Source organism: Hippocampus bargibanti, linkage group LG12 (assembly GCF_051943395.1).
Source record: "Hippocampus bargibanti isolate YZ-2025 linkage group LG12, ASM5194339v1, whole genome shotgun sequence".
In the NCBI taxonomy this organism is placed as follows: Eukaryota; Metazoa; Chordata; class Actinopteri; order Syngnathiformes; family Syngnathidae; genus Hippocampus; species Hippocampus bargibanti.
The window spans coordinates 21,177,157-21,248,867 of record NC_142745.1 but is presented as its reverse complement, the minus strand read 5'-3'; the positions used below and the strand labels follow the sequence as shown (position 1 = coordinate 21,248,867).

At 44.5% G+C, this 71,711-nt stretch overlaps 3 protein-coding genes and 1 long non-coding RNA gene across 4 annotated transcripts in view; 2 read left to right on the top strand and 2 right to left on the bottom strand.

Moving 5' to 3' along the window:
- Positions 1 to 10,468, top strand: part of hmces (5-hydroxymethylcytosine binding, ES cell specific) — a 10,910-nt gene extending 442 nt beyond the window's left edge. The window contains exons 1-6 of the mRNA XM_089010113.1: positions 1 to 485; positions 4,149 to 4,292; positions 4,713 to 4,872; positions 8,663 to 8,813; positions 8,889 to 9,081; positions 10,124 to 10,468. The exon at positions 1 to 485 is cut by the window's left edge and continues 442 nt beyond it. Of these exons, the coding sequence (XP_088866239.1) occupies positions 297 to 485; positions 4,149 to 4,292; positions 4,713 to 4,872; positions 8,663 to 8,813; positions 8,889 to 9,081; positions 10,124 to 10,309 (1,023 nt within the window). The 5' untranslated portion in view covers positions 1 to 296 and the 3' untranslated portion in view covers positions 10,310 to 10,468. The remainder of the gene's footprint in view (positions 486 to 4,148; positions 4,293 to 4,712; positions 4,873 to 8,662; positions 8,814 to 8,888; positions 9,082 to 10,123) is intronic.
- A 14,884-nt stretch (positions 10,469 to 25,352) lies between these two features.
- Positions 25,353 to 36,829, bottom strand: rab7a (RAB7a, member RAS oncogene family). The gene is made up of 6 exons (XM_089009251.1): positions 36,083 to 36,829; positions 34,072 to 34,134; positions 33,857 to 33,983; positions 30,567 to 30,785; positions 28,542 to 28,670; positions 25,353 to 28,464 (listed from the first exon to the last, which is right to left on the bottom strand). The coding sequence occupies exons 2-6, from the start codon at positions 34,122 to 34,124 to the stop codon at positions 28,369 to 28,371; spliced, it is 624 nt and encodes a 207-aa protein (XP_088865377.1). The 5' UTR covers positions 34,125 to 34,134; positions 36,083 to 36,829; the 3' UTR covers positions 25,353 to 28,368.
- On the bottom strand, positions 25,353 to 49,313 carry LOC148890863 (uncharacterized). Its single transcript, XR_016116554.1, has 2 exons — positions 48,842 to 49,313; positions 25,353 to 27,794 (listed from the first exon to the last, which is right to left on the bottom strand). It is a non-coding gene; the product is annotated as an uncharacterized LOC148890863 (long non-coding RNA).
- On the top strand, positions 40,293 to 52,629 carry rpn1 (ribophorin I). The gene is made up of 10 exons (XM_089009249.1): positions 40,293 to 40,640; positions 44,685 to 44,749; positions 44,830 to 45,136; positions 45,211 to 45,420; positions 45,491 to 45,683; positions 49,321 to 49,420; positions 49,505 to 49,643; positions 50,756 to 50,875; positions 50,944 to 51,189; positions 51,258 to 52,629. Exons 1-10 carry the CDS (start codon positions 40,413 to 40,415, stop codon positions 51,438 to 51,440), a joined length of 1,791 nt encoding a protein of 596 aa, XP_088865375.1. The 5' UTR covers positions 40,293 to 40,412; the 3' UTR covers positions 51,441 to 52,629.
- The last annotated feature ends 19,082 nt before the right edge of the window (positions 52,630 to 71,711 follow it).

Here is a 71,711-nt window from a genome sequence, read left to right as displayed (position 1 = left end):
CCTCCCGTGCTTTGCGACGCAGCCATCTTGGCTCAAAAACTTCGAGTTGCGTCGCCTTGACGTCACCTCGCGTTGTTTGGGCTTGTCACCAGTCGCCTCCTTAGTCACGCTACGCGCGAATTTAGCATACAGAACCCGAGGAAGCTTGACTTTTTCAAACGGCGAATTGACTGTGCGGTTGATCCTATTTGGCACGCTGATTTACCACGAGCCCGCAAACGAGATCAGTTCACTTCGCCCTTCGCTTTAGTGCGTCGCGAATTGGCCTCGGTCGAAGGCAGCGACTTGCCGGCGAAATGTGCGGAAGGACTGCGTGCACCCTAGCTCCGGATGAGCTGACCCGAGCCTGCTCGTACAGAAACCGGCGCGGAAAGCGGAGGCAGCCATCCTGGAAGAATGGAGATGAGGACAAATACCGACCGTCCTACAACCAGAGCCCGCACTCCACGAACCCCGTGCTGCTCTCCCTCAGGCACTTGGACGAGGTAAGCCCATAGAAATAGATAGGTTTAGAAGGGGCGTAGAGACGAGGTTGATTGCAAACCCGGAAGTGACGGCACGAGTTGTAGCGTCCATAGTAACGAGGCTTGATTTGGCATAGAAATAGGATAGTTTTGAGCGTATTTAGGTCTATTTAACGTATGGATGCTGTAAAAAGGAACAACAGTTGGGGGCCGCAATGTTTCGCTTACGGATGCTTCAACTACAAGCTGAAAAACAAAGGAATTTCGTTCTTCAAGTGAGTGAAAATGAAATTTCTATAAAAAGAAAAAAATATTCGTTTTGCGATGTTTTAGCGATACGTCTGTGTAAGCTCTCAGTCGTACAGGAGTGGTCCATCGATGAGAAGGTTTCTTCAGCCGTCATCTGTACAAAAGTGAAGGTTTCGGACGTTTCGCCTCCTATCCAAGAGACTTCGTCAGCGAACTAAAGTCTGACTGGTCGTATCGGCCCCATTTATATATCCCTAATGTCCAGACCTAGTGGTGCCGGACACAGCTATGATAGGTCCCTACTCTCAGGTTGGGGGGGGGGGCGCGGGACCCCCCCCTGTGGCCCCACTGATTGTTCCTACATTCCTGACTAACGATTGGCCTATTACCCCCACTCCCCCCGGGATCACCTCATCAGCATAACGACCCTCATCAGCATAAGCAGCACCCTTTACAACATAAACTAGGAGTTATCAGAACCCTCCAGCATAGGGCTAAACTAATACCAACTAGCACTGAAGGTAGAGAAAAGGAGTCAAAACATATCAGGAGAGCACTCACTAACTGTGGGTACCCTCAGTGGTCATTCAACAAATGTCAGAAAGAAAGAATAGCGAACGAAACCAATAATTCTCAAGATTCTAAAAGGAGAGGAGTAGCAGTACCGTACATTGCAGGAGTTTCTGGAAAAATTACAAAGAGTCCTTTGGCAACATAAAATTCCTACTTATTTCAAACCGATAAACACGTTAAGGCAAAAATTAGTGCATCCAAAAGATAGGCTACCAAATGAAAAACAAAGTAATGTAGTTTATTCCATACATTGTAAGAATGAAAATTGTAAAGAGCAGTACATTGGGGAGACTCAACAAATTCTCAAAAAAAGACTTTATCAACATCGCAGGGATAATACTAGTGGGCCTCAATCGGCAGTACATTTGCACCTAAAAGCTACTAACCACTCATTTGACGACAATGAGGTTAAAATCTTAGCGAAAGAACATAGATGGTTTGAAAGGGGGGTAAAAGAGGCGATTCTTATAAAACAACAAAATCCTTCATTAAACCGGTCTGGTGGTGTGAGGTTCAATTTGGATCGTTCATACAATAGCCTGCTCAGGCAAAACAGGTTAGGCAACTTTCGCAATGCTGATGAGGGTCGTTATGCTGATGAGGTGATCCCGGGGGGAGTGGGGGTAATAGGCCAATCGTTAGTCAGGAATGTAGGAACAATCAGTGGGGCCACAGGGGGGGGTCCCGCGCCCCCCCCCCCCCAACCTGAGAGTAGGGACCTATCATAGCTGTGTCCGGCACCACGAGGTCTGGACATTAGGGATATATAAATGGGGCCGACACGACCAGTCAGACTTTAGTTCGCTGACGAAGTCTCTTGGATAGGAGGCGAAACGTCCGAAACCTTCACTTTTGTACAGATGACGGCTGAAGAAACCTTCTCATCGATGTTTTAGCGACTAATTTTCGTCCTGTTTTCGATCTCCGACCGTGTATAAATACGTTCTAGCTGTTCTTCATTAGTATGAAATTGAATTGGCTCTGCCTCCTCAAGCATGTAACTAATTCGACACTAAATTTGAACTGCAGGGGTGTGCGTTTCACTAAACATTGCTAATTTAGCAATATTACTAATATATTGCTAAATTCATTGTTAACGCTAAAAACGTGTCTAACTAAACATCATTTAGCAATATTGTTAACGCTTAGCAATATTGCTAAATAGCAAAGTTTAGTGAAACGCGCCCCAGGTTAGCCGACTCTGCTCATACAACATACTAATAATTACTTCTTGATCTTTTTGATCCGTTGTAGATTTCACACATATATACACTATACACAGTGTTACCTAATCCTCTACAATTTCTGATTCCAATTCCGATCACCAATTAAGTATGATCATTCTTTATGAATGTTATTTTTTTCACGTTTGAAGATTGGTTACAAACACACTCAAAAGATAATTATACTATGTATTTGAATTTTCAATCTTAAAGAGCTGTCATTTCTATTATTCATAACATTTTTAGAGGGCGGCCCGGTAGTCAAGTGGTTAGCACACCAGCTTCACAGTGCAGAGGTCGCCGGTTCGCGTCCCGGTCCGGCCTCCCTGTGTGGAGTTTGCATGTTCTCCCCGGACCCGCGTGGGTTTTCTCCGGGTACTCCGGTTTCCTCCCACACTCCAAAAACATGCATGGCAGGCAGATTGACCACTCCAAATTGTCCCTAGGTGTGAGTGTGAGAGTGACTGTTGTATGTCTTTGTGTGCCCTGCGATTGGCTGGCAACCAATTCAGGGTGTCCCCCCGCCTCGTGCCCGAAGACAGCTGAGATAGGCTCCAGCAACCCCCGCGACCCTAATGAGGAATAAGCGGTACGGAAAATGAGATGAGATGAGATAACATTTTTAGACTCTGAATAAATATACATCAATAGTGGTGTATTTAATTGCAATTGTATGTTTTGGATTATAAAAAAATTATAATCCAAAGCATATCTGATCTTGAAAGTTGAGGATTTTGGACTTGTCCGACTTCACATCGCGCCGAAAGACGACGTGAGAGTGAAGTAGTTGTCTTCTGAAACATATTTAGCCACAAAGTATTAGAATTTCGTCGAATACCGGAAGAAAATCGACGAAAAACGAGCAAAAATTATTCATATGGTACGGAACTGTGTCAGAGGCTACAACTCGTGACGTCACCAGTGACGTCACGGTATGGTGACCGCGGGGCGCAATGCTATTGCCTCCTTTGGACACTTCTAAACCTATCTATTTCTATGGGTAAGCAGCCCTGCAGCTCGATCACCAATACATCAAGATTGTCTTTTCCGAACTCGATTCATTTCAATGAAGAAGGTGACTGGGCAAAACCGCGGATGCTATCTGCCATCTCGAAGAAGAGCATTTCACGATTCCACATCACTATTTGCTGCTGACATCGGTCGATGCACAATGATGATGATTGGATGGGACAAAAATAAGTGAAAACGGGATCATTTTTATGTACTTAAGTTCTGCGTGACACACTGGTGTGGCACATCAGCAGGAGGTGCTTTGTGATGGCGGAATTGTTAATAGGAGAGCCAGCGTGTCGTCATTTGTAATGATCACGTGATCGGGCGCGAACTTCCGGTAGGCAGAAAGCTAAGTAAACACAACAGTTGTTAGCTCGTGCTATCATTGTTTTGTAAGCTTATGCGTTTCATTTTCGGTTTAGATTAATGAAAGTCTTTGCATTTTAGTACAATGGTGAAATCTTGTGTGGTTTTGGCTGTACGTACCGTTTTGTGAAAGGATCCTGTGTGTGTGTGTGTGTGTGTGTGTGTGTGTGTGTGTGTGTGTGTGTGTGTGTGTGTGTGTGTGTGTGTGTGTGTGTGTGTGTGTGTGTGTGTGTGTGTGTGTGTGTGTGTGTGTGTTTAGAATGCACCCATGGACGAGTGTGTTTTGGCCTCCATGCGTTGGGGCCTGGTCCCTTCCTGGTTTCAGGAGTCGGAACCGAGGAAGATGCAGTACAGCACCAGCAACTGTCGCAGTGAGAACATTCTTCAGAAAAAGACTTACAGGGTACTTTGTGCCATAATGATGATCTGACGTTTGAAAGACGCATACTGCACATCACCGTTGACTGGTCACCAGTTTGTCATTGGGGTTAATCTTGACAACCATTCAAACTTCTGTTCATACTTAAGAGCAATTTGACAGGTGCCATCAACCAAACGGCATGTAGCCAGCACACAGATATTTCTGTCACAATGTACAGCCACCTACAAATACGGCATACAGTGATACCTTGGCTTACGAACTTAATTGGTTCCCAGATAGTGTTATTACTCAGCACAGTATTTATGGTCATCTGAAATTGTGTCCATATCACCCGGCCTTATCGGGCAAGAACTTGATCGACCAACTGGCATATTTGTTGACAAGTTATTCCAAAGCCCATTTTTCACAGGAGGGCTTTCATGGCTTTGTTTTGTCACCAAGGAGCCTCTGCTGAAAGGACAACGCTGCGTTATTCTCGCAGATGGCTTCTACGAGTGGAGGAGGCAGGAGAAAGAAAAGCAGCCATTTTTCATCTACTTCCCTCAGGCCCACAGCTGCCATGCGGACAAACAACATCCCATCAATGAGTCGGCACAGGCAAGTCAGCGTTTGGTGCCCACCCGCCGTGGGGTAGGGGTGCGATCCTCGGCTCCCAAAGGCCACTGAGGGCACTTTTGAAATGGGTTTGCTCAAACTGCCTTCAAACGGGATTGCAAGTGCTACTCATTTCTGAGAAGACAAGGTTGGAACAAGATGAGGGGCATTTGGAGGTAGATCGATGAGAAGGTTTCTTCAGCCGTCATCTGTACAGTGGGACCTTGGCTTACAAACTAAATTGGTTCCCAGACAGAGTGTGGAAGGCGAAAAGTGTGTGTGTATCCCAAAAAATAATTTCCAATAGGAAACCATTAAAATGAGAATAATCTGTTCCCAGGTCCCTATAAAACATAATTTTCTACTTTCTAATTTTCTAAGCCTTAAAACTACACACAATATACCTTATTTTATGTATAATAAATGTGCTATAGTATTATGATTAAAGAAATAAACTGTACTGTACAATAACGTCATTTTATTTACCTTTGGGATGGTCATTAATGGCTTGATGGAATGGAGTGTCCGGTTTCCTCAGCATTAAACACTTGATGAGGAACATTGGCTTCTTTCACCATCTTGAGGAATGATCCCTTGTAGGTGCTTTCTTTGCGATAATTTTACATCGAATTACATTTTAAAAACGAACGAACTAAAGTAATATACATTAAATTAAATACTCATTATTTATTTTCTAAAGCCGCAGGGAGCCGCAGCAGCGGGGTGAAAGAGCCACATGCGGCTCCGGAGCCGCGGGTTGCCGATGTCTGCTTTAACCAAAGACACAATTTTGTTTTTTAGAGAACGGCCTCACTCTCTCTCTGTCTGTAACGCCATCCCCCACTGCTGCGTTGTTGACCAATCACGTGGCTTAAAAGGACAACCGACATCACTTTTTTGTTTCCTAACTGACATCAGAAAAACGTTTTATAGCATCTGAAATACCCAAAACACGCAGTATGATATTTTAGTCAAATTTAAAACACCAATAAAAGTGACTTAAAGTGTCCAAAATCTGCAAAAAAATTAACCTGGAAGTGGCCAGTTTCAGAAGGTCCCGCCCCCTTGTTCGTGGTTCCACCCCAAGACGTCTTGCCTTGTTCGAGAATCAAAACAATGGCTTCAGATTCAGAGAATATGCTTTCTTGTTACTCATCCAGTTATGAATATGATTCAAATAGTTCTGAAGAAGAAAGCATACATGTTTGCAATCGATTAAAGAATTTATTCCGGGTCATTTTGAGGCATCAGGGTTGGGAAATGTCGCACCCAAAAAGGCAGAAAATGGCGACAAAGCCGTGTAAGAAGGTTTCTTCAGCCGTCATCTGTACAAAAGTGAAGGTTTCGGACGTTTCGCCTCCTATCCAAGAGGCTTCGTCAGCGAAGTAGTTCGCTGACGAAGACACAAAATAAAATCACCGTCGCTGAGAAGAAGGAGATAATTGAAAAACACGAACGAGGTGTGCGTTTGTGTGATTTAGTGGCCGAGCACGGCTATGCTAAGTCAACCATTGCTACCATTCTCTGGAACAGAGAAGCCATCAAAGGTGCATCTGTTGCAAAAGGTGTTTCCGTGCTCTCAAAGCGACGGTCTCGGGCAATCGAAGCAATTAAAAACGTTTGTTAATTTGGATTAACGAAAAGCAGCTATCCGGCGACAGCGTGAGTAAAGCTATTTTATGCGAGAAAGCACGGCTAATTCACGCCGATATCGCCACGCGGCAACCTGGAAGTTCGGCACTGATTGAGGATTTTAAAGCCAGCAACGGATGGTTCGAGAACTTTAAGCGCCATACTGTGATTCACTGCGTCACTCGTCATGGTGAAGCAGCCAGTTCTGACCATAATGCTGCTGAAGCCTACAAGGCGTCATTCCTCGAACTGGTGAATGAAGAAGGCTACATTCCTCAGCCGGTATTTAATGCGCATCAGACCGGACTTTTCTGGAAAAAGATGATCAGAGGAGGAGGCGATTGCTGCAGCATCTAGTGAGAGCATCAAAGAAATGTTGTCAAAGTGGAATGAATTGCAGGCTTTTATCGAACAGTTCCATCAAGAAAAGACTGTGGCTATGAGAGTCATCAACATGATGAACGATTAAAAAGAATAGGGAATGAAACATGTGATGCCTCAGTTTCAAATAGTTCTGAAGAGGAAAGCATACATGTTTGCAATCGATTAAAGAATTTATTCCGTGCCATTTTGAGGCAATGGGGGCGGGGGGTGACGACAAAGCTCTGTGTAAGGAATTAAGCAGCCCGTTTCCACAGGCTGATTAATTCCGTATACGGAGCTTTGTCGCCCTCTTCTGCCTCTTTTTGGGGCAACACGAAGTTTTCAGACCAAATAAGTACAGCAAAATGCATTGACGTGATGGAAGGACTGCTACAATGTGTTCTTTTTTCAGTCAGGGGCGTTCCTTCAGTGACATAACGTCACCAACTCAAAAACAAGACTTCCGGAATATTCAGCAGAGTCTTAAAACATAAAATATAGCCATTTTACAAATTATGGACACAACTTGTCCGGAGACGTCGGCTGTCCTTTAACTGACGACTGGGGGCGGGGAATAGAGGACAAAAAAAAGTCCGGTGCCATTTCCTTGTTTGGAGAATGGGCTCGTTCACGAACGACACATCACTCATTGTGGCAGCTCCGTGTGTATCCCGAGAAATAGTTTGTATGCCAAGGTAAAATTTTCATAAATGTAACGTTCATAAACCCCAAAGTTCGGAAGCCAAGGGGTTCGTAAACCGAGGTTCCACTTTACTTCTTTGAAGGTGTCGGGCGTTTCGCTTCTTTTTTAAGAGGCTTTGTCAGCGCACTAAAATTTTTGTCAAAAGAAAAGAAGAAGGAATGAAACCAAAAATTCTGAAGATACTAAAAAGAGCGGAGTAGCAGTACCTTACATTGCAGGGGTTTCTGAAGAACTACAAGTTGTTTGGCAACACAAAATTCCTACTTATTTCAAACCGATAAACACTTTCAGCCAAAAATTAGTGCATCCAAAAAATAAGCTGCCAAATGAAAGACAATGTAATGTAGTTTATTCAATACATTGTAAAAATGAAAATTGTAAAGAGCAAAACATTTGGGAGATGAAACAAATTATCAAAAAATGACTTGATGAACATCGCAGGGATAAGACCAGTGGGCCTCAATCTGCAGTACATATGCACCTAAAAGCTAGCAACCACTCATTTGACGACAATGAGGTTAACATTTTAGCGAAAGAAAATAGATAGTTTGAAAGGAGAGTAAAAGAAGCTATTTTCATAAAACAGCAAAGCCCTTCACTAAATCGCCATGGTGGGGTGAGGTTCAATTTGGATCGTTCCTACAACCGACTTCTTAGGCAACATAGGCTTAGTTATGCTGATGAGGTGATCAATAAAAGTACAATAAAAGTAATCAGTCAAGAAAATAGAAGTAATCAGTGTAGCCGCAGGGAGTAGTCCTCTGCTCCCTCAAACCTGAGAGCAGGGATCAATCATAGCAGAGTCTGGCACCGCCACGTCTGGACAGTCGGGATATATATAGGGCAAAAAAAATAGCTCGCTGACGAAGCCTCTTGGATAAGAAGCGAAACGTCCGACACACTCAAAGAAGTACAGATGACGGCTGAAGAAACCTTCTCATCGATGATCCACTCCTGTACGACTGAGAGCTTACACAGACGTATTTGGAGGTAGGTTGTGGGATTTCCAAGCCTTCAGGACGGCGCCCAGTAGAATGAAGACTTCTCGGCATTTGGAGCCGAAGACAATGAACATTTGCTGGGTTGCGTTCGCAGGCAGGAGAACAGTCAGATGAGTGGACCGGCTGGCGGCTACTGACCATTGCGGGACTATTTGACTGCTGGACACCTCCATCCGGTGGAGAGACCCTCTACAGCTACAGCGTCATCACTGTGGACGCCTCCGCCAGTCTCCGCAGCATCCACGACAGGTGAGGAGGGGTACGGCACCTTTGCAGCCCTTCTTTGCTTGCTCGCTCAGATGCTAAAACCGTCGTCCCTTTCAGGATGCCGGCCGTCTTGGCCGGAGAAGAAGAAGTGAGGAGATGGTTAGATTTTGGCGAAGTCAAATCTGGGGATGCTTTGAAACTGCTCCAGTCAGAGGACAAATTGACCTTTCATCCCGTCTCGTCGCTTGTCAATAATTCTCGCAACGACTCCTCTGAATGCCTTCAGCCAGTGGACTTGAACAACAAAAAGGTAAGGACTTTCGGGGAGTTGGGATACAAGTTAATTGCACCGAGGGAAAAGTGATATTGCATATTCTGTTTTTACTGGGTTTTGCGGCTTTTAAAGGACAACCGATACCATTTTTTTGTTTCCTAACTGACATCAGAAACACGTTTTATAGCATCTAAAATACCCAAAACACGCAGCCTGATATTTTTAGTCAAATGCAAAACACCAATAAAAATGACTTAAAGTGTCCCAAAACTGCCACAAAATGAGCTCGGAACTGGGTAGCTTCAGAAAGTCCCTTGTTCGTGACGTCACTATTGGTCACACACTGCCTTGCTCCAGAATCTTCAGAGAGTTCAGATTCGGGGAAGATGCTTTCTTGTTCCTCATCCAGTTATAAATATGATTCAAATAGTTCTGAAGAGGAAAGCATAAATGTTTGCAAGCAATTGATTAAACAAGTCCTTCCGTATCAATTCGTGCCGTCTGGACTCCAATGTAGCGCCCAGAAAATGCACAAGATGGCGCACAAGCTCCGTTGAAAATGGTCTTATTTGTCCGCTGGGAATTTGTGGAAACTTACACCTTCTTTATGCGTGTTACCGCAATTGGCTGCGACACACAACATTCACCATTGCGATATTTATGTAGTTTTCCTTCTAATTTTGCGATCAACATGGTGTTTTCAGACTAAAAAAAGTACCCAAAATGCATTGTGTGTTGCTTTCTCGGTCAGGGGCGTTCCTGACGTGATGTCACGTCAGGAATCGTCACTAACTCGAAAACGAGACTTCCTGAATTCAGCGCGGGTCTTAAAAGGGAAATTATAGATATATGCGGTGGAATATTTGTAAAATACGCTCAGTAGTAATTTTACAAATTAAGGACTCAACTTGTCCGGAGGCGTCGGTTGTCCTTGAAGTGAGGTGTTTGGGTACGCTGAACAATCAACGGGCAAGTGGTCGACATTGCGTGCCACCAAGCATTCGCTCGGCTCAGATTGGCTCAGTGCCTAAAGTGGGCGGTACTCATCAAACCAAACGGCGTTTTCTTTTCCCCGCAGGAGGCCGAGCCGACCGCTACCGCCAAGTTGATGAGGAACTGGCTGGCGAGCGGTTCTTCCAAGAGCAAAGACCCGGAGGCCCGTGAGATTCGGGAGACCGGCGCAGACAAAAAAGTTGCTCCCCGCGACCCGACAGGACTTGAGCAGTGGCTGGGCGCGCCCAATAAAAAAACAAAAACGCAATAAGGTCCAACGGCAACCGACCAAGCGCTTGGTCGTTCTCTGTTTCAGCTTTGTCACCACCGTGACATCCTCGGTCAAAACATGAGCCTCTGCCCGCCCGTTCAACGCTTTTGCGCTCCAATGGAATTTAATCAATAAACGCTTTGCTGAGTTTGAGTTATGGTATTATAATAATGATATTTTTAGTCAAATGCAAAACACCAATAAAAATGACTTCAAGTGTCTAAAAAGTACTTCAATTTGAAACAGGAAGTGGCCAGTTTCAGAAGGTCCCGCCCCCATGTTCGTGGTGTAACGGCAAGACGTCTTGCCTTGCTCTAGAATCAAAACAATGGCTTCAGGAGAATATGCTAATATGTTACTCATCCAGTTATGAATATGATTCAAATAGTTCTGAAGAAGAAAGCATACATGTTTGCAATCGATTAAAGAATTTATTCCGGGTCATTTTGAGGCATCAGGGTTGGGAAATGTCGCACCCAAAAAAGGCAGAAAATGGCAGCCCGTTAATCAGCCCGTTTCCACAGGCTGATTAATTCCTTACATGGAGCTTTGCCGCCCTCTTCTGCCTCTTTTTGGTCCTACATGACGTTTTCAGGCCAAAGTACAGTGAGAACTCAGCTTAGGAACACCTTATCTTACGAACTTTTCGTCTTACGAACGTCAACTTTATGAAAATTAAACCTTGAAACATGCACTACTTTTCATGATACACATCCACCACCGCTGGTGGAGTAATCTTCGGCGGAAGAACACCAAAGCACACGACCTTCAGATCTGGCGGAGTGATCTTCGGCGGAAGCACATGACCGAACAGTGCTCCAGCCGGGCCACCTTTCCACAACCCCTCTCATTGAATGCACACGTCCATCGCATCCTTGGAGCTTTTTGCTGATAATGTTACTATTATGGGACCGAAAAAAAAACCACCACAGGCTCATGTTCAGCCCAAGAAGACACAAAATAAAATCACCGTGGCTGAGAATAAGGAGATACTTGAAAAACACAAACGAGGTATGCGTTTGTGTGATTTAGTGGCTGAGCACGGCTATGCTAAGTCAACCATTGCTACCATTCTCCGGAAAAGAGAAGCCATCAAAGGTGCATCTGTTGCAAAAGGTGTTTCTGTGCTCTCAAAGCGACGGTCTCGGGCAATCGAAGCAGTTGAAAATTTTCTGTTAATTTGGATTAACAAAAAGCAGCTATCCGGCGACAGCGTGAGTAAAGCTCTTTTATGCGAGAAAGCACGGCTAATTCACGCCGAATTCGCCGCGCAGCAACCTGGAAGTTCGGCACTGATTGAGGATTTTAAAGCGAGCAACAGATGGTTCGAGAACTTTAAGCGCCATACTGGGATTCACTGCATCACTCGTCATGGTGAAGCAGCCAGTTCTGACCATAAAGCTGCTGAAGCCTACAAGGTGTCATTCCTCGAACTGGTGAATGAAGAAGGCTACATTCCTCAGCAGGTATTTAATGCGGATGAGACCGGACTTTTCTGGAAAAAGATGATCGGAGGAAGAGGAGATTGCTGCAGAATCTCGTGAGCGCATCAAAGAAATGTTGGCAAAGTGGAATGAATGGCAGGCTTTTATCCAACAGTTCCATCAAGAAAAGACTGTCGCTATGAGAACATGATGAACGATACTGTGATGCCTTTTGTAATTCGAATTTCGTAAGACCTTACAAGTCAGAAAGCAACAGGTGTCAATTAAGAGGTTTTTAATCAGCAAAAATGATGAGGAGTCTCCAAAGAAGCAAAGAGAAGCCACACCAGAGGTTCAGTTACGAACAGTCCTTATGGAAGGTGACTCTCCTTCCATAAGCCATCAAAGACCATCAAAAAGGTGAATAAAACTTTATTTTACAGCACAGTTTATTTCTTTAATTACAGTCCTCGTTTAATGTGCATCTCTTTCCAAACAGCAATTCCCTCTGACCTTCGACCTCCAACACCATTCCATCAAGCCATCAATGACCATCACAAATGTAAATAAAGTGACTTTATTATACGGTGCAGCGTATTTCTTTCATTACAATACAATAGCACATTTATGATACATCGAATAAGGTATGTTGTGTGTAGTTTTAAGGCTTATTTAGTTGAAAAGTATATAGAACGGATTATTCCCATTTTAATGGTTTCCTATGGGATTTTTTTTTTGTGATACACACTTTTTGGCTTACACCAGGGGTCTCAAACTCAATTTAGCCATGGGCCGCTGGAGGCAGAGTCTGGGTGAGGCTGGGCCGCATCAGGATTTCCACAAGAAAAGCACAGATAAAACATTCCAATGTTCGAAAAAATATTTATTTTTAACACACACAAAATGAATAAATGGAAAAATGAATAAAAAAATAAATTAACCAGTAATAAACAAAATATTTATAATGATCATAAGGCAGATACAGACGACTGAAAAAAAACACAGGAAAATTAATTATTTTAATAAAGTTTCAAATGTCTGTATTCACAGTTCTTTATCCTTTAACTTTCTTCACATAAATAAAATATTGAACATGAACTGTCCTAAACACGGCTTCTCTTGCCTACTTCTTGCTGCTAGAGACCTGGCAGCGCTTCTTTTCACAAAGCCGAGCCACATTTGGCTTGAGGGAGGAGGCAGTGGAGACTGAGTTGGGCTTGAAGATGCTCATCAGTAAGTCTGGACCTGTACTTGGACTTCAAGTTCAAGGTGGAGAAGAGCTTCTCACACAAGTATGTGCTCCCAAAAAGACACATGGTCTGCTTGAACATTCGGGAAAGTTCAGGGAAGCTGGGTGTCAACTCTCTCAAAAATTGGCCAAGCATGTCTGCTTCTCCATTCACATCCCTGAACTTGGCTTTGAGTGCAGAGTTGCACTGTAGGTCACAGAGCTCCATTTGGAACACAGGAGGGGCATCTTGCACATCAAAATAGAATGGGTCCTCAAAAATTTGAAATGCGGCTTTGTGTGTCTTGAAGTCTGAAAATCTGTGATCAAATTCCCTCTGTAGCTCCAAAATGGCTTCAACATACATCCAGGAGTGCCTTGCATGCTGGGAAATGGAAAAGGTTTGTCTGAGAGAGCTGGGCCTTCCATAACACAAGTTTTGTGCAGAATGCTTTCACGTTTTCATAGGCAGCACTGACAAATTGCCCCTGGCCTTGTAGCTTCTTGTTCAGTACATTAAGCTCATGTGTGATATCAACGAGAAAAGCTAAGTCAATGAGCCATTTGGATCACAGCCCAGGAACAACCATGAATTATTTTATTTCTTCTCTCAACTCAAAACATCTCTTCAATGTTTCCCCTGCTGAGCCAACGTACCTCAGTGAAGTAGAGCACATCCCCATATTCAGACTCAATTTCATCTAAAAAAAAGCACGGAACCTTCTGTGCTTTAAGCCCCTGGATCTGATTTGGTTGATACATTTCACGACAGACATCACTTTGTCAAACTTCAGGAATCTGCTGCAAAGGGCCTGCTGATGAATAATGCAGTGCAGTACTATGGCCTCCTCCACACCCTCCTCTCCCAGTTTTTTTTGAACAAGTGCTACCAGTCCATTCTTCCTCCCTGTCATTGATGGGGCACCATCGGTTGTTATTCCAACAGTTCTTCCATGACAAACCGGCATTCTCAATAGCATCACACAGTTGTGATATGTCCTTAGCGGTGGTCTGGCCGTGCATTGGAATTACTGTGAGCAACTCCTCCATCACTTCAAAATTGTCATCAACACCACGGACATATATTGCGAGCTGGGCAGTGTCTGTGATGTCATCAAGAGCCACTGAATATACACTGAAACATTTTCCTTTCTCACACAGTTGATCATAAATGTCATTTGATAGATCACAAATGTGCTCTGCCACGGTGTTGCCAGAAAGGCTGATGTTGTTAAACTGGCCTTTCTTTTCTGGACGGACAATTTCTGCACCCTGTAATATGCACTTTTTGACAAATTCACCTTCTGTGAATGGCTTTCCCGCTTTAGCAATCATCTGACGACGTAGCTAGCTTCGACTGCTGCTAAATTCTCGATGGTTGCTTTCTTGAAGTAATCTTGTTGCCTCAGTAGACGTGTTTTAAGATTGGCAACCTGGTTGGCTCTCTCATCTCCCTGGTATTTTTCGTACTCAGCATGTCGAGTTGTATCATGACGTTTCAAATTGTATTCCTTGTGCACCGCGACTTTTTCAGTACAGATAAGACACGTCGGGTGCCCCTGTGCTCAAGAAAGAAATATTGTACTCCCCACTTTTCCTGAAATTGTCTGGCTCATCACCGACCGTTCTCTTCATCGGAGGCTTTGAAAAAGACATCTTTGGGGCTCTGTAATAAGTGATTCCACTCGGTGTGAGTCTCGAGTTAAACTTAAACTTTCAGTTCGCGGGGCTGTGGCGCATGCGCACTTTCAATCTATGATGTTATTAAACATCAGATTATTAAAAAGCCGTATGCATGGCAGAAAGATCCGGATAGCTAACGCAGTTCTTTTTCTCAAATCGTATCGTAAAACGACAGTTATCCGAATTTCTCAAGTGCCGAGTGAACGCACTTACTGTTAAGTTTAAGTTTCACTCGTGATGTGCCTATAATAAGTAAGAACAAACACACAGCAGCTCTGAGCGTGATCGGCCAGGATGGTCATGGCTACTGACAGGGCACAGGCCGGATCATAAAGCGCAGCGCCTTCTTCATTTCTGAGTTGAGAGCAGTGGAGGACTATAGGAGCTGAATGGAGTTGGCGGCTTCACGGCTTCTCCTCCGCCCAGCTGACTGGAGGAATTAATGAATGAGTGAGCGAAGCACTGGAAGCCTGACCGATGTGCCAGCCTTCAGAGCCTTTTACCCCACCGTGGTTTGTTCAGCTCCACACGCAAGTTTCATTCATATCAATTATGCGGGCCGCACTAACATTAACAATAACTCTGTTGGGCCTTTTTCAGGATAGAGTTGGTGTTGACCTCCCACTTCATGTCCTGGGAGACTGTGATTCCCAGGAACTTGAAGGTCTCAACGGTTGACACAAGGCAGTTGGATAGTGTGAGGGGTAGCTGTGGTGATGGATGTTTCCTGAAGTCCACGATCATCTCAACTGTCTTCAGCGTGTTCAGCTCCAGGTTGTGCCGGCTGCACCAGAGCTCCAGCTGCTCCACTTGTTGTCGGTACGCAGACTCGTCGCCGTCTTTGATGAGACCGATGACCGTGGTGTCGTCTGTGAACTTTATGAATTTGACAGCTGGGTGCGTTGAGGTGCAGTCGTTTGTGTAGAGAGAGAAGAGCAGTGGAGAGAGGACGCATCCCTGCGGGGCTCCAGTGCTCGTGGTTCGTGTTGTGGATGATATATTTCCCAGTCTGACCTGTTGTGTCCGTCCTGTCAGGAAGCTGAGGGTCCACCGGCAGATCGTGGGGGACACACCAAGCTGGAGAAGTTTGGGGATGAGGAGTTCTGGGATGATGGTATTGAACGCAGAGCTGTAGTCCACAAACAGGATCCTTGCATAGGTTCCTGTGTTGTCAAGGTTGTCGAGGATGTGGTGCAGTCCGATGTTGACTGCATCCTCCACAGACCTGTTTGCCCGGTAGGCAAACTGAAGAGGATCTAGCAGAGGTCCGGTGATGTTCTTTAGGTGGTTCAGCACGAGGCGTTCAAAGGACTTCATGACCACAGACGTCAGAGCAACAGGTCTGTAGTCGTTCAATCCCGAGGGTGCTGATGTCTTTGGAACTGGGACGATAGTAGACTGTTTGAAGCAGGATGGGACTTCACACTGCTCCAGGGATCTGTTGAAGATTTGCGTGAAGACCGGAGCCAGCTGGTCAGCGCAGACTCTCTGGCAGGAGGGGGACACTCTGTCAGGTCCTGCAGCTTTCTTGATCTTCTGCTGCTTGAAGAGCCGTCTAACGTCCAGTTCGTGGATCTGTAGGGCAGAGGGCGGAGATACGGTAGTTTCTGGTAATGGTGGGCAGACCAGGGAAATGGGGGTGTCCTTTTCAAATCGGCAGAAGTATGTATTTAACTCATCAGCCATACCATTGTTGTACACTGCTTGGGGGGAAGGTAAACGATAATTTGTTATTGCTTTCAGGCCATTCCACACCGATGTAGAGTCGTTAGCGGAGAACTGTTTGTTAAGCGTCTCCGCATAACTTTTCTTTGCGATGTTAATTTCCTTCGTCAGCCTGTTTCGGGCGAGTTTGTAAACTGCTCGATCGCCGCTTTTAAATGCGGATTCTTTCTCTTTCCTAAGCTGCCTGAGTTTGTGAGTGAACCATGGCTTGTTGTTGTTGAATGAGCGGAAGGACTTTGTTGGTACACACATGTCCTCACAGAAACTGATGTATGATGTTACAGTGACTGTGTATTCATCCAATGTGTGTCATCCGTTGAAGTTTCAAAGACGCTCCAATCAGTGCAGTCTAAGCATTCTTGTAGCGATAACTTTGCAACAACTGAAAATGACAAAACCAGGAACAATACTAGGGAGCGTGTGACTGAGGCTGACATCCGCGGCGCCATCTTGGAGAATAGGATATATATGTATATATATATATATATATATATATATATATATATATATATAAATCCTCATCTCACCCCCCCATGGGTGGTGTCTGATGCTGGCAGGGAAAGCCTACATGGAGCGCCATAACCAGGTGGCTGGCATACTCTACCGAAACATCTGTGCGGAGTATGGACTGGAAACCCCAAGGTCAAAATGGGAAACACCTCCCAAGGTGGTGGAGAATGACGAAGCAAAGATCCTGTAGGACTTCCAGATACAGACCGACAAGATGGTAATGGCCAACCAACCAGACATCGTGGTCATAGATAAAGGGCAAAGGAAAGCCGTTGTCGTCGATTTAGCGGTCCCGAGTGATGGAAACATCAGAAAGAAGGAACATGAGAAAATGGAGAAATACCAAGGGCTCAGAGAGGAGCTGGAGAGAGCCTGGAAGGTAAAGGTAACAGATGTGCCTGTGGTGGTCGGAGCACTCGGGGCAGTGAGTGGTTGCAACAGATCCCGGGAACAACATCGGATATTTCGGTCCAGAAAAGCGCAGTGCTGGGAACAGCACGAATACTGCGCAGAACCGTCAAGCTTCCTGGCCTCTGGTAGAGGACCCAAGCTAAAAAAAATGGGGAACAGACACCACCCATGGTGGGTGAGACGAGGATTTTTTTTTAAATCCTCATCTCAACCCCCATGGGTGGTGTCCTCTTTGTTACATAAAGCAGTTCTAGACGAAAGAGGAGAGGATCAAAGCATCTTTTCACCAGTGGATCAGGGACATCATGGTGGAATGTGCACGTCGACTACAAGCTAAATGTTGAAAGCAAACACGCAGCTGTAGCATCCATTGACAAAAAGAGATTGTCTCACATTTCCTGTCCCACATAAATCTGCTTCAACTCCCAGCCGCGACAGTTCCACATTCGCATCGGCGCTCTGCGCTGACGCTCCTTTCTTCTTATCACGCGCTCCTCAAGCCATGCATCCATCCAGCCGCACTGTTCAACAGCATCGACCTTTCCATTGAACAAAGCGGGGCTGTGAAGATGCTGCCCATTACAGGCACAAGAAAACACAATGGCCCTGAGCTGTCCAGCGATGGCAGTCGAATGGCACCGAGATTCCTCCCATTCAAAAACTGTACTGGCATATTCCGAAAAGGCGCAACCGCTCAGCACAGTCTCCTCCTTTTTGAATGTCGTGGCCAAAAATGCTGAAAGACAATCCGTATCCAGGATGAGGAGTTCTGGGATGATGGTATTGAACGCAGAGCTGTAGTCCACAAACAGGATCCTTGCATAGGTTCCTGTGTTGTCAAGGTGGTCGAGGATGTGGTGCAGTCCGATGTTGACTGCATCCTCCACAGACCTGTTTGCCCGGTAGGCAAACTGAAGAGGATCTAGCAGAGGTCCGGTGATGTTCTTTAGATGGTTCAGAACGAGGCGTTCAAAGGACTTCATGACCACAGACGTCAGAGCAACAGGTCTATAGTCGTTCAATCCCGAGGGTGCTGGTCTCTTTGGAACTGGGACGATAGTAGACTGTTTGAAGCAGGATGGGACTTCACACTGCTCCAGGGATCTATTGAAGATTTGTGTGAAGACCGGAGCCAGCTGGTCAGCGCAGACTCTCAGGCAGGAGGGGGACACTCTGTCAGGTCCTGCAGCTTTCTTGATCTTCTGCTGCTTGAAGAGCCGTCTAACGTCCAGTTCGTGGATCTGTAGGGCAGAGGGCGGAGATACGGTAGTTTCTGGTAATGGTGGGCAGACCAGGGAAATGGGGGTGTCCTTTTCAAATCGGCAGAAGTATGTATTTAACTCATCAGCCATACCATTGTTGTACACTGCTTGGGGGGAAGGTAAACGATAATTTGTTATTGCTTTCAGGCCATTCCACACCGATGCAGAGTCGGTAGCGGAGAACTGTTTGTTAAGCGTCTCCGCATAACTTTTCTTTGCGATGTTAATTTCCTTCATCAGCCTGTTTCGGGCGAGTTTGTAAACTGCTCGATCGCCGCTTTTAAATGCGGATTCTTTCTCTTTCCTAAGCTGTCCGAGTTTGTGAGTGAACCATGGCTTGTTGTTGTTGAATGAGCGGAAGGACTTTGTTGGTACACACATGTCCTCACAGAAACTGATGTATGATGTTACAGTGACTGTGTATTCATCCAATGTGCCCGTTGAAGTTTCAAAGACGCTCCAATCAGTGCAGTCTAAGCATTCTTGTAGCGATAACTTTGCTTCATCTGTCCATGTTTTAACTGTCTTGACTACCGGTTTTACACATTTGAGTTTCTGTTTGTATGTGGGAATTAAGTGGATTAAATAGTGGTCAGAAAGACCCAATGCTGCATGCGCAACAGACCGGTATGCGCCTTTGAGTGCTGTGTAACAATGATCTAGAATGTTTTCTCCTCTGGTGAAACAGTCAATATGCTGCTTATATTTGGGAAGTTCACGGTTTAAATGTGTTTGATTAAAATCGCCCAAAATGATCAGGGGTGATTCTGGATATTTTAGTTCGAGATGGTTTACATGGTCCGCTAGCGTTTGTATACACGCGTTAGCATTGGCTTGTGGCGCGATGTACACGGCAACGAGAATAAAGGAAGCGAACTCACGTGGCGAGTAGAATGGCTTGCAGTTGAGAGACAGCGATTCCAAACCAGGGCTGCAGTGTGCGTCGAGCATCGTGACATCGGTGCACCATTCTTCGTTGATGTAGAAGCATAGTCCACCGCCTTTGGATTTCCCCGATTGCTCCGTGTCACGATCGGCCCGAAGAAGACGGAATCCGGGTAGGTGTAGCACGGAATCCGGGTGGCGGTCACTGAGCCAAGTCTCAGTGAAACACAGCGCAGCAGAGCGGGCAAACGTTTTATTGGTCTTTGTGAGAAGCAGAAGTTCGTCCATCTTGTTTGGTAGTGAGCGTAGATTAGCGAGGTGGATCGATGGGAGCGGCGTTCGAAATCCACGCTGCCGTAGCTTGACGAGCACGCCGGCTCGCTTCCCCGTCCTACGCCGGCGTCTCAAAGCTCCGTACAGAGCTGCTACGCCGCTGGCGAGCAGCCACGAAAAACCGTGTAGATTTTGGTGTGTCGGTGAAAATAGTCCAAGAGTGGATTCCCCAATGCTCAGTAACTCTTCCCTCGTGTAACTGAGTCGCGTAGGATCGCAAAAAACAACTGAAAATGACAAAACCAGGAACAATACTAGGGAGCGTGTGACCGAGGCTGACATCCGCGGCGCCATCTTGGAGAATAGGATATATATATATATATAAATCCTCATCTCACCCCCCCATGGGTGGTGTCTGATGCTGGCAGGGAAAGCCTACATGGAGCGCCATAACCAGGTGGCTGGCATACTCTACCGAAAAATCTATGCGGAGTATGGACTGGAAACCCCAAGGTCAAAATGGGAAACACCTCCCAAGGTGGTAGAGAATGACCGAGCAAAGATCCTGTGGGACTTCCAGATACAGACTGACAAGATGGTAATGGCCAACCAACCAGACATCGTGGTCATAGATAAAGGGCAAAGGAAAGCCGTTGTCGTCGATTTAGCGGTCCCGAGTGATGGAAACATCAGAAAGAAGGAACATGAGAAAATGGAGAAATACCAAGGGCTCAGAGAGGAGCTGGAGAGAGCCTGGAAGGTAAAGGTAACAGATGTGCCTGTGGTGGTCGGAGCACTCGGGGCAGTGACCCCCAAACTCGATGAGTGGTTGCTACAGATCCCGGGAACAACATCGGATATTTCGGTCCAGAAAAGCGCAGTGCTGGGAACAGCACGGATACTGCGCAGAACCGTCAAGCTTCCTGGCCTCTGGTAGAGGACCCAAGCTAAAAAAAAATGGGGGACAGACACCACCCATGGTGGGTGAGACGAGGATTTTTTTTTTTTAATCCTCATGTCAACCCCCATGGGTGGTGTCTGTCCCCCATTTTTTTTTAGCTCGGGTCCTCTACCAGAGGCCAAGAAGCTTGAGGGTTGAGGGCGCAGTATCCGTGCTGGACCCAGCACTGCGCATTTCTGGATCGAGATATCCGATGTTGTTCCCGGGATCTGTTGCAACCACTCGTCGAGTTTGGGGGTCACTGCCCCGAGTGCTCCAACCGCCAAAGGCACGACTGTCACCTTTACCTTCCAGGCTCTCTCCAGCTCCTCTCTGAGCCCTTGGTATTTCTCGATTTTCTCATGTTCCTTCTTTCTGATGTTTCCATCACTCTGGACCGCTATATCCATGACAACGGCTTTCCTTTGCCCTTTATCTATGACTACGATATCTGGTTGGTTGGCCATTACCATCTTGTCAGTCTGTATCTGGAAGTCCCACAGGATCTTTGCTCGGTCATATCCGTGCCTCTTTGGCTCTGGTGTTCAGGGCCTGCTCTTGAACAACCAGAATGAGTGCCTCTGTGCTGTCCTTTAGGCCAGCCCTCTCTAGCCACTGATAGGACTTCTTGAGATCAGCCACTTCAGTTATGGTTCGGTGGTACATCCCGTGTAGGGGCTTTTCCTCCCATGATTGTCCCTCTTCCAGCACCTCATCATCTGCTCCCCATTGTCTGAAACATTCTCTGAGTACATCATCCGTTGGAGACTTCTCTTTGGAGTATTCATTGAGCTTGGATGTTACATCCTGGACAGTGGCTCTCACACTCACTAGTCCCCGGCCTCCTTCCTTACGGCTTGTGTACAGTCTCAGGGTGCTGGACTTGGGATGGAACCCTCCATGCATGGTGAGGAGTTTTCGGGTCTTAGCATCCGTGATCTGACTCTCTTCCTTTGGCCACCTTATTATTCCTGCAGGGTATCTGATCACTGGCAGGGCATAGCTGTTTATTGCCTGGGTCTTGTTCTTGTCTTCTGAGGACTTGCCTCATCCGCTGGAGGTATTTGGTCGTAGCCGCTTTCCTTGTTGCTAGTTCGAGGTTGCCATTGGCCTGTGGTATACCGAGGTGCTTGTAGCCGTTTTCGATGTCTGCTATTGTTCCTTCAGGGAGTGAGACCCCTTCAGTGTGGACTACCTTGCCCCTCTTAGTCACCATCCGACTACATTTCTCCAGCGCGAATGACATCCCGATGTTACTGCTGTAGATCCTGGTTGTGTGGATCAGGGAGTCTATGTCCCTTTCGCTCTTAGCATACAGCTTTATGTCATCAATGTAGAGGAGGTGACTGATTGTAGCTCCATTTCTAAGGCGGTATCCATAGCCTGTCTTGGCGATTATTTGGCTGAGGGGGTTCAGTCCTATGCAGAACAGCTGTGGTGAGAGTGCATCGCCTTGGTATATGCCACATTTGATGGACACTTGCGTTAGTGGCTTGCCATTGGCTTCAAGTGTGGTTTTCCACATCCTCATCAAGTTTGCAACGAAGGCTCTCAGGGTCCTGTTGACCTTATACAACTGCAAGCATTCAGTGATCCATGTGTGTGGCATCGAGTCATATGCTTTCGTGTAATCAATCCAGGCTGTGCACAGGTTGGTATGTCGGGACCTGCAGTCTTGTGCGACTGTTCTGTCAACCAGCAGCTGATGTTTGGCACATCTAGTATCTACCAATGCTTTTCTGTGCTTTGCTCATGTATTGATCCATGTGTCCACTTATCTTAGCCGCAATGACATGAGCTTCCATGTTGTGGAGAGACAGGTTATTGGCCGATAGTTGGAAGGAACTGCACCCTTCGAGGAATACTTCTTGATCAGCATTGTTCGCCCTTTGGTTAGCCATCCTGGGTGAGTCCCATCCATCAGCAACTGGTTCATTTGTGCTGCTAGGCGCTCGTGGAGTGCTGTGAGTTTCTTTAGCCAGTAGGTGTGGACCATATCCGGGCCTGGTGCCGTCCAGTTTTTCATACCTGAGACTCTTTCTTGTATGTCTGCCGCTGTGATGGTAACTGGGTTCTGTTCAGGGAGGTTGCTGTGCTCCTCTTTCAGAGTCACCAGCTATTGTGCACTGCTGTTATGTGCGATCTCCTCCCATATGCCTTTCCAGTATCTTTCAGTTTCCAGTCTTGGAGGGTCTGCTCTGCCACTCAGCGTACACTTTTGCAGGTTGTGTTGCGAACAGCCTGTTTATTCTTGTGGCCTAATTCTCTTTCGTGTACGTCTTTAGGCGACTGGACAAGGCCTGGAGCCTTTGTTTGGCAGTTTCGAGTGCTTCAGGTATGGTAATCTGCATGTACCTCTTGGGTATTGGCCTTTTATTCACAGCTCTCAGTGCTGCATTGAATTGGATTTGCCTTTATTAGTCTCGCAGTGGAGAAATTTACATTTCACAGCAGCAAAGCGATAAAAGGAATGAAAGTAGAAAAACAAAATACATGAGCTGCTGTCTTGAAGTCAAAAGAACAAAAACAAAAAACACGTCAAAACGAAGACAATATTACAACACAAAGACACAGAGCGGCATTCATTTTTTTAGCACTTTCTGTACCCTCTTTGTTACATAAAGCAGTTCTAGACGAAAGAGAGGATCAAAGCATCTTTTCACCAGTGGATCAGGGACATCATGGTGGAATGTGCACGTCGACTACAAGCTAAATGTTGAAAGCAAACACGCAGCTGTAGCATCCATTGACAAAAAGAGATTGTCTCACATTTCTTGTCCCACATAAATCTGCTTCAACTCCCAGCCGCGACAGTTCCACATCCGCATCGGCGCTCTGCGCTGACGCTCCTTTCTTCTTATCACGCGCTCCTCAAGCCATGCATCCATCCAGCCGCACTGTCCAACAGCATCGACCTTTCCATTGAACAAAGCGGGGCTGTGAAGATGCTGCCCATTACAGGCACAAGAAAACACAATGGCCCTGAGCTGTCCAGCGATGGCAGTCGAATGGCACCGAGATTCCTCCCATTCAAAAACTGTACTGGCATATTCCGAAAAGGCGCAACCGCTCAGCACAGTCTCCTCCTTTTTGAATGTCGTGGCCAAAAATGCTGAAAGACAATCCGTATCCATTCCACACGACGCACAATAGCACAAGGTGACAAAAGAAAACACAAAAACAACAAAAAAAAGCAAGGCTCATCAGAGCACTTGCTGACGGCTGCCTACTCTGGCGCCTTCTTGGACTTCTTTTTCTTTCATTCACAGTTCCCATGAGACTTTCAGGTGGTACTTCACATAGCCGTTGTAATCGGTTTCTTAGTTGCCCAGTTTTCATTCTTGCCATGATCTTATTTCTCAGGTCAGTTGCTGCTTCACTCAGCATTTCATTCATTGGGGCTGGCTTTCCAATCTCTGGTCTAACCTCTTCCTCTGATGTGGCAGCCTGGAGCCCTTCACCTTGGAATTTGTGTTGTACCTCATCAATCTCAAGTTGTGATAGCAATTGCCGTTTGTGGATATTGGAATACTAGTTGTTTTGTGGTCAACCGTAGTAACCATTCACCCCCCATTCTCCGCATGTAACCCCTCTGACTAGGGTTGCTTGAGTAGTAGCATTCCAACAGAGCTATGTTATCCAGTCGCCCATTTTTCATCAAGGTGCTCTGGTTCCCCAGCACCGCAGACATTGTTTGGCCGGGCGACGTCTGAGTCGGCATGTCATTCAATTTATCTATCTCTCATCATTGTATGAGGTAGGCATTAGCGTGAAGGGTCTTGCCCAAGGACCCGTCTCGCATATGCCAAAGTCCTGCCTTATCAGCTGAGCTATCCAGCCACTATCATTGACATGACATTTGGACTCGTTTCAACTTTTGTTGCCTGGGTGGCCAACACCTCTTTCCAGGAAAAAAAAAAAAAAAAAAAAAAAAAAAAAAATTATATATATATATATATATATATATATATATATATATATATATATATATATATATATATATTTTTCAAATCAAACATTTGCTTTATTCCGATTTCGAAATATAAGTTTGGTTGGAAATTTTGGAATTTTGGTTCGTTTGGCACTTTTTAATTTCAGTTTGTTTGGCAATTGACATACACATTGACAAACAATGAGGAGCCTGCATCGAATAACTTTGCACCCGGACTTTCTCCAAGCGTTATCAGGCCGTGCATTTGCATATCATTTTCAAAAGTAGATGCACAGAAAGCACAAGAAAAATGGATACGTGGTTTGAATGTTGCTGTGCCGATGACCATTTTGTGTTTGGGAGCCTTTTACTGAGCGAGTTGCTTGTTCTGTAGCCACAGACGAACATCAGTCTTCTTGTGCCGGTCCCAAGCCCGGATAAATACAGAGGGTAGTGTCAGGAAGGGCATCGACGTAAAAGCTTGGCCAAAACAACCATGCGGATCAAACCTCTAAAGATGGAGGACACTGATTTGCTGTGGCGACCCCTTGAAGGGAAAAGCCAAAAGGAAGAAGGAGGTTAGGAATCAAGCCAAAACCTCAGGCCCAGAAGATTCAAAAGAAGCGAAAAAAAATTAGGATGCTACAAAATGTAAACGTACATTGACAGCATGGTGGAAAGAGGAGTTTACGTGGCTTGCAGCAGACGAGGCAACGCAAATTTTGCACTGTGCAACCTGCCACGAATGGACAAACGACAACTGGAGCAAAATCATCAGCAAGGGATATTTACCATAGATTAAGCAAGGAAGCATTTGTGGTAGGTACATCCTTAATAAAAACAATTCTTAATACTTTGCAACAATGTTTTTTTTTGTGATTAGTCGTCTTATTGTGTTTCGAGTTGTGAAAAATCAATTACTTCATTTTAAAGTGTTGTTCTGTTATATATTCTGATTATCAATCCTTAATACTTTGCACCATTTTTTTTTTCGATTAGTCGTCTTACTGTGTTTCAAGTTGTGAAAAATTGGGCAGGAAACTTTTCAGAGTTTTCTGCCCTGGTGTCATGAGTTTCAGACACTGCCTTTACTGAGCATCTTCATCTTTATTAAGTTCATCGAGTTGCTTCTTCTGTAGCCACAAGGGGACATAAGCCAGTGTCTTCTTGTGCCAGTCCCTAGCCCGGATAAATACAGAGGATTGTGTCAGGAAGGGCATCCGACGTAAAAGCTTGGCCAAAACAACCATGCGGATCAAACCTCTAAAGATGGAGGACACTGATTCGCTCTGGCAACCCCAAAGCCAAAAGGAAAAGAAGAAAGGCAAAGACATTTTGAAACATTGCTCGGCCTTTATCATACTCGGAGTACGTTGACGAATGGCACGACTTCCGCGTGCTTTAACGGTCTGTCAGAGGCTTTCTCAGAATCTGGTATGCATTTCCGTCCGACAGTGGTTCAAACTGCCGCATCTGACTGCTAAAAAAAAGTAGTTGGTTGGCATTGCACAAAGTCTTTGATGGGTCGTCGATAGAAGGAAAGTCATCAGGGCTTGGAGGCCATCTTCCTCCCCACACCCATCAAGTGGTAGCGACGTGCCGTCTCGATTTGTGTCATGTTTCACCAGGGAGGGAAAATTCTACCGGGAGAAAGTCCAAAGAGGAACGGCACTACCCGCGAGCCACTTTCATGTAGCTTCTTTGGGCAATGCCTTCAACCAGAACCCTCCCGCACACTGAAAGGACAACCGACACCTCCCGACAAGTTGCGTCCATAATTTGTAAAATCACTTCAAATGACTTCTACTGAGCGTATTTGACAAAGATTCCACGGCATATATCTATATTTTACGTTTTAAGACTCGCACTGAATATTCAGGAAGTCTTGTATTCGAGTTGATGACGATGCCCTAATGCATTTTGAGTACTTTGTTTGGTCTGAAAACTTTGTGTTGATCCGTGTTGATGGCGAAATTAGAAGAAAAAACAAATGTGTGTTGCAAATGTGTATTTGATGCTAGTTGACACAAATCAGCCCATTTCCAACGGAGCTTGTGCGCCATCCTGTGCATTTTCTGGGCTCTACATTGGAGTCCAGACGACTCGAATTGATACGGAAGGACTTCTTTAATCGATTGCAAATATTTATGCTTTCCTCTTCAGAACTATTTGAATCATATTCAGAACTGGATGAGTAACAAGAAAGCATCTTCTCCAAATCTGAACTCTCTGAAGCCATTGTTTTGATTCTGTAGCAAGGCAGTTTGTGAAGGAGTTTCCTGACGTGACGTCACGAACTGGGGGGAACTCTCCAGTTTTGAGCTCATTCGTGGAAGTTTTGGGCAATTTTAAGTCATTTTTATTGGTGTTTTTCATTTGATTAAAAATATCCGCCTGCGTGTTTTGGGTATTTTTGATGCTATAAAACGTTTTTCCGATGTCAGTTAGGAAACAAAAAATGGTGTTGGTTGTCCTTTAAGTGGTGGGAATCGTGATGAGTCTTGGTTTTCATCAAAAGGCAACAGACGGTCGCGGTTATCACACTTTGATCCGCCGAGCTCCAGTGTCAGTCCCTCAGAGCCATGACCTGAGCGGCTCATTCGAGAAGGGGCCTTTTCCCTCACGCGGCTGTGAACATAAGACAACCCTCGCTCCGCTACAGAGCAAACAAATCCACAAAAAAATTGCGGGATGGTTGAGTTCAAAGCAAAATAAGCGATTGTGAGAGCAGCAATATTCAAATCGACTCAAGCAGCAATATTCAAATCGACTCAAAATCTAGATCATCTAGAATACCTAAAACAAACAGGCTGATATTTTTAGTCAGAAGCAAAACACCAATAAAAATGACTTAACGTGTCCCAAAACTGCCACGAAATGAGCTCGGAACTGTGCAGATTCAGAGTCCCGCCCCCTTGTTCGTGACGTTACTCTTGGTCACACACTGCCTTGCTCCAGAATCAAAACAACGGCTTCAGAGAGTTCAGATTCGGAGAAGATGCTTTCTTGTTACACATCCAGTTACGAATATGAGTCAACTAGTTCTGAAGAGGAAAGTTTGCAAATGTTTGCAATCGATTAAAAAAGTCCTTCCGTATCAATTCGAGCCGTCTGGACTCCAAAGTAGCGCCCAGAAAATGCACAAGATGGCGCACAAGCTCCGTTGGAAATGGGCTGATTTGTCCGCTGGGAATTTGTGTAAACTTACACCTTCTTTATGCGTGTTACCGCAATTGGCTGCGACACACGATTCACCATTGCGTTATTCATGTAGTATTCCTTCTAATTTCACCATCAACACTGTGTTCTCAGACGAAAAAAGTACCCAAAATGCATTGTGTGTCGCTTTCTCGGTCACAGGCGTTCCCTCCGTGACGTCATGTCGGGGATCGTCATCAACTCGAAAACAAGACTTCCTGAATATTCAGCGCGAGTCTTAAAAGGTGAACTATCGCTATATGCGATGGAATCTTTGTCAAATGCGCTCAGTCATCATTTGAAGTGATTTTACAGATTATGGACGCAACTTGTCCGGGGTGTCGGTTGTCCTTTAAACTCAGGGCGGGTGGGGGGTGGCACCCGACAATAAGAAGCGTACAGCGAAGGTGTCCTTTGGGCTTGAAGACCCATACTTGATAGAAAAAGGGTGGTTCCCCTGCAGGGGGAAGGGGGGGCTGCAGCATGATGTTAACTCTGAATCGGATGCCAGCTTTGCGGGGGTGGGGCACGAGGGGTGGATGTGGGAAGGGAGGCACCGGGAGGGCCGGGACATCGGTCCAAGTGGTCCTTAGCAACTGCAGGTCTCCGTCGAAGGCCTGGCTCGCTCGTTCCTGTCCAGCTTGATGGGCTCCGGGAACTCGTTGTACAACTCTACTTCGGTCTCCTGGTGGGACGAGCAAAAAAGGGTGGCAAATACCCGCAGCGGGGGTGGTGGGCGCCATGTTGCCGTCAGTGCCTTACCTGTTTGAGAGCGTTGCGCGCAATGGTCTGGAAGGCCTGCTCCACGTTGATGGCCTCCTTGGCGCTCGTTTCAAAATATGGGATGTTGTTCTTGCTCTGACACCAAGCTTGGGCCCGCTTGGTCGTCACCTGAAACGTATACGGCAGCGCCACGTGGGAATACATACATCAGAATCAGTAAACCTTTAATCGTCCCAGAATGGGGAAATTTGCATATTTGCATGCATACATACATACATACATACATACATACATACATACATACATACATACACACACTCACACAAAATAAATAATTGGGTGAATAAATGAACAAATAGATACACTAATATAAATAAATAAAAAAAGATACTTGAATGTGTAAATAAATATATAAATAAATAAATCACTAAATAGACAACTGGATAAATAAACAAATAAATGGGCGAGTAAATAACTCATAAATAAATAAAATGATACATACAAATAAATAAAAAAGATACACGAATGTGTACAGTAATAAAACAAATACATAAATGAATATACAGGGTATGTAACTAAAATAAATACACAGATGGATAAATGAATGAATAAACGAATAAGTGAGCGAATGAGTAAATTAATAAATATGTTAATGGATATATATATATATATATAAGTATATGTGTAAATAAATGAATACATCAATAAATAACTAAATAAATAGACAGATGGATTGATAAATGCATCCGTGCTGTACGTGAAAGTTAAACATAACTAGCTGGCTATCTATCTAGCTAGCGATTGGAGTCCAAGATGGCGCCCGAGTAGGCAGCCTCAGCAAGTGCTCTCATGAGCCTTGCTTTTTTTGGTTATTTTTGTCTTGTTTTGTGTTTTCTTTTGTCACTTTGTGTTGTTGTGCATCGTGTGGAACGGATACAGATTGTTTTTCAGCATTTTTGACGACGACATTCATCAAGGAGGAGACTGTGCTGAGCGGTTGCGCCTTTTCGGCAGCATGAATATGCCAGTACTGTTTTTGAATGGGAGGAATGTCGGAGCCATTCGACTGCCATCGCTGGACACCAAAGGGGCCATTGTGCTTTTTTGCGCCTGTAATGGGCAGCATCTTCACAGCCCCGCTTTGTTTAGCGGAAAGGTCAGTGCTGTTGGACAGTCTGCGGCTGGATGGATGCATGGCTTGAGGCACCCGCGATAAGAAGAAAGGAGCGTCAGCGTTAGCTTGTCGTCGACGTGCACATTCCACCATGATGTCCCTGATCCACTGGTGAAGAGACGCTTTGATCCTCTCCTCTTTCATGTGGAACTGCTTTGTGTTTTTGAGGGTATAGAAAGTGCTTCAGAATGAATGACTCTCTGTGTCTTTGTGTTGTCATGTTATTTATTTTTATTATTTTTTGTTCTTTTGACTTCTCGACTGCGCCGCGAGAGTGGCTGCATTTCCAGCAGCTCATGTATTTTGTTTTTCTACTTTCATTCCTTTGCTGCTGTGAAATGTAAATTTCTCCACTGTGAGACTAATAAAGGCATATCCAATATCCAATATTAACGATCTAGCGAGCTATCTATTAGCTAGCTATTAGATCGCTAGCTAGCTTTCTATCTATTTGAGTTACCTTCGGGTTGAGTGAATGCTGGCGCGTGTGGCTGCCGCTGCTCACCCACAGAAAAACGGATCCTATGACTGTAAAGTGATCTTGAGAGTTTTGAAAGGCGCTTATAAATAAAATGTATTATTATTATTATTAGCTAGCTATTAGCTATCTATTAGCAGTCTAGCTATCTAGATAGCTATCTATTAGCGGTCTAGCTGCTGGCTATTTAGCGAGCGATCTATTAGCTTTCTATTAGTGGTTTGGCTGGCTAGCTATCTAGCTAACTAGCTATTATCTAGCTAGCTTTTCATCTATTTGAGTTACTTCCGGGTTGAGTGAATGCTGCCGTGTGTGGCTGCCAACTTAGCAAGTGACTGTAAAGCGACCTTGAGAGTTTTGAAAGGCGCTTAGGAATTAAATGTATTATTATTATTATTATTATTTCAACCACCTGTCTGTTCTCCAAGTCAATCTTGTTGCCGAGCACCACAAAGGGGAAGTTTTCTGGGTCTCTGGGGCTGGCTTGGATCAAGAACTCATCCCTCCAGCTGTCAAGGGTCTTGAAAGTGTTGGGGGCCGTCACGTCGAACACCAGCACGCAGCAGTCTGCTCCACGGTAGAAGGCCACGCCTAAAGACTGGAACCTCTCCTGACCTGCGGTGTCCCAAATCTGAAAGGCAATCAAAAGCCGCTGAAAGGGATCGAGGAGGTTCCCCCCCGAACCCCAAAACTCACGACCGCTCGTGTCAAGGAAGCCAAGTGGCAATTGATTGCCCCACGGGTAAACCTGACACATATACATGTGAAAACATGAAGATTCAGCCTATTGTGTAGCTGTGAGGCTCATATCAACTTTTTATTGTTTCAAACTCATTTTCAGCTTAAAGGACAACCGACACCTGCGGGCAAGTTGCGTCCATAATTTGTAAAATCACTTCAAGTGACTTCTACTGACCGCATTTTACAAAGATTCCACCGCATATAGCTATATTTTACGTTTTAAGACTCACACTGAATATTCAGAAAGTCTTGTTTTCGAGTTGATGATGTCACTTTAATACAGAACATCGGCAGATTTGTCGTCTCAAATATACTTTTAAATCCGCCATCATTTGCGAACTCCAGCAGTTGTTCTTCCTCTCTCACAGGCATTCTAGATTCATCTGGTTTGTTGGCAAATGCGTTGCGGATCCATTCCTTGTCATTTCGTGGGTCTTTTGTGGCTGGTAAGTAGCGCTCGAACTCTTTTAAAAGCAAAGACAGGTGCTCGTGCATCAGCTGGGGGAATTAAGGCTCGGGCTCAATCTCTTCCAAAAACCTCGCCAATGTTTGAAGCATGTCAAATACTATTCACGCGCCATCCCCACAAATCCAGTTTGGCTTTGATTGCAGCTACTTTATCAGCCAACTTGAAGACAGTTGTCATTTTCTCCTGAAGTGACAGATTGAGTTCATTGAGCAGGTTGAATATGTCGCAAAAGTAAGCTAGCTTTGCGACCCATTCCTCATCACGGAAATGCGCTGCAAGCGGTGACTTTTCATTTTTCAAAATAAAACATGGTTCAGACTCAGATAATAAATAAAACGGAAATTATGTAAATTATTTATTCTTTCTTCACGGCCCGGTACCAAATGACCCATGTACCGGTACCGGTCCGCGGCCCGGGGACCCCTGCCCTAAGTGACGTCATGGATGGTACGCCTGTGACCGAGAAAGCAATACACAATGCATTTTGGGTACTTTTTTTCATCTGAAAACACTGTGTTGATCGCAAAGTTAGAAGGAAAATTACATCAATAACGCGATGGTGAATCGTTGTGTATCGCAGCCGAATTGCGGTAACACGCATAAAGAAGGTGTAAGTTTACACAAATTCCCAGCGGACAAATCAGCCCATTTCCAATGGAGCGTGTGCGCCATCTTGTGCATTTTCTGGGACGCTACATTGGAGTCCAGACGGCTCGAATTGATACGGAAGGACTTCTTTATCGATTGCAAACGTTTATGCTTTCCTCTTCAGAACTATTTGAATCATATTCATAACTGGAGGAGTAACAAGAAAACATCACCGAATCTGAACTCTCTGAAGCCATTGTTTTGATTCTAGAGTAAGGCAGTTTGTGAAGGAGTATCCTGGCGTGACGTCACGAACAAGGGGGCGTGACTTTCTGAATCTGCCAGTTCCGAGCTCATTTTGTGGCAGTTTTGGGACACTTTCAGTCATTTTTATTGGTGTTTTGCATTTCACTAAAAATATCAGCCCGCGTATTTTGGGTATTTTAGATGCTATAAAACGTTTTTCTGATGTCAGTTAGGAAACAAAGAAATGGTGTTGGTTGTCCTTTGAGTGAAAAACGTTTTCTGAACTAAATGTTTTCCTCATGGATTTAAGTTTTATGATGAAATTAGTGTCTATTTAGGCTGCAGAGTGCAAACCTGACACATATCTAAGTGAAAACATGACGATTCAGCCTATTGTATATCTGTAAGAATCATTTCTTTTTTTTTATTGCTTCAAACGCATTTTCAGCACAAGCTAAACAACGTTTCTGAACTAAATGGATGGATTTAAAGGACAACCGACGCCTCTGGGCAAGTTGTGTCCATAATTTGTAAAATTGCTTCAAATGACTTCTACTGAGCGTACTTTACAAAGATTCCACCGCATATAGCTATATTTTATGTTTTAAGACTCGCGCTAAATATTCCGGAAGTCTTGTTTTTGAGTTGGTGACGAGTCCTCGCGTCACGTCACTGAAGGAACGCCCCTGACCGAGAAAGGACACATAGTAGTAGTCCTTTCATTCACGTCAATGCATTTTGCGGTACTTTGTTTGGTCTGAAAACTTCGTGTTGATCCGTGTTGATGGCAAAATTAGAAGGAAAACACAAATAACGAGATGGTGAATCCTTGTGTGTTGCATCGAGCATCTATTTGATATTCGCTGGCAAAAAAAGGAGACAAATAAGACCGTTTCCACGGACTTTGTCGCCATCTTCTGCCTCTTTTGGATGCTACACCCCCCCCCCCCCCCCCCCCCCCCCCAGATACTTGACAGGGATGACAGGGAATAAATTCTTTAATCGATTGCAAACATGTATGCTTTCCTCTTCAGAACTATTTGAATCATATTCATCACTGGATGAGTAACAAGAAAGCATCTTCTCCGAATCTGAAGCCATTGTTTTGATTCTCGAGCAAGGCAAGACGTCTTGGCGTGACACCACAAACAACGGGGCGGGACCTTCTTGAACTGGCCACTTCCGGTTTGAAATTGAAGTACTTTTAAGCCACTTTAAGTCATTTTTCTTGGTGTTTTGCATTTGACTAAAAATATCATACTGCATATTTTGGGTATTTTAGATGCTATAAAACATTTTTCTGATGTCTGTGAGGAAACAAAAAAGTGATGTCGGTTGTCGTTTAAGTTTTATGATAAAATTAGTGTCTATTTAGGCTGCAAGTGCAAACATGACACATATACAAGTGAAAACATGAAGATTAAGCCTATTGTGTAGCTGAGAGGATCCTATCAACTTTTTATTGCTTCAAACTCATTTTCAGCTTAAGTTAAACACGTTTTAAGATAACGACGCCGTTCGAACCACTGCTTACATGGCCCAATTTTACAGTGCCGAGACACTCGCGGGGAGCGCAGCTACGGCACTCAAAGGCAACGGCACAGGGACGCAAAATGATTTCCAACACGGCTCTCTCGGGTCTCTGCGCGGACATTCACCTGCATCGTGACCAGTCTGTCATCCACCATGACTTCTTTGGTCAAGAAGTCCGCACCTATCGTGGCCTTGTACTGGTTGCTGAACTTCTTATTCACATACTGGTTCATCAATGAGGTCTTCCCGACTCTAGACGGGAACCAAGTGCAGGGCAGGGAGCAGATTTCAAGATCATGCGGCGCACTCCACCCCAGCTTGGCGGACGAGGACCACTCACCCGGAGTCTCCGAGGATGATGACCTTGAGGAGGACTTTCTTCCGTGAAGTCATTGCGTCTCAGCTGCAACCAGATGAGAAAATGTTGAGCAGGCTAAGACATCTTTGTTGTGTGGCCCCCTCCCCCGGACCCCAAGTGTAAGATGGTTGTCAAATGACAACGGAAAATCGGCTTTGTCCGTTCCAGTTTAATGTTGTTCAAAGAAAATTGAAAATGAACACACACGCACCAGTCACGTGACAGCATAAAGACTGGAGAGAGTTTTCATCATGCTTCGTATAGAAGAGAAAAAAATGACTGCATATTTGTTGGTCAACGTAAATGAATTACAGTGATACTTCGGTTTATGAACGCTTTAGCTAACAAACTTTTCACCTTACGAACGTTAAATTCGCGAGGATATAATCTTGGAGCTCCTGAAAAAGGCAGCCGCCTTTTTTTCCCCTCGATTTCCCGCCCCCAGTCTTCGGTTAAAGCCGCACGTGATTGGTCAAGATCCGTGGTAAAGGAGGGAGGGGACACACGCAGCAGTATACACGCAGCAGTGAGCGGGGGAGGGGTTACAGAAACACACACACGAAAGGTAGACGACAGAGCTTGAAACAAAAAAAAGTGAAATGGTGATAAAATGGTCAGAAAACACAGTGAAATTTGGACTCGTTTCAACTTTATTGATAGTTCAAAGGCAGAGTGTAGACTGCTAGGTTAAATTATCCCATCAATCAGGCTCCATAAATAACCCGCACAAGCCATCTGTACACTTGATGCAAAATGCTATCAACCCAGCTAAACAGAACACACGTGATGAGGAACTAGGTAAAATTATCGCAGAGAAAAACACCTACAAGGGACGAGAACATACAAGCAAGGGGAACCTGCTATTAATTAAGTTTCTAGTGTTTCTGCCTGCATCAGTTGCTGTTGCAATACCACAACTTCTAAAATGTACAACCCAGAGCTCCTTGAGACACTTTATGCAAAAAGCTATCCATTCCATCAAGCCATTAACGACCATCACAAAGGTAAATAAAACGACTTTATTATACAGTACAGTTTATTTCTCTAATTACAAAGACCATAGCACATGTATTATACAAAAAATAAGGCATATAATGTGTAATTTTAAGGCTTATTTAGTTTACATTTATGTTTTATGGGGAAATGTGAACAGATTATTCTCATTTTAATGGTTTCCTATGTGAAATTAATGTTTGGAATACACACTTCTTGTCTTACACACACTTTCTGGGAACCAATTATGTTCGTAAGCCAAGGTATCATTGTACTTGACGATTGTGTTTAAACGGGTCAAACTGGAACATTGCATTGCAATGCAATATTGGATGATGGAATGATGACAACGGCAGAGTGGGTCCAAATAAAGCGAGGCTTCGGATGAACGTGCCGAATGTCCCATTTTGCCACCGCAGTGCACTCTCGGCTGGACCGACCAAAGTTCAAACTTTGTTGTGAGTTGGCCGACCTATGGTTAAATGTTTCTAGACCCCCGCCCCATCAGTAAACTGTCAGGAGGAACATGCACAAATATGCTGGTGAAGGGTGCCAAAGCGTTGGGGCAACGGCGCTCCTAATCTGCACCCCGTGACACATTGTCAGGGACCGATCACATGGTTGCTCGACACGCGGCGAACGAGAATCATGCCTCGGCAAGCAGACAACGGGCCTGGGGGTTGGGGTGGGGGGTTCCGATCACCACCATCGGCGCAACACAAAACCAACAAACACACCAGAATGCAGTCATCATTTTACGGGACGCGTGTAAACGCTCCAAACGGAAACAGACCTCTCCCAATGTTACCTCGACCATACACAGGGATTTTTGGGGTAACTTGTTTGAGTGGCATTTTATCTTGTTTTCTTTAATGAAGAACGGCCAGCAGCGCAATCGATCGGGCTAACGTTTGGTTGCACAACGGGCGGTTGTGGAGCACGATTTGCCACATCCTCGTCATCAAATATTGGAGAAAAAGACGCGTGTCACGAGACGTACCTGTGAACCGATCCTGTGGCAAAACTATCAAGAGAAGACTTTTCCTCAGCCCGGGTTCCTAACGCGCAGACGAGGACGCCCACCTCGAGAAAAAACGAAGGAAGTAGAGGGCCGACGGTTCCTTTGGAGTGTCCGTCGCCACAAAAAAAATGTCCCCCGAAGCCTCGACACCGAACCAACGTTCGCTATTTATCCGCCGCGACTCCCTCTACGAAAGGAAGTAAGCTCTGGCGGCCAAGGTTTTTTTGTCGGGTGTCTTCGCGTCGCCGTCGACTTTCGCCGTATGTCAAGCTAATGTGTTAGCCTCGCACGTTCGTTTGCCTCGCCGTCCGCTTCCTCCAAAACAAGCCCAGTCGGCGGCAGTGACGTCACACGGAGGACCAGCCAGGCTCAAGTGGCCCTGCCTGCCTCCCGGCCGGCCGCCCGTAAAGGTCTTTCGCCCGCGATTTCGCCTCTTTTTGCATTCGCATACCTGTCAACTTAGACGTTTACCCCGTATTTTATACGTTTTTATCATTGCAAATCATGTACGGCGTACTACAACTTTTATACGGAAAAAAATTACAATTGTGAACCGAGTTTACAAACACAATTTCGGCTCACAACCAGTTCGTCTGAAATGTTGATCTTAGTTTCCTTTCGGCTTTTCCCTTCAAGGGGTCGCCACAGCGAATCAGTGTCCTTCATCTTTTGAGGTTTGAGCCGCATGTCGTCTCAAACGCTCATAGCCAACGAAAATGCTGCCACCGATCATTACCATTGTCACGGCAAACCAGCAAAAGTAATCCTCAATCGCATTTTTTAATAGCTGTGTAAAATCGGATTGCATCAGAATCAGAAATAATAAAATATATAATCTTGAATAAAAACATAACGAACGCATGTGCGGTAAACTGTCTGAATTCCCGCTTGTTTGTGTTTTTTATCATTTCAAAGAACGTATGGTGTACTACAATTTGTATTCGGGAATTGTAATCACATATAAGGGCAGCTATTAGCCAAGGTTGACAGGTATGCATTTGGGTCACTGCGATATTCGAGAGCCTTTTCTGAGACAAAATATACTTAGAAAGTGCCAATCCTGCGGTCACAAATAACATATGGAACACAATGTACGCCAAACACGTAGATAGAATTTCATTTTTAATCCAGAGTAATGCTATGGGGTCGCGACTCTCAACGTTCATTCAAACATTGGTAGCGCTCTGCCGGTACTGTCGAACTTACACCATCACTTCGGGCATTCACCACGCCACTACGGCAAAAGACATGCTCATATTCATGTTACAGCTGCGTGTTTGCGAGTTTCAACATTTAACTTGTAGTAGATGTGCACAATCCACCTTGATGTCCTTGGTCCACTGCTGAAAAAGACGCCTTGATCCACTCCTCTTTCATCTAGAACAGCCTCATGTCACAAAGACGGAACAGCAAGTGATGAAGATTTAATGACTCTCTTTGTCTTTGAGTTGTTATATTATTTGTTTTTTTTTTAGTTTTTTTTTAACTTCAAGATGGCGCCGTGAGAGTGGCTGCCTTTCCAGCGGCTCCTATATTTTGTTTTTCCTACTTCTTTCTTTCCTTTTACTTCCTTTCATAACTTCGCTGCTGTTACTTCTGGGTAGAGTGAACGCTGACGCGAATGGCAGCCCTCCCCCGCGCAAAAAAAATCCAGTGACTGTAAAATGTCCTTGAGAGTCTTGAAAGGCGCTTAGAAATTAAATGTATTATTATTATTATTATTATTATTATTATTATTATTATTATTATTATTATTATTATGACGGCATTTATAATTCGTCATAAGGTATGGATAATACCACTGAAGGCACCTCGAAAGAATGTGGATTGCCTTTTAATTTTATTTGCTTCGGGAAAAACCCATCATCCAATATCGAAACCCGGGATCGAACCAAACACCTGCAGTCTAGCCATAGAAATAGATAGGTTTAGAAGTGGCGTAGAGACGAGGTTGATGGCAAACCCGGAAGTGACGGCACGAGTTGTAGCGTCCATAGTAACGTGGCTTGGTTTGGCATAGAAATAGGATAGTTTTGAGCGTATTTAGGTCTATTTAACGTATGGATGCTGTAAAAAGGAACAACAGTTGGGGGCCGCAATGTTTCGCTTACGGATGCTTCAACTACAAGCTGAAAAACAAAGGAATTTCGTTCTTCAAGTGAGTGAAAATGAAATTTCTATAAAAAGAAAAAAAAATAATTCGTTTTGCAATGTTTTAGCGACTAATTTTCGTCCTGTTTTCGATCTTCGACCGTGTATAAGTACGTTCTAGCTGTTCTTCATTAGTATGAAATTGAATTGGCTCTGCCTCCTCAAGCATGTAACTAATTCGACACTAAATTTGAACTGCAGGGGTGTGCGTTTCACTAAACATTGCTAACTTAGCAATATTGCTAATATATTGCTAAGTTCATTGTTAACGCTAAAAACGTGTCTCACTAAACATCATTTAGCAATATTGTTAACGCTTAGCAATATTGCTAAATAGCAAAGTTTAGTGAAACGCGCCCCAGGTTAGCCGATTCGCTCATACAACATACTAATACAGTAAAGTCTCGTTATATCGATATCGGATATATCGATAGTCCCGGTTATATCGATACTATTTCTATGCACGCACTGAGAAAATTACATGCAAACAGGGTCGGATATATCGATATTCCCGGTTATATCGATATTTTTTCGGACTCCCTTGAATATCGATATAACGAGACTTTACTGTAATTACTTCTTGATCTTTTTGATCCGTTGTAGATTTCACACATATATACACTATACACAGTGTTACCTAATCCTCTACAATTTCTGATTTAGTCCAGTTCCGATCACCAATTAAGTATGATCATTCTTTATGAATGTTATTTTTTTCACGTTTGAAGATTGGTTACAATCACACTCAAAAGATAATTATACTATGTACAGTAAAGTCTCGTTATATCGATATCGGATATATCGATAGTCCCGGTTATATCGATACTATTTCTATGCACGCACTGAGAAAATTACATGCAAACAGGGTCGGATATATCGATATTCCCGGTTATATCGATATTTTTTCGGACTCCCTTGAATATCGATATAACGAGACTTTACTGTAATTACTTCTTGATCTTTTTGATCCGTTGTAGATTTCACACATATATACACTATACACAGTGTTACCTAATCCTCTACAATTTCTGATTTAGTCCAGTTCCGATCACCAATTAAGTATGATCATTCTTTATGAATGTTATTTTTTTCACGTTTGAAGATTGGTTACAATCACACTCAAAAGATAATTATACTATGTACAGTAAAGTCTCGTTATATCGATATCGGATATATCGATAGTCCCGGTTATATCGATACTATTTCTATGCACGCGCGGAGAAAATTACATGCAAACAGTGTCGGATATATCGATAGTCCCGGTTATATCGATATTTTTCGGACTCCCTTGAATATCGATATAACGAGACTTGACTGTATTTGAATTTTCAATCTTAAAGAGCTGTCATTTCTATTATTCATAACATTTTTAGACTCTGAATAAATATACATCAATAGTGGTGTATTTAATTGCAATTGTATGTTTTGGATTATAAAAAAATTATAATCCAAAGCATATCTGATCTTGAAAATTGAGGTTTTTGGACTTGTCCGACTTCACATCGCGCCGAAAGACGACGTGAGAGTGAAGTAGTTGTCTTCTAAAACATATTTAGCCACAAAGTATTAGAATTTCGTCGAATACCAGAAGAAAATCGACGAAAAACGAGCAAAAATTATTCATATGGTACGGAACTGTGTCAGAGGCTACACTTCGTGATGTCATCAGTGACGTCACGACCCGGTGACCGCGGGCGCAATGCTATTATAATAATAATAATACATTTCATTTATAAGCGCCTTTCAAAACTCTCAAGGTCACTTGCCTCCTTTGGGCACTTCTAAACCTATCTATTTCTATGAGTCGAGCGCTCTCCCACCTGAGCTATTTCGGCTTGATAAGTGCGGTATGACACATGCAAAAAACAACCCGTAAAACCACAATGCAAGAAACGGTAGCTTTGACCAATTATTTGGTGCCCGAATGCTGGTTCAGACGGGACGAATATTAGTCATAAAAGCTTTTAAAAGACTTCTAAAACAAACGAAGTTAAATCGCCCTACTTGACTTTTCCGGCGCAGGGAATGTGACGTCACCCGCTTCGCTGGAAAGGAGCGTCATCTCTTTTCACGTGGAGTCGCGCAGCGAAGACTGCCTTTTGTTCTCCTCGATCCGAACATTATTCCCCGGCGATTCGTCCTCCGAACCTCCACAGACATGACGAGAAGGGCATCGCTCGGCGCTTTCCTGCTGCTCTTGGCCGCCGCGCATTGCTCGGCCACTTTGGTGAACGAAGAAGTCAGGAGGACGGTGGATCTGAGCACTCACTTGGCGAAGATCACTGCGGACATAACGCTGTCTAACTACGCACGCTACGACGTCCAGAGTTTCATCTTAACCGTGGACCCCGAGCTTTTCCCACACTTGGCATACATCGGGGCCTCGGTGAGTTCACACGGGCCAATATAATACACAGCCCGCGCGGTCGGCAACTCCTGCACGCCGCCTCCTTCAGGCAGGAGACACTCGACGGTTGCCAGCTTTTTCCGTTTCAGCCAAAGCTTTCTAACGCAGGCGTGTGTGTCTTCATAACACAATTAGGCTTTGTCATCTTGTCAATTCCTTATGCGTCGAACTGCAGCTATGTGAGTGGTCTGCAAATATGAGTGGCCCGCCATGTTGAATAGGGAACGCGTCGTTTATGGCTAAACTAGCCTTAATGTTTACGTGGTCGGTCTGTTTTGAAGCAAAGCTTCGTTCGGATGAGTGGTTGTTTTTAATCGCCGGATGTTAATTTCGCAAGTGTTTTACTTGCTTCGTGGTGCCCGTTCACCTTCTTGACTGAACGAACGACACGTATGCTCTGGGCAACGCTCTTCCGGCTCCGACTGCTTAGAGGCCCCGCCCACTGCGATCGGCATAAAGGGCTTTTCCATGCCGCAACGATCACGTCCCTCACTAACCAAAGTTGGAATCGTGTCATTTGACTTTTCATATACAGTCCCTTACAAAAGTCGTGTCGCTTATCCATGTTGTAGGAACAACAAATAACTTGACTTGTAGTTGATCTATTGTAATCAGAAATTGCTTATATGAAAGGCAACGTCCTCTAGATCAGTGTTTGTCAACCTTTTGCAAGCCAAGGCACATTTCTTCCGTTGAAATTATCTCGGGGCACACCCCCAGCTGAAAATGTGGAGAAAAAAGTATTAACTGTTAATGTATGCTTTTTTTCCACATTTTTTTATTATATTATTAATAAATAACAATATACCAGCCACAGCATACGCAAAACACAGTGTGCAACACAATATGACAGGTCATAACATATTAATAACAATTAAATGAAAAAATATGTAACAATATGTTATATTGGTAATAAGTCATAAGTCGGCATAAGTCTTCTTGTGTCGGTCCCAAGCCCGGATAAATACAGAGGGTTGTGTCAGGAAGGGCATCCGACGTAAAAGCTTGGCCAAAACAAACATGCGGATCATACCTTTGAAGAAGGTTACTGATTCGCTGTGGCGACCCCTTGAAGGGAAAAGCCGAAAGGAAAAGAAGAGGAGATGTTATATTGGTAATATAAGCTTTTTTTAAACGTTGAAGAATGATGTTATATTATAACATAGGATTTAACTAAACACAAAGAAAAAAGTATTTTATAATCTTTCATATTTATATTTACTCAGTGTGAAACCTGGGCCTGTTTGGATGAACAGAGAGCTGATATCCTGCCCGGGATGGATGAAAGACACACACAAAGCTCTTCCTCCACAGCTCTCAGTCTTTCTCTGTCTTTTGTTTTTACTGCAGTCAGGCTTGAAAAGCTCGCCTCACACAGATATGTTGTGGAAAATGGGAGCAATGTCAAAATAGCTTTGTTAGCCAGTATGGAGAAGTCCTTGGCAGCTGCCAACCAAAAACTGTCCAAAGGTAGATCAGCAAAGGTTAGCTTGAGGCCACGATCTTGTCTCAGTTCAGTTAGTTCCTCCTGCTCCTGTCATGTTTATTCCAACAGCTGATGCTGAGCTGAATGGGTCCCTAACCCAGCCAAGGTGCTCCGTGGAGGCTGAAGAGAAATAAAATGTCATCTTCTCAAGAGTTTTCAGATGTTTCACTATTAACTCACACAGTGCAGTAGTATTGACATCTTGCCATTTATTGGTGAGTGGGAACATTTCGAGATTGCCCCTTTCCACATGTTGCTGCCAGACACAGACACAGACACACACAGACGTGTTGCTGCCAGAGGTGCACTTTTGAACGAAAACCATTTATTTTATCTGAACTTGTAAGCAGATTTTCATTTCGACCTTGCATTCGTGTGTTGAGTTCATTGAGATGATGAAAAATATCTGCCAGGAAAATTGCCTGTTTCCCCGTTTGTTCACGCAGGCGAACAAAGTATTCCACATTTTTATTTTGGACTGAGGGGTGTTTCGTTTGGAGATGGCGTTTAAGATTACTGTTGGAGAGCTTTTCACCACAGACCAAGTACAATGGAGTCGGTGCCGCTGCATCTTCGGTAAAAGTAAATCCAAATGAAACATAGCTTTCGTTGTATTGCCTCGCGTCAGAAATTTTGCTCGACGTCACTGTCTTCGCCTTTTTTGACCTCCATCCATACTAGGGCCTTCATTTGGGTCCGGGTTTTGTCCAGGGTCCACTTCTGAGTCAGCATTTTTCCTCTTCAAAAACCTCTCCATCACTTTCACCGTCGTCCCGCTAGCCACAATCTGCACTTGCCGCGCTATCCATGCATCACTAATTCGCTTTTCTCAAAGCGAATTAGTGACGCACAACTACCCGCTGTTGCCACCTGTTGGTATGGAAGAGTACTACATGATTACTCTGCCAGGCGCGAGACTGCACAGGCACAGAAATTGGACAATTTCCCACGGCACACCTGACAATATCACTGTGCCGCGGCACACTGGTTGAAAAACACTGCTCTAGATTATGCTTATTATACCAAAATAAAGTTTTGTATCATTCATTGAGTTTTATTATTTAATTAGGACAGAAAGGTCAGATTTTGCTTGGACAGAAGTCTTGTCGCATACAAAAATAATGAAGTATTGTACATATATTTCATTTTAAATACACAATATGCTACACTAACGTCAGAACATAAAGTCATGATGCCTTAGATAAAGAATTAATATCGTTTTTTTATTTCCTGTTGTCTGTGTTTTATACTTCCCCATTCAGTGTTTGACTTAAACATACATTCCACACAAATGTGTAAGCTCTCAACTAGTACAGGAGTGGTCCATTGATGAGATGGTTTCTTCAGCCATTATCTGCACTTCTTTGAAGGTGTCGGACGTTTCGCTTCTTATCCAAGTGGCTTTGTCAGCGAACTAAAATATATTTCTGGTAGTTCTGGCCCTATATATATCCATACTGTCCAGACGTGGCGGTGCCAGACTCTACTATGATCGGTCCCTGCTCTCAGGTTGGGGGGAGCAGAGGACTACTCCCTGCGACTACACTGATTACTTCTACTGACCTGACTGATTACTTCTATTGTCCTGCCTGAGTATGGGGTCTAGGACTTATCTGATTGCCCCATTTGATCTGGTATCACCTCATCAGCATAACTAAGCCTATGTTGCCTTAGACGTTGGTTGCAGTAACGATCCAAATTGAACCGCAACCCACCATTGCTATTTAGTGAAGGGTTTTGCTGTTTTATGAAAATAGCTTATTTCATTCCCCTTTCAAACCATCTATTTTCTTTCGCTAAGATTTTAACGTCATTGTCATCAAATGAGTGGTTGCTAGCTTTTAGGTGCATATGGACTGCAGATTGAGGCCCACTAGTATCATCCCTGCGATGCTGATAGTCTTTTTTTTCCACATTGTTTAGTCTCCCCAATGTATTGTTCTTTACAATTTTCATTTATACAATGTATTGAATAAACTACATTACTTTACCTGAGAGCAGGGACCAATCATAGCAGAGTCTGGCACCGCCACGTCTGGACAGTAGGGATATATATATATATATATATATATATATATATATATATATATATATATATATATATATATATATATATAAAAATATGGTCAAAAAATATTCGTTCGCTGACGAAGCCTCTTGGATAAAAAGCGATACATCAGGCACTTTCAAAGAAGCACACACACAAGTACACTGAAGAAACCTTCTCATCGATTCCATACAAAATATCGCACTGCAGTAACATGCAACCAAATTCACCTTACGAATGACCGCTCGGAACATATCCCGTTCGTAAGGTGGTGGAGCGTCTGTATTACACAATGGATTATAAGCACGGGAGCAACGAGCAAGGATATGGCGTGGCTGCGTTTTTCTCATCGGGTACGAGTTGGACAGAGTTGAAAGTTTCCAGCGCTTTCCTCCACTTGTATTGCATCTAATGCACGTTTTTCAACATGAAAGGATTTGTCTCTGAGTCGATTGAAGTTGCGAGACAAGTGATGACTGTGTGTTTCCAGGTGCAAGGCGACGAAGAGGACGACGGCCACCTTCAGATCGTGGAAACCAAAATTAATGGCTTAACGTAAAGCGCCGCCCTTGTCCTTTTGTGCCCGAAGCCCGTGTCCATCTCCCGTCAGTCATCCGCGTGTCCGTCTTTTCCAGCGGAGACTTTTTCAAGGTCACCCTTCCGTCCACGTTGGTGGTGAGAGGTAAGGTCAAAGTGAAGGTGGAAATGACGTTCAGCCACGTCCTGCGGCCTTTCCCCTCGGACATCACCCAGGCCGAGCGCCAGCTGGTCGTTTTTCAAGGCAACCACTACTTCTACTCGCCGTACCCCACTCGAAGTCAGAGCACCCGCGTGCGGCTGGCGTCCAAAACAGTGGAGAGCTACACCAAACTGGGCAGTCCCAGCAAGACGGACGAGATCATCGAGTACGGCCCATACACCGACGTTCCCCAGTTTAGCCAGGTGCGCGAGCATCAGAGCGTCGGCGAACCAAAGCCTTGCAGCGTTCTCACCGGGGGTTCCCCTCTCGCACCTAGAACGCCATGAAGATCCACTTTGAGAACAACGCGCCCTTCCTCACCATCAGTAGCATCACCCGCACCATAGAGGTGTCTCACTGGGGCAACATTGCCGTGGAGGAGACCATCGACGTGAGGCACACCGGAGCTGTCCTGAAGGGCCCCTTTTCCCGCTACGATTACCAGCGGCAGGCGGACAGCGGCATCTCCTCCGTCAAGTCCTTCAAGGTACGCATGCGGCTGCGCTGCATTGTACGCGATTGGCCTTGTGACGTGACGGCGTGCTCCATTTCTGCAGACGATACTGCCCGCCTCCGCGCAGGATGTATACTACAGGGACGAGATTGGGAACATCTCCACCTCCCACCTGCAGATTCTAGATGACTCTGTAGAGGTGGAGATCAGGCCCCGCTTTCCTCTGTTTGGGGGCTGGAAGACCCACTACATTATTGGGTATAACCTGCCCAGCTATGAGTATCTGTACACTTTAGGTGAGTGGATCGCCAGCGCATCCGCCATTAACAAGCGGGCGAGGGGGGGGGGGTCCAATTCCATGGTGGTTTTTTACTATTTGCAGACATGGCTTAAATGACAACCGACACCATTTTCTTGTTTCCTAACTGATATCAGAAAAACTTTTTATAGCATCTAAAATACCCAAAACACGTAGGCTGATATTTTTAGTTAAATTCTTCTTCTCCTTTCCGCTTTTCCCTTCAAGGGGTCGCCACAGCAAATCAGTGTCCTCCATCTTTAGAGGTTTGATCCGCAGGTTTGTTTTGGCCACGCTTTTACGTCGGATGCCCTTCCTGACACAACCCTCTGTATTTATCCGGGCTTGGGACCGGCACAAGGAGACTTACGTCCCTTTGTGGCTACAGAACAAGCAACTCACTCAGTAAAAGGCTCCCAAACACAAAATGGTCATCGGCACAGCAACATTCAAAAAAGCAAAAACTAAATTCAAAACTCCAATAAAAATGACTTAAAGGACAACCGACGCCTCAGGACAAGTTGTGTCCATAATTTTTAAAATGACTTCTACTGAGTGTATTTTACAAAGATTCCACCGCATATAGCTATATTTTACGCTTTAAACTCGCCCTGAATATTCAGCAAGTCTTGTTTTTGAGTTGATGACGATGCCTGACGTGACGTCACGTCTGGAACGCCCGTGACCGAGAAAGCGACACACAATGAATTTTGGGTACTTTGTTTGGTCGGAAAATATCGTGTTGATCCGTGTTGATGGCGAAATGAGAAGAAAAACACAGCAATAACGTGATGGTGAATCGTTGTGTTGCACCGAGACTACTATTAAATACTAGCTTTCTTACATGCTTTCTTGTTACTCATTCAGTTATGAATGTGATTCAAATAGTTCTGAAGAGGAAAGCATAAATGTTTGCAATCGATTAAAGAAGTCATTCCGTATCAATTCGAGCCGTCTGGACTCTGATGCAGTGCCCAGAAACTGCACAAAATGGCGCACAAGCTCCATTGGAAATGGGCTGATTGGTCCCCTGGGAATTTGTGTAAACTTACACCTTTATGGTTGTACTAAGTTCATCCTGTCTACTTGATATCTAATGTTGAGCAGATTCTTTACTTACAGACAGTGTAGGTGTTCAAATAAATACCTGACATGTTTCGGCGACTACTTCTGCCTTCGTCAGAGTGTCACGAATGTTGTTGTGACGCGCCATTTTCAGCTGGTGTTTGCTATGAGGGCGTGACCTACCTGTCAGATCTGACAGGCAAGTCACGCCCCCCGCTGTATTATGGACACAGAAAAATACGAAAAACAGATGCAGCAGTTGCTACAGAACGATGCGTATGAAATATTAAAGAAAGACCCAACAGAAGAAAAGAAAAACAAACTTAAAGCACTACTCAAACCCCTATTAAACGAAAATAAAATAAACAAAGAGTCGTACAACCACCTGGTACCTACAGCAAACATCATCCCCAGGATTTACGGCACACCAAAAATACATAAACCAGATACACCCCTCTGCCCCATAGTAGACAGCATAGGATCAGTCACGTACAACCTCTCCAAAGCATTATCGGAAATAATAAAACCGCTACTGGGACACACGGACCAACACTGCGAGAACTCAAAGCAACTTGCTACAGAACTCGCCACCATAAAATTACAGAAAGACGAAATGTTCATATCACATGACGTCATCTCACTTTTCACCAAAACACCCACCAAAGCCACCATTCAGATAGTACAGGACAGACTCAAAGCAGACAGGACACTCAAAAAACGCACAAATCTTACAGCACAGGACATAACCCAGCTACTTCAGTTCATTGCCACATCCACATATTTCCAATTCAGAAACACCATATACAGACAAAAAGACGGGGTTCGCCATGGGGGACCCACTCTGTGCCATCATGTGTGGGTTTTTCATGGAGGAGCTAGAACTGAAAGCACTTTCAACAGCCCCGGAAATATACAAACCAACACTATGGAAACGGTATGTGGACGACATTCTGGAAAAAATCAAAACAGGACATACGCAACAGCTTACGGAACACCTCAACTCCATAGACACCACAGGCAGTATCAAGTGCACCCATGAAGAGGAAATAAACCAATCCATCGCCTTCTTGGACTTGAACATACACCACACGGACAACGGGGACATCAAAATAAAAATACACAGCAAACCCACACATACCGACCAATATCTCCTTTGGACATCCAAACACCCCACTATTCATAAGTTGTCAGTCGTCAGAACACTACATGAACGCACCACAATGATCACGGACCCGGAGGACAGAACACAGGAGGAAAAACATATACAACACACACGACAAAAATGCCAATATCCTCAGTGGGCAATAACTAAAGGGGCAGAGCAGGTCAAAAACAACACAAGACGGGAGAAAGAAAAAGCAAACAAACAAACAAGAACACAGAGCAATGGTAACATTGCAATACATGAGAGGGATCACAGAACGTATACAAAGAGCACTGAGGAGAAACAACATAAACACACCGGTCAAACCACACACAACTCTCCGACAAATCTTGGTACACCCAAAGGACAAAATACACCCGGAAAATAAATGCAACTCAATATATGAAATCCCATGCAAGTCATGCAATAAATCATACATTGGGGAGACAGGAAGGGGTTTCAATACAAGAAAAAAAAGAGCACAAGAACGAGTGCAAGGAGGAGACAGCAACAATACAAACAAGAGCAATAAAAGAACAAGCACAACAGGAGCACCATAAATCAGCCATCACGGACCACTGCAAAAGAGAAAATCACATCATGGACAGAGTCATCCGCACCGAAGACAACAAACATCAGCGCTGGATCAGGGAGGCCATTGAAATCCGGAAGCGAGGACCAAGGACCATCAACAGGGATGAGGGAGCTTACATGCTCTCTACTACCTAGAGCAGTATCCTGGAGGGACGAACGGACAGCGGGGGGCGTGATTTGCCTGTCAGATCTGACAGGTAGGTCACGCCCTCATAGCAACACCAGCTGAAAATGGCGCGTCACAACAACATCCGTGACACTCTGACGAAGGTGGAAGTAGTCGCCGAAACATGTCAGGTATTTATTTGAACACCTACACTGTCTGTAAGTAAAGAATCTGCTCAATATAACACCTTTATGCGTGTTACCACAATTGGCTGCGACACACAACGATTCACCATTGCGTTATTGATGTAGTTTTCCTTCTAATTTTGCGATCAACACAGTGTTTTCAGATGAAAAAAAGTACCCGAAATTCACTGTGTGTCGCTTTCCCGGTCAAGGGCGTTCCCTCCGTGACGTCACTTAGGGCATCGTCATCAACTCGAAAACAAGACTTCATGAATATTCAGCGCAAGTCTTAAAATGTAAAATATAGCTATATGCGGTGGAATCTTTGTAAAATGCGCTCAGTAGAAGTCATTTGAAGTAATTTTACAAATTATGGACGCAACTTGTCCGGAGGTGTCGGTTGTCCTTTAAATGTATGTCATCGGCTCTGCTTTGTGCTCGCTTCAATGCAAATAAATGACACTTGACCGTAGAAAGGGGCTGAAGAACCCCTCGTTTCTTCAGTGATGCATCGTCGCTGCATGCGTTCGTGTTCTTCCAGGGGACCAGTACGCACTGAAGATCAGACTGGTTGACCACGTCTATGATGACCAGGTCATTGACACGATGACTGTGAAAATCATTCTGCCAGAAGGAGCCAAGTGAGTGGCCGCAACCAATATGAGTGTTGATTTGACAGCCTTTTTTATTTTTGGAAAATGCTCAATCTTGTTGGTCTCCTTCAGGAACATCCAGATGGATATGCCGTATCAAATGAATCGCATGCCGGACGAACTCCACTACACCTACCTCGATACCTTCGGCCGACCCGTGCTAGTCGTCACCAAGAACAACTTGGTTGAGCAGCACATTCAAGATGTTGTGGTAAGGCTGCTCCCCGACCAGTTGCTGTCGCCGGAGTGTGCCAGATCAAAATACAGAGTGATACCTCGGTTTACGAACCCCTTGGCTTACGAACTTTTCGGTTTACGAATGTTAAATTTATGAACATTCAACCTTGGCATATGAACTATTTTTTGGGATACACACGGGGCTCCATAATGAGTGTATGTGTTGTTCGCGAACGAGCTCGTTCTCACAAGAAAATGGCAGCCGACTTGTTTTTGTCCTCTTTTCCCCACCCCCAGTCTTCGGTTAAAGCCACGTGATTGGTCAAGAACACAGTAGGTTAAACATTAAAGAGACAGGCAGACAACAGAGAGATAGTGAGAAAATGGATTGAAAACAAATTTGGACTCGTTTCAACTTTGATAATTCAAAGGCAGTGGAGATTGCAAGGTTAAAATATATAATCAATTAGGCTCCACAAATAACCCGCACAAGCCGTCTGTCCACTTGATGCAAAAAGCTAAGCTATCAACCCAGCTAAACAGAACACAATTGATGAGGAACTAGGTAAAATTATCGCAGAGAAAGCACCTACAAGGGATTATTCCTCAAGATGGTGAAAGAAGAAGGTTACGTTCCTCATCGTCATTGAGAGCTTTGAAAGGTGCATAAAATCTAATGTATTATTATTATTAAGTGTTTAATGCTGATGAAACCGGCCACTCCATTTCATCAAGCCATCAACGACCATCACTAAAGTAAATAAAACAACTTTATTATATAGTACAGTTTATTTCTTTATTTATGATACCATAGCACATTTATTATACATAAAATAAGGTATATTTTGTGTAGTTTTAGGGCTTAGAAAATTAGAAAGTAGAAAATTATGTTTTATGGCGACCTGGGAACGGATTATTCTCATTTTAATGGTTTCTTATGGAAAATTATTTTTTGGGATACACTTCGCCTTACACACTCTGGGAACCAATTAAGTTTGTAAGCCAAGGTATCACTGTACAAGATTGATCGCTTACAGTCACCCCTGTCTGCGTACCAGAGATTCTCTGTCATTCCGGTTCCGGCCATTCCCATCAAAGTTTGGCCAAGCAACTCTATTCCCACGGTGCTTGCTGTGTTCCCTGCAGGTTCACTACAACTTTAACAAGATCCTGATGCTTCAAGAGCCTCTGTTGGTTGTCACAGCCTTCTACATCCTCTTCTTCACCGTCATCATCTACGTTCGGATGGACTTTGCCATCACCAAGGTTTGTTTCTCACCCACGATGAACGCTTGGTGAAGTTAGCGATCATGCGCCGCCCTTTATCCCCCCAGGACCCTGCGGCTGAGGTGCGCATGAAGGTGGCTTCCATCACAGAGCAGGTGCTGACCCTGGTCAACAAACGTCTGGGCCTGTACCGCCACATGGACGAGGTGGTCAACCGCTACAAGCAATCTCGAGACGCGGGCACGCTCAACGGGGGCCGCAAGACCCTGGAGGCGGACCACCGCACGCTCACCAATGAGATCGCCTCGCTGCAGGCCCGCCTCAAGGCCGAAGGCTCCGACCTGGCCGACAAGGTGTGTGCCGGCGTGTCCTTTGCCGTCGCACGGGCCTCGGCTGACGGCCGCCGCGCTTTCCTCGGCAGGTCGGGGAGCTGCAGAAGCTGGATGGCCAGGTGAAGGAGTTGGTGTGCCGGGCCAGCCAGGAGGCGGAGCGCCTGGTGGCCGGAAAGGTCAAGAAGGAGGCCTACATTGAGAACGACAAGGCTGCATCCGGCAAAAGGCACGAGCTAGTCGGCCGCATCGACAGTCTGCTGGATGCTCTGTAATAGAGACCCCGTGCCCGCGTGCAAACCCCCACCCCCACCCGCTTTTTCGCATCCGGTCTTGCGCAATCACTGAAATAGCATCGTTTGCGTTGCCAAATAGTCACCTCCCTTTGGTGCTCAGACATTGCAAACTCAACTTTTCATGCTTTTCAAAAGGAAGTACAGTGATACCTTGGTTTACGAACCCCTTGGATTACGAACTTCGATTTACGAACGTTAAATTTATGAAAATTTAACCTTGGCATACTATTTTTCGCGATACACAGAGCTGCCCAAAAACAAAATGGCAGCCGATTGTTTTTGTCCTCAATTCCCCGCCCCCAGTCTTCAGTTAGAGCCACATGATTGGTCAAGAACGCAGCAGTGAGTGGGGGGGGGGGTTAAACTTTAAAGAGACAGGCAGATGACAGTGAGTGAGGAAATGTATACAGAAAACAGTGAATTTTTTTTTTCATCTTTGATAGTTCATAGGCAGAGTGTAGACTGCAAGGTTAAAATATCTGTACACTTGATGCAAAAGCTATCAACCCCTCATTAAGTATTTAATGCTGATGAAACCGACCACTCCATTCCATCACCCATCGACCATCACAAAGGTAAATAAAACAACTTTATTATATAGTGCAGTTTATTACTTTAGTTATATTAACATAGCACATTTATTATACATAAAATAAGGTATATTTTGTGTAATTTTAAGGCTTAGAAATTTTGAAATTAGAAAATTATGTTTTATGGGGACCTGGGAACGGAATATTCTCATTTTAATGGTTTCCTATGGGAAATTAATTTTTGGGATACACACTTTTCGCCTTAGACACTCTGTCCGGGAACCAATTAAGTTTGTAAGCCAAGGTACCACTGTAACGCGTGCGCAAATTCCTTTCCCCATTCTCCTTTAACAAAAGCGATTAGGCCAGATCGGTTCCTGTAGTTTTGCAGATTTCATTTGTTTTTTCCAACCTACTTTACCTTAATCATGTTAAAGCTCTGATTATTTTTTTGCACGGCTGAGGGGGTGATGTGGCTATTTCAATTTTTTTTACATTTGTGTAATATTTTTACATGTTGTGGTTTTGTAAGAAGTGTCATTTTCATTGAGATTGGGGATGAAGGGAGACCACATTGTGTGAGAAAAGACACGGGGGAAAATGTCAGGGTGTCGGAAATAAAAAAAAATCGCCCTAAATGGCTTTTGATTGTTGTTGTTTGGATGGTCATACGCATTAACCCCCCCTGCCCCCGGCCCTCGAATCTGGACTGCTCAATCGACAGCGATGAACAATGAAGGCGCCGACGACGACCTCCTGGAGCTCCGCCCCCAAGGCGATGCCACCCACTCTGGTCATTAGCCTTTGCTCGCACCGGTAAAAAAGTGACGTCGGTTGTCCTTTAAAGGACAACCAACACCATTTTTTGGTTTCCTAATTGACATCAGAAAAACGTTTTATAGCATCTAAAATACCCATCTAAAACACACAGGCTGATATTTTTTGGTGAAATGCAAAACACCAAAAAAATGTCCCAAAACTGCCACAAAATGAGCTCGGAACTGGGCAGATTCGGAAAGTTCCGCCCCCTTGTTTGTGACGTCACTATTGGGCACACACTGCCTTGCTCCAGAATCAAAACAATGACTTCAGAGAGTTCAAATTCGGAGAAGATGCTTTCTTGTTACTCATCCAGTCATGAATATGATTTAACTAGTTCTGAAGAGGAAAGCATAAACGTTTTCAGTCGATTAAAGAAATCCTTCCGTATCAATTCGAGTCGTCTGGACTCCAATGTAGCGCCCAGAAAATACACAAGATGGCGCACAAGGTCCGTTGGAAATGGACTTTAACATGCATCATGGCATTTGACATTTGAATAAAATAATGTGGCAGGACACATTTGGCCCCCGGGCCTTGACTTGGACACCAGTGAGTTTCTCATCCTAAAAAAAGAGCAGACAAAAGCAAAAGGCAAACAACACGGCAATGACTTTGTAGGTGCTGGCTATCTTTTATCTTCCTGTGTGTAAACTACTAGCTAATATTTTAAAATGGGAAGTGTAAACTTTGTTATAAAGAACTGAACACCTACCCTTCAACAAAAATGATTGAACGTTTTGTTTTTCCTTGTTTGTGTGTCAATGTCTAAAGCAGGGGTGTCAAAGTCATTTTTTGCCGCGGGCCACATTGTAGTTATGGTTTCCTCTCGAGGGCCGTTATGAATTTGGGGAACCCATTAGAATGTTTAAATCCCTTTAAATATTACATATAGAGCCACACCAAATTAATGAATAACTCGTTTTCAAATCTGAAGTCAAGAATAATGACTTTTATTGTGGTTGACATCCAAAAATATGAAATTTTGGCTCCGATTTTAGCAATCATCATGGAATTTAACAAGTTTGATTTGCTTTCGTGGGCCGAAAAAAATGATGTGGCGGGCCGGATTTGGCCCGCGGGCCTTGACTTTGACACCTGTGGTCTAAAGTAAAGTACTTATTCTTTCAAGTAGCGTGCACATTCATTTACAACTCCCTGCCATTTTTTACGCAAGAGGATTAATAATAATAATACATTTTATTTATAAGCACCTTTCAAAACTCTCAAGGACACTTTACAGTCACATAATTTTTTTGTGCGGGTGAACAGCGGCAGCCATTCGCACCAGCGTTCACTCTACCCGGAAGTAACACAGCAAAATACAGTGGGACCTGGGCTTACGAATTTAAATGATTCCCAGACAGATTGTGTAAGGCGAAAAACTTGTATCCTACGAATTAATTTCCCATAGGAAACCATTAAAATGATAATGAAACATAAATTTCTACTTTCTAATTTTCCAAGCCTTAAAACTACTCAAAAAATACCTTATTTTATGTATAATAAATGTGCTAAAGTATTATGATTAAAGAAACAAACTGTACTTTACAATAAAGTCATTTTATTTACCTTTGTGATGGTTGTTAATGGATTGATGGAATGGAGTGTCCGGTTTCCTCAGCATTAAACACTTGACGAGGAACATAGGCGTCTTTCACTATGTTGAGGAATGATAATAATAATAATAATAATACATTTAATTTATAAGCGCTCTCTCTGTTTTAAGTGTATCTAGTTCTTCATCAATTGTGATCTGTTTAGCTGGGTTGATAGCTTTTTGCATAAAGTGTACAGATGACTTGTGCGGGTTATTTGTGGAGCCTGTTTGATGGGATATTTTAACCTTCCAGTCTACACTCTGCTTTTGAACTGTCAAAGTTGAAATGGATCCAAATATCACTGTCTTCTATCCATTTTCTCATTATTTCACTTTTCTTTTTTGTTTCAAGCTCTGTCTTCTCCCTTTTGTATGTGTGTTTTCTCACTCTCTCTCTGTCTGTCTGTCTCTTTAATGTTTAACACCCCCACCCCCACTGCTGGGTTCTTTCACGTGGCTTTAACCGAAAACACCATTTTGTTTTTTGGAGAGCGGCCTCACTCTCTCTCTGTCTGTAACCCCATTCCCCACTGCTGCTTTCTTTACCAATGATGTGGCTTTAACCGAAGACTCGGGGCGGGGAATAGAGAACAAAAACAGTCGCCACCATTTTCTTGTTAGGCCACTCATTGTGGCCGCCCCGTGTGTTTCCCGAAAAATAGTTTGTATGCCAAGGTAAAATTTTCATAAATGTAACGTTCGTAAACCGAAAAGTTCGTAAACCACGGGGTTCGTAATCCAAGGTTTCACTGTAATAGGATCAAGCTGTATAACCTGAAGTTACCACAGACAAGTTAATGCGTAGTCAGTGGACTCGGTCAGGCGCCACCTGCTAATGCTAATGCTAATGCTAACGCATCTGTCCGTTTAAAGTGAATGATGGCTCGATGCTAGCGATGCTACTGTCCTGTCGCCCCCTTCAAGATTAAAAAACAATGAAAATCAAGACCACCAGCGAGGCGAATGAAGGTTCAGTCGCTGTTTTTCTAATATGTTTTTATTACACAAAGAAATATTCAAAATTTTCACATTTACACAAAGGTTAGAGTGAATGCTGGCGCGTATGGCTGCCGCTGTTTACCCGCACAAAAAAAATCCAGTGACTGTAAAGTGTCCTTGAGAGTTTTGAAAGGCGCTAAAAATTAAATGTATTATTATTATTATTATTATTATTATTATTATTATTATACCTTGAAATACACATCTAACATACATTCCTACGGGTTGACAAAAATAGCTATCAACAAACTCAAATTACGAACTCGCGCCCTTTTCACCTTTTACTTCTCGTTTTGAATGAACTTTGAATACTTACCATTTTGACAATTTTTTATTTCCTGTTTTTTATTGGAATTTTCATTACAGTGATACCTTGGCTTACGAACTTAATTGGTTCCCAGACAGAGTGTGTAAGGCAAAAACTGTGTATCCCAAAAATTTATTTCCAATACGAACCCATTAAAATGAGAATAATCCGTTCCCAGGACTCCAGAAAACGTATAATAAAGTCGTTTTATTTACGTTTGTGATGGTCATTGATGGCTTGATGGAATTGAGTGGCCGGTTTCATCACCATAAAACACTTGATGACGAAAGTAGCCTTCTTCTTTCACCATCTTGAGGAATGATCCCTTGTAGGTGCTTTCTCTGCGATAATTTTACCTTGTTCCTCATCAATTGTGGTCTGTTTAGCTGGGTTGATAGCTTTTTGCATCATGTGTACAAATGTCTTGTACGGGTTATTTGTGGAGCCTGATTGATGGGATATTTTAACCATGCAGTCTGCACTCTGTCTTCTATCAAAGTTGAAACTCTCCCACACCCCCTCACTGCTGCGTTCTTGACCAATCACGTGGCTTTAACCGAAGACTCGGGGCAGGGAATAGAGGACAAAAACAGTCGGCTGCCATATTGTTGGTAGAAGAACGGCTCGTTCTCGTTCTATTTTTCTGTTCAGATGATTTTGATGTTTTACATTTTGTTCCTGTTGACTTTATTTTAATACAATTTCTCAAACACAACCTTCTGCTCCGTCCTGCCTGCTTTTTTGGGATCCACAACCGCCATCACCGCCTTGCACACCGTGACAGGTATCACTGTATTCCTCACGAAAACGACGTTAGTTTTCTTTTAGATGTCACTTTTCTGTTGCTCAAGAAAATGATGCTAACCCTTGACTCTCGATTCCATGAATGACCCATAGCACGCACAATTCATCTAAAGGATGCTAACAGCTAGCACTGTGGCGATCACCTGTTCTATAGTTAGATACATAGCGATCTCGTGTTTTGAATGGGTATTTACTATTTTGACAATTTTTGACTTGTTTTGATTGGAAATCATAATTTTCATTCTTAAACCCTGGGATCATGAAACCCGTACTCATTACGGCAAATATGAGAGAGTTTTTTTTTTTTTTTTTGGGCTAGCAAATAAAAATAAAGTTGCCACAATTCTCAGTTTTATCTCAGAAGTCTGACTTAGTTTTGAAAGGCCCTTCTAAATGAAATGTATTATTATTATTATTATTATTATTATTATTATTATTATTATTATTATTATTATTATTATTATTATTATTCTCAGAATCCTGACTAATCCCAAAATTCTGAATTATGAGATAAAAGTGAAGAATCCTGCCATCTCTATTTTAATAATAATAATATATTATATATTATATATAATAAAAATAATGTGAAAAATAATACATTTCATTTCTAAGCACCTTTCAAAACTCTCAAGGTCACTTTACAGTCACAGGATCAGTTTTTCTGTGGGTGAGCAGCGACAGCCACACGCGCCAGCGTTCACTCAACCCGGAAGTAACTCAAATAGACAGAAAGCTCGCTTGCTAGCTAATAGATAGCTAATAGCTAGACAGATACAACAAAGAGGGTGCAGGAAGTGCTTAAGATTGGATGACTGTGTCATATTTTGTTTTTTTGAGTTCAAGATGGCGCCTCCAGAGTGGCTGCTTTTACAGCAGCTCCTGTATTTTGTTTTTCTACTCCTTCCTTTCCTTTACTCTTACTTTCATCATTTTGCTGCTGTGAAATGTCAATTTCTCCATATTTTATTTGCTACGTTGGCCCTAATCTTCTTCCATACATTTTGACCCCATCTAATCCATGGCAGCATTTCTCTGTCGTGACATTTATTATCCACATGATGGCGCAGTTGAGCAAATGAGGCCCTATGATGCATTGGCCAAAAAGTGAACCATTTGGGTGGGAAGCCATTGCTTCATGATTCCTCATTTTCCCATCACTGGTTTCTGCAGAATTTTTGTCGTCGCCTAAGCACAGCGTCCGTTGGGTCAGTATGAGGTCACTCCTTTTCCTTTCCATGCAATGTGGTCGCAGGAGCTGGCGGCAGGTCATTTCCTGCTCCATAATGACAGCACCCCCTTCCCTCGCTGTGCTTATGTTAACATTGTATGCACATACAATAATCATTCAGAAAGGACATGGTAGGGGAAAGCCGAGACAATGTCCATTTACGCGGACGCTCAGTGCCGCCGAAAGACTGCACAATGGCAATTGCTTGTGTAATCGGCCTTGGGCCTAGGCGTACCTGGGTCGGTCTAAATGAGTCACAGGCAGTGAGCACTGTGAGTCAATAAGGTGTTCTGTGAACGACGAGGAAAGACGAAGTATATGTTATTGCTTTAACTCAGCCGGCAGTGATTTTTTACTGACTATACATATTTACTAATCTTCTTCTTTTCCTTTCGGCTTTTCCCCTCAGGGGTCGCCACAGCGAATCAATGTCCTCCATCTATCCCGGTTTTGTGCATCCTCTTCTCGCACACCAGCTACCTTCATGTCCTCTTTGACCACATCCATAAACCTCCACTTCGGTCTTCCTCTCGGTCTCCTGCCTGGCAGTTCAAGACTCAGCATCCTTCTCCCGATATAGTCACTCTCTCTCCTCTGGACATGTCCAAACCATCTCAGTCTGGCCTCTCTGACTTTCTCTCCAAAGCCTCTAATATGAGTTGTCCCTCTAATGTACTCATTCCGGATCCTATACAACCTGGTCACTATCAAAAAAAACATCAACATCTTCAGCTCTGCTACCTCCAGCTCTGCTTCCTGTCTTTTCTTCAGTGGCACCGTCTCCAGTCCAAACATCATAGCTGGTCTGACCACGGTTTTATACACTTTTCCTTTCATCCTAGCTGAAACCCTTCTATCACACATCACACCTGACATTTTTCTCCAGCCGCTCCAGCCTGCCTGGACACGCTTCTTGACTTCTTTTCCACATTCTTCATTGCTCTGGACAGTTGACCCCAAGTACTTAAAGTCCTCCACCTTCTTTATCGCTTCCCCCTGTAGCATCACTCTTGCACTTGGATCCCTCTCATTCACACACATATATTCCGTCTCGCTGCGACTGATCTTCATTCCTCTCCTTTCCAGGGCATATCTCCACATCCCTAGTTTCTCCGCCACCTGTTCCCTGTTCTCGCTACAGATCACAATGTCATATGCAAACATCATGGTCCAAGGAGATTCTTGTCTCACATCATCTGTCAGTCATGATACATGTCTTGCACCGCTCTGACATACTTTTCTGTCACTCCAGACTTCCTCATGCAATGCCACAGCTCTTCTTTTGGCACCCTGTCGTACGCTTTCTCCCGATCAACAAAGACACAATGCAATTCCTTCTGACCTTCTCTGTACTTCTCTATCAGCATTCTTAAAGCAAACACTGCATCTGTCGTACTCTTTTTTTGGCATGAAGCCATACTGTTGCCACAAATGTTAACTTCTGCTCTTAGTCTAGCTTCAACTACTCTTTCCCAGACTTTCATTGTAAGGCTCATCATGTAGCCATTGAGGAATGAGCACACACGACTAAATGTGGAGACGTGTTTATTCCAACGGCTAACAAGTGGATCTGAACTGAACAGCAAAAGCAGTGTAATATATGTAACATGAACCGCCCCCTCCTCTGCACCTGCTGGGTGAGATGCCTGGTCCTAGTGCCCGCCACACAGCCCCCCCCCCCCAGAACACCCAGAAGGAAGGTCAAGGTGAAAATTTTGCAGGGGGCTTCACCAGCCTGCCCCAACGACTACGCAGTCCGTCTTTCGGTGGTGAAGGTGATTCGGGCGAGACCTCAGTGGGGGAACGACACTCAACCCTGGCATGCCGCGGTGAGGCTGGAGGTTTCGGAGGGCGTCCGCGACGTGGGGCCTGGGCAGGCGAAACGTCCTCGCCTGCAACTAAATGAGCCGGTTTGAGCCTGTCTATTGAAATGCCCTCCCTCCGCCCACCCATATCGAGCACAAAACTCTTTTCACCGTGTTCGAGCACTCTAAACGGGCCGTCGTACGGCGGTCGGAGGGGAGAGCGGTGGGCATCGTGACGTACAAAGACGAAACGGGCTGACCTAAGAGCAGACGGAACAAATATTTTGGGGACGCAGTGGTGAATTGGTGCTGGAGTCAGGGGCTCTGCTGGCAAAAGGGGGAATGAAGGTGCACCCGAAGCTTCAGGCAGAAATTCACCAGGAACGCGGAGTGGTTGACCGAGCACTAACTCTGCGGGGGTGGCGTTAAGGTCTTCTTTAGGGGCCGAACGTAACCCGAGCAGGACCCACGGAAGCTGGTCGACCCAGTTACCGTCCGACAGCGCGGCCCGTAGCGCGGCTTTCAGTGACCGGTGGAAGCGTTCGCACATCCCGTTAGCCTGCGGGTGGTAGGCCATAGTGCGGTGTACCTGCACACCCAAGGACTGCGCCATGGCCGACCAGAGCTCGGACACAAACTGGGGGCCTCTGTCCGAAGTGATATCGGATGGCGTGCCGAAACGTGCGACCCAGGACGACAGAAATGCGCGGGCAATATCTGTCGAGGTCGTGGAGGACAGGGGGACTGCTTCCGGCCACCTAGTGGTTCGATCGACCATGGTGAGGAGATATGTGCAACCCTGCGAAGGAGGGAGGGGCCCGACCAGATCCACATGGACGTGGTCAAATCTCCTGTCCGGAATTGGAAAAGTTTCCAGGTTTGCTCGGGTGTGCCTGTGGACTTTGGCGCGCTGACATGCCACGCATGCAGCTGCCCACTTCCTGACGTCCTTTCGTAACCCAGGCCAGACAAACTTGGCCCCAAGTAGTTTGACTGACGCCCGGACGCCAGGGTGTGAAAGGGAATGAATTGAATCAAAAATTCGCCGACGCCATTCCTGCGGAACCACGGGACGAGTGCGACCCGTAGACACATCGCAGAGGAGAGCAGGACCCCCTTCACACAGTGCCACCTTCTCAAGTTTCAGGGCTGTGCCTGCTGCCTTGAGTTCGTGGATGTCCGGATCCTCAGATTGGGCGGTGGCCATCTCTGAAAGATCCACCCCGAGCTGGACTGGACACACAATCGCGCGTGACAAGCAATCGGCCACAGGGTTACATTTGCCGGCCACGTGCTGAATGTCTGTTGTGAATTCAGAAATGGCCGCCAAATGCCGTTGCTGTCGGGCCGACCACGGTTCAGTCACCTTTGACATGGCGAATGTGAGTGGTTTGTGATCCACATATGCGGTAAACCGGCGCCCATCGAGGAGGAAACGAAAATGGCGCGTTGCAAGATAGAGTGCTAACAACTCTGTCGAAAACACTGTACTTGCGTTCGTTATCTTGCAGCTTCCGACTGAAAAATGCAAGGGGCTGCCATTCGTTCTCCACAAGCTGCTCAACCACCGCCCCTACGGCAACATCAGACGCGTCGGTAGTCAAAGCCACCTGTGCGGTTGAGATTGGGTGGACCAGAAGAGTTGCACCCGCAAGAGCTTCCTTGGCCCGTTGGAAGGATTGTGCTCGTTGCGGTGCCCACTCGACGGGGTCGTTAGCCTTCTTTTTTCTCAAGGCGCCGTAGAGGGGTTGTAGGAGGTCGGCTGCGTGAGGAAGAAACCGGTTGTAAAAATTGATCATGCCCAAAAACTCCTGCAGAGCCTTAACTGTGGCCGGGCGGGGGAAATCCACCACTGCTTGCACTTTGGCGGGTAAAGGGATGGCGCCCTGTGGAGAAATGCGATGCCCCAAGAAATCGATCTTGGACAGACCAAATTGGCACTTAACAGGGTTAACTATAAGGCCGTGCGAATCAAGGCGCTTGAAAACTTCGGTTAAGTGCGACAGGTGTTCCTCCGGTGAAGGGCTGGCCACAAGGATGTCGTCTAGATAGACAAATACAAAATCAAGAGCTCGCAAGACTGAGTCCATCAGTCTCTGAAAGGTCTGTGCCGCCCCCTTCAGGCCAAAAGGCATACGGAGGAATTCAAAAAGGCCAAAAGGGGTTATTACTGCAGTTTTTGGCACATCTTCTGCCCGTACCGGAACCTGGTGATAACCGCGAACGAGGTCAACTTTGGAAAAGATCACGGCTCCGGCCAAACGTGCGGAAAAGTCCTGGATGTGCGGAATTGGGTAACGGTCGTGTGTGTGTGTGTGTGTGTGGTTACATTATTTTGACTTCAAGACGGCGCCGCGAGAGTGGCTGCCTTTCCAGCAGCTCATGTATTTTGTATTTTGTTTGTTTGTTTGTTTGTTTTTCTACTTTCATTCCTTTCATCACTTTGCTGCTGTGAAATGTAAATTTCTCCACTGTGAGACTAATAAAGGCATATCCAATCCAATCCAATCCAATTATTAAGCCGACGAAAATCACCGCACGGCCGCCAAGAACCGTCACTTTTGGGCACCATGTGCAATGGTGAGGCCCACGGGCTGTTGGAATGCCTCACGATGCCCAAGCGCTCCATCGTCGCGAACTCCCCTTTCGCCATTGCCAATTTTGCCGCGTCGAGGCGACGAGCGCGGGCAAAAACTGGTGGGCCAACCGTGGGAATGAAATGCTCTACCCCGTGTTTAGTATCGGCATTGGAAAAGGCGGGTGTGGTTAACGACGGATAATCGGTCAGCAGGCATTCATAAACGTTACCCGATGTTAAATAATTTGCATGCGTTAACGCCCCGAGCCCTCCGGCCTCACACGGAAAAGTGGCGAAAGAGATGGCGTCAATCAAACGACGGTTGGCAATGTCCACAAGAAGTCCGTGAGCACATAAAAAATCGGCGCCAATTATGGGAACTGTGGTCGCGGCAACAATAAAGTTCCACTTGAATTCCCGTCCGCGAAACGCACAGTCACCGACCTGGAACCGAAGTTAGCGATGGGCGAGCCGTTAGCTGCGCACAAGGCAGGCCCGCATCCACCTGCCATCTTGTCCGCAGGGGTGGGCGTCAGCAGGCTTACTTGTGCCCCGCTGTCCACTAGGAAACGTCTTCTTGACGAGGAGTCCGTGACGAAAAGCAGCTCGCTTTCGTTGCTGGCGCCCACGGCTGCTACTGGGTGTCGGGCGTTGAAGATTCCCGTCGTCTCGTAGGAGCAGGGAGGTGCGCAGCGTCGAGCCTTGGCGCCAAACCGCTGATGGAAATAGCAGGTGGCTTTCCCGCGCCGCTTCTGCGATCCCACTGCGGCCACGACGGTCGGATCGATTTGCACGGCTAAACGCCGTATCGCCAGAAGCGCTCGATCTGCTTCTTCTGCCAAGCCACGATAGTCGCCGGTGGCTAGGCACGTCGAGTTAGCGAGCACGGCGCGCACTTCGGGTGGTAGCTGGCGAAGGAAAATGTGGGGGAAAAGGAATCCGCCATCATCCGAATTTAACAGCGACAGCATTTTGTCCATTAGATCCACTGCTGTTCCGTCGATGAGTCCGGGAAGCGAAAGAAGTCTGTCTGCTCTCTCGGAGGCCGATAGCGTGAACCGCCGGAGCAGCAGTTGTTTGAGCGCGTCGTACTTCCCGCATCGTGGAGGCGCGCGCAGAAGTTGCATCATGCGATGCGTTGTCGGTTGGTCGAGGGACGCCACGACCATGTAATATTTTGGGTCATCTGTCGTGACGCCTCATAGGTGGAAAAGTGCTTCCACATGCTGGAACCACGAAGCCGGGTCGCTGTGCCAGAACTCGGGCAACTTCGCGGCGTAGGCGGCAGCTGCGAGTTTGGGCGCCGGTCGTGGCGACATGGCCGTAGAAGATACATCTTCGTCCGTTGCCATGAACATTTCCATCGTCGGGGTCACCAGTGTAGCCGTTGAGGAATGAGCACACACGACTAAATGTGGAGACGTGTTTATTCCAACGGCTAACAAGTGGATCTGAACTGAACAGCAAAAGCAGTGTAATATACAGTAAAGTCTCGTTATATCGATATTCAAGGGAGTCCGAAAAAATATCGATATAACCGGGACTATCGATATATCCGACCCTGTTTGCATGTAACTTTCTCCGTGCGTGCATAGAAATAGCATCGATATAACCGGGACTATCGATATATCCGATATCGATATAACGAGACTTTACTGTATGTAACATGAACCGCCCCCTCCTCTGCACCTGCTGGGTGAGATGCCTGGTCCTAGTGCCCGCCACAATCATCTTTATTCCTCTGTAATTAGTACAACTCTGCACATCTCCTTTATCCTTAAAAATGGTCACGATTACACTTCGCCTCCATTCTTCAGGCATCTGTTCACCATCTAAGCCTTAGACACTCTGTCGTCCTTGATCAGTCCTGTTGCGACTATGTTTTCAGTGCTGAGAATGACAATCTCGTCTACTTCTACAGCAACAAATGGAGCTGCACCGATCTCCTTTTTAATGTCATTTCTAATGACATCACCAACTGCTTCAATTAAATCGTTCTGTATTCTGTTTCACAGGCTAGAAAATACAGTGGGTGTCCCAAAAATACTCGCTAGCCTGTCATCTTTCTCAATGAAATGTAATAGTTCAACATAGTTGCCACGATTAGCGGAGCCTTTACTTTCATCATTTCTCCACTGTGAGACTAATAAAGGCATATCCAATCCAATCCAATTTCCACGAAATGCCAGCTGTTGTTTGGCAAGGAAGCAGGTGGCATTTTTTTTTAAATCTCCCGGTTCTCCTTTACCTTAGCATTGTGGATGCTGATGTTGAGTCTTCGTTGTAAATTTTTCAGGTCGCAATGTCCCATTTGAGTCCAGACATTGTCACAAGTTGAGAACAGAAGGCAGAAAAGCAGAAAAGGCGGTTTCTTGCTGGACATCCACACAGCCAGCCTTTTCGTGTGTACCAGTCCGCCTGAAAAGAGCGAGCATTGTGTCCCGTTGTCTGAAGCAAACCTTTTAGCTCCGGTGTTGGTCTTCCTTTAATTATTACCTCCTGCTTCGATTGAAAGTCCAGTTTAAAAAATTGTTTCAATTTAGATATGTAAACCTCCATTCTGAAAGTGAGGCCAAGCAACACGAAAAAATGACTGCAGGGTTGCACTTATTTAGATGACACACCAGTCCCGACTGGGAAGAAGACAGTCTTAAAGCAGAATACTGTTACTGTGCCGAATGAAGTCCTTTCAGAGATCAAAGAGATGAGGTCAGAGATGATGCTTTTAAAGGAGCTGCGGGCAGAAGTGTCCCAGATCAAAGAGACTATTCAGAAACCAACAGCCACTTCTCAGCCCACCAGCGGAGGACCTGAACGCCTGCCTGACCACTACCCTGAACAGGTTGCCTTCACTCCACCTTCACCATATCAGGTAGATCCACCAGTCAGGCACTACTACACCCAGCACTTCCCATCAGCTCTTCAGCAGTACCACCAGTGACGTGCAGTCAGTGGAGGCAGGGGAGGCAGTGCCTCACCTGTCATCATGGAAAGCTGTCATGGAAATATCAAATGAAAAAATAAATGAAACAGTTATATGTATTTAGTGATTTGTACTTTAAAGTTCTTGTCCATTTAACTTCACCATTTTCTGATTTTTTTTCAAAATTGCTGAATTTTCACATTTACCATTCAAATACTAAGTAGAGACGAGCAGTGAAGCACCAGCGGGCTGATCCTCACCATGGATTGCGCAATCACTATGCTTACTGTGCTGGCTTGCTCTGCAGTGAGACCGCATTGCTGTCCTGCATATCGCTATTAAAGCGTTCAAACATGTTTAGTATATGAACTAAATTTATACAGTTTAGCTGGTGTATATAATGTAGAGTCATTGTACATTATAAACACTGTACTACGGTGTTTATTTTGTTTTCTTTTCATCAAATCGCTGTGCGTAGGTGAGGCAAACAGTTCTCCCGCCTCATGACAGGCAGGGGGCGCTTGTGATTCCAGAGATACTTCTTACTCCACGTCTGCAGAATAATAGAATTAGAGACAGAAAGCTACAGTAAACAGTTAGCAAGTAAAGTGCAACCCTGCAGTCATTTTTTTCGTGTTGCTTGGCCTCACTTTCAGAATGGAGGATTACATATCTAAATTGAAAGAATTTTCTAAACTGGACTTTCAATCGAAGCAGGAGGTAATAATTAAAGGAAGACCAACACCGGAGCTAAAAGGTTTGCTTCAGACAACGGGACACAATACTCGCTCTTTTCAGGCGGACTGGTACACACGAAAAGGCTGGCTGTGTGGATGTCCAGCAAGAAACCGCCTTTTCTGCTTTTCCTGCCTTCTGTTCTCAACTTGTGACAATGTCTGGACTCAAATGGGATATTGCGACCTGAAAATTTTACAACGGAGCCTCATCAAAAATGAGCGAAGACTCAACATCAGCATCCACAATGCTAAGGTAAAGGAGAACCAGGAGATTTTAAAAGATCTCATCAATGCCACCTGCTTCCTTGCCAAACAACAGCTGGCATTACGTGGAAATGATGAAAGTAAAGGCTCTGCTCATCGTGGCAACTATGTTGAACTATTACATGCTTTCGCTCAGAAAGATGACAGGCTAGCGAGTCATTTTGGGACATCCACTATATTTTCTAGCCTGTGAAACAGAATACAGAACGATTTAATTGAAGCAGTTGGTGATGTCATTAGAAATGACATTAAAAAGGAGATCGGTGCAGCCCTATTTGTTGCTGTAGAAGTAGACGAGATTGTCATTCTCAGCACTGAAAACATACAGTCGGAACAGGACTGATCAAGGACGACTTTCTTCACTGGCAGTGATCTCCGTTGAGACAGAGAGACTTTTAAAAATGAAGAAAGATAAGGAAGGCTTCTACAAAGAAGTTATCGATGCCTTTCTTAAGAAGGAGCGGCGCATGGACTAAAGGTAACACGATAAAAACGTTTTTTTAAATTATTTTTTTCTATGCTACAGTTTGTATATATAAAGAATGCTGACATGAAATTTTAAACAAAATACGTTAACTGTTGCCAATCAAATGGTGAATAAACTACTCTGTAGAGTTCATATGTTTGTAAATCTGACGATGATGACGTCAGTGCCTCACCAGCCATGAACTTCACCGCACCTCAGTGAGTACCACCCAGCACCAGGTCCCAGGCCGATGAGGGGGGCAGCACAGTTCCAGCAGCGGTTCGCCCCTCAGCAGTACTACATGCCCCGTCGCCCTCAGCCCAGGTGTTATTCTTGTATTCAGACAGGTGAAGAATATTGTCAGCACTGTTTTAAATGTGGGAGTAGTGAACATTTCAGAGCAGGCTGCAAAGTCGGCATTCTCCATATCAGAATACAATTCGGTTCAAACTTTCAATAATACCCGCTCCTGGTATCATTATCAACATCAATGTGTAGGCCTATACATTCAACATATATTCATAGTTACTCATCCACATTCGCCCGTGCATACGTACGTATGCGCTCTCGTGTGTGCTGTGCAGTGAACTACCAATCGACATCCAAATCCCAACTTCAACAAAGCCACAAAACTACGATTTAACATGTACACATGTTCTTGATAAATCACAGTGCGTATGTTATTTTAATCTATTTCCATTTCCTCCACCCAGTATCTGAAAAATAGTATGTAAATGCCATATCTTGCATATTCCTTGAGACAAATTTATTAACAGATAAGGGATTTTTTTTCACATTTGAAAGACAGTTAATAATCTCTGTGTCTTTGTGTTGTCATATTATTTGTTATTTATGTTTTTTTTTCCCAATGGCGGCGCGTGAACACGCAGCAGCTCCTCTCTCTCTCCCAGCAAATTGGTGTTTTCGTGTTTATTATGTTTGTTAAAAAAATTAGAAGTGCCTTGCTCGCTGGGTCCAAGAGGACAGTCATTTCATCTGTGCTGTATGTCATGCATATTTAAGCCTTAGACACTCTGTCTGGGAGATGGGCAAACTACGGCTTTTCGTCTGAAAGTGTTAGCGGACAAGTCAGACAAAACTGAAAAGTTGCCTGGCCGCCCATAGAAAAAGACGAGAATTCGCAAAAAAACACGTGGCCGAAGGCTTTACTGCAGTTGTCTTTTGCCGTCTTTGTGCACAATGCGTTGTTTGCGTTGCGTTGTCTCCTACGGGCCACTGAGCGCCTTTCATAACTCTCAAGTACACTTTACAGTGACGGTTTAATGTAAATTTACCTTTTATAGCGACACAAATTTTGTTAGCTTCTTTTGAATCTTTCTTCTGGGGCTAAGGGTCTGTGCATCTACTTTGGAAAATGAAACGCACTACTTTGCTTCGGACTTTCCCAAGTGTTCTTGGGAAAGTCCGAAGCAGGAAGTAATCTTCTGATTGGCTGCTGTGCCGAGAAATTTCAACTGTAGGTAGCCTGTTCGTGTGCTTGGCAACGATACACGTGTACTGTTTGCGCATGAAGGCGAGCGAGGGCGTCCGTGGCGAGTTTGTCGAGTGCACGGTCAGGACAATCCATCCATGATTTTGCAGAGTTTAACACAAGTAGATATTATTGAGCTTGAATATTTCGTTGTGTAACAATATGTATTGAACAGTGACGTGCGGTGAGGTTCATGGCTGGTGAGGCACTGACGTCATCATAGTCAGATTTACAAACATGAACTCTACAGAGTAGTTTATTCACCATTTGATTGGCAACAGTTAACGTATTGGTTAAAATTTCATGTCAGCATTCTTTATATATACAAACTGTAGCATAGAAAAAAATAATTAAAAAAACGTTTTTATCGTGTTACCTTTACTTGTAAATGAAGTCCATGCGCCGCTCCTTCGGAAGAAAGGCATCGATAACTTCTTTGGAGAAGCCTTCCTTATCTTTCTTCAGTTTTAAAAGTCTCTCTGTCTCAACGGAGATCAGTGCCAGTGAAGAAAGTCGTCCTTGATCAGTCCTGTTGCGACTATGTTTTCAGTGCTGAGAATGACAATCTCGTCTACTTCTACAGCAACAAATGGAGCTGCACCGATCTCCTTTTTAATGTCATTTCTAATGACATCACCAACTGCTTCAATTAAATCGTTCTGTATTCTGTTTCACAGGCTAGAAAATACAGTGGGTGTCCCAAAAATACTCGCTAGCCTGTCATCTTTCTCAGCGAAAGCATGTAATAGTTCAACATAGTTGCCACGATTAGCGGAGCCTTTACTTTCATCATTTCCACGAAATGCCAGCTGTTGTTTGGCAAGGGAGCAGGTGGCATTGATGAGATCTTTTAAAATCTCCCGGTTCTCCTTTACCTTAGCATTGTGGATGCTGATGTTGAGTCTTCGTTGTAAATTTGTCAGGTCGCAATATCCCATTTGACTCCAGACATTGTCACAAGTTGAGAACAGAAGGCAGGAAAAGCAGAAAAGGCGGTTTCTTGCTGGACATCCACACAGCCAGCCTTTTCGTGTGTACCAGTCCGCCTGAAAAGAGTGAGCATTGTGTCCCGTTGTCTGAAGCAAACCTTTTAGCGCCGGTGTTGGTCTTCCTTTAATTATTACCTCCTGCTTCGATTGAAAGTCCAGTTTAAAAAATTGTTTCAATTTAGATATGTAATCCTCCATTCTGAAAGTGAGGCCAAGCAACACGAAAAAATGACTGCAGGGTTGCACTTTACTTGCTAACTGTTTACTGTAGCTTTCTGTCTCTAATTCTATTATTCTGCAGACGTGGAGTAAGAAGTAACTCTGGAATCACAAGCGCCCCCTGCCTGTCATGAGGCGGGAGAACTGTTTGCCTCACCTACGCACAGCGATTTGATGAAAAGAAAACAAAATAAACACTGTAGTACAGTGTTTATAATGTACAATGACTACATTATATACACCAGCTAAACTGTAGAAATTTAGTTCATATACTAAACGTGTTTGAACACTTTAATAGCGAAATGCAAAAGGATAGCAATGCAGTCTCACTGCAGAGCAAGCCAGCACAGTAAGGATAGTGATTGCGCAATCCATAGTGAGGCTCAGCCTCACCGCTCGTCTCTACTTAGTATTTGAACGGTAAATGTGAAAATTCAGCGATTTTGAAAAAAATCCTAAAACGGTGAAGTTAAATGGACAAGTACTTTAAAGTACAAATCACTAAATACATATAACTGTTTAATTTATTTTGTCATTTGATATTTCCATGACAGCTTTCCATGACGACAGGTGAGGCACTGCCTCACCTGCCTCCACTGACTGCACGTCACTGGTATTGAATGTTGAATGTGAGTCCTTTTTTCAATAAATGTTGATTTCTTTAACTTTCCACTTTCGATTGAAATTTATTAAAAACAGACGCAATCTTGATAAATCACAGTGCGTATGATATTTTAATCTATTTACATTTCCTCCTCCCAGTATCTGCAAAATAGTATGTAAATGCCATATCTTGCATATTCCTTGAGACAAATTTATGAACTGATAAGGGCTTTTTTTCACATTTGAAAGACTGTTAATAAATCAATCAAAAAACATCCCTTTCATCCCTTTGCTGATGTGAAATGTAAATGTTTCCACTGCGAGACTAATAAAGGCAAATCCAATCAAAATTTGGTTGTAGTGTTCTTACTGTGCTATGAGGTTTGCACACACTAGATTTAAAGGACAACCGACATCACTTTTTTGTTTCCTAACTGACATCAGAAAAATGTTTTATATCATCTAAGATACCCAAAACATGCAGTATGATATTTTTAGTCAAATGAAAAACACCAATAAAAATGACTTAAAAAAAATCGAAACCGGAAGTGGCCAGTTTCAGAAGGTCCCGCCCCCTTGTTCGTGGTGTCACGCCAAGACGTCTTGCCTTGCTCGAGAATCAAAACAATGGATTCAGAGAAGATGTTTTCTTGTTACTCATCCAGTTATGAATATGATTGAAAAAGTTCTAAAGAGGAAAGCATACATGTTTGCAATCGATTAAAGAATTTATTCCGTGTCATTTTGAGGCATCGGGGGGGGGGGGGGGGGGGGGGGGGGGGGGATGTCGCACCCAAAAAAGGCAGAAGATGGCGACAATCTTCCGTGTGGAAATGGCTCAACATTTTTGTCACAACACACAAGGATTCACCATCGCGTTATTTATGTGTTTTCCTTCTAATTTTGCGATCAATACGGATCAACACGAAGTTTTCAGACCATATAAAGTACCGCAAAATACATTGCGTGATCAAAGGACTGCTACAGTGTGTCCTTTCTCGGTCAGGGGCGTTCCCTCAGTGACATGACATGAGGACTCGTCACCAACTCAAAAACAAGTCTTCCGGAATATTCAGCGCAAGTCTTAAAACGTAAAATATAGCTATATGCGGTGGAATCTTTGTAAAATACACTCAATAGAAGTCATTTGAAGCGATTTGACAAATTATGAACACTACTTGTCCGGGGACGTCGGTTGTCCTTTAATGCTTTAGTATATCCGGGACAAACATTCCCTCCAAATGCAAAATACATTGCGTGATCAAAGGACTGCTACAGTGTGTCCTTTCTCGGTCAGGGGCGTTCCCTCAGTGACATGACATGAGGACTCGTCACCAACTCAAAAACAAGTCTTCCGGAATATTCAGCGCAAGTCTTAAAACGTAAAATATAGCTATATGCGGTGGAATCTTTGTAAAATACACTCAATAGAAGTCATTTGAAGCGATTTGACAAATTATGAACACTACTTGTCCGGGGACGTCGGTTGTCCTTTAATGCTTTAGTATATCCGGGACAAACATTCCCTCCAAATGCTCCTGGCCCGGCCCCTCCGTGAAATTTTAGAACCCACTGTGGCCCGCAAGTCAAAAAAGTTTGCCCACCCCTGATCTAACATCTTGTTGAATAACCCAGTCAGGAACACCACCGCCACCTCTCCAAGACACTTCCATACCTCGATTGGTAAATCATAGGGCGCAAGTGCCTTTCCCCCCTTCATCCTCTTCAGCGCCCTCCTCACTTCATCCTTGCGAATGCCTGCTACGTCTTGGTCCACAAGAGTCACGTCTTCTACTCTTTGTTCCTTCTCATTTTCCTCATTCATCAATTCTTCAAAGTACTCTTTCCATCTTGCCATCACACTACTGGCACCTGTTAATACATTGC

What these genes read in the sequence shown, in the direction of transcription:
- rab7a (XM_089009251.1), bottom strand. Translation starts at nt 34,124, where the DNA reads ATGACTTCACGGAAGAAAGTCCTCCTCAAGGTCATCATCCTCGGAGAC. An exon ending in TTGACTTGGAGAACAGACAG is followed by an intron (nt 28,671 to 30,566) that starts GTGGTTGAAATA and finishes TATACGTTTCAG; the next exon opens with GTGACGACCAAGCGGGCCCA. An exon ending in CGCGCAACGCTCTCAAACAG is followed by an intron (nt 28,465 to 28,541) that starts GTAAGGCACTGA and finishes TCGTCCCACCAG; the next exon opens with GAGACCGAAGTAGAGTTGTA.
- rpn1 (XM_089009249.1), top strand. Translation starts at nt 40,413, where the DNA reads ATGACGAGAAGGGCATCGCTCGGCGCTTTCCTGCTGCTCTTGGCCGCC. An exon ending in ACGTTCCCCAGTTTAGCCAG is followed by an intron (nt 45,137 to 45,210) that starts GTGCGCGAGCAT and finishes TCTCGCACCTAG; the next exon opens with AACGCCATGAAGATCCACTT. An exon ending in ATTCTGCCAGAAGGAGCCAA is followed by an intron (nt 49,421 to 49,504) that starts GTGAGTGGCCGC and finishes GGTCTCCTTCAG; the next exon opens with GAACATCCAGATGGATATGC.